Below are 60948 nucleotides of genomic sequence, written 5' to 3'. Positions count from 1 at the left end.
CAGGGACCCTGAACATTAGGAACACCTGCTCTTTCCATGACATAGACTGACCAGGTGAATCCAGGTGAAAGTTATGATCCCTTAATGATGTCACTTATTAAATCCACTTCAGTCAGTGTAGATGAAGGGGAGGAGACCGGTTAAAGAAGGAATTTTACGCTTTTAGACATGGATTGTGTATTTGTGCCATTCAGAGTGTGAATGGACAAGACAACAAATTTAAGTGCCTTTGAACGGGGTATGGTACTAGGTGCCAGGCGCACCGGTTTGTGTCAAGAACTGCACCGCTGCTGGGTTTTTCACACTCAGTTTCCCGTGTAACAAGAATGGTCCACCACCCGTAGGACATCCAACCAACTTGACACAACTGTGGGAAGCATTGGAGTTAACATGTAGAGTCGGGGCATGGACTATACATGTTGATGTTTGGTGTACTAAGGGTCTACAGTATGTGGATCACAATAGAGTTCTCTCAGCCATTCTCTCTGAAGTACTTTGAAGTCTTATTTCTTCTCCATTGACCATGGCAGGCAGAAGAAACCCCGTTTCTCCACCCGTTGAATACATCTTTGTCAGATATTCCTTCTTTAATGTCATACTCTGTATCAGTTTCATAGCCAGTCTTAATAGATGAGAATTTCACACCAATCAATGACAATGAATATTAAAACAAACTGTATATTGATTATAATGCATTTGTTTGGCAGAGGCTCGTCATCTCCCTGAGTACATGTAACGTGAATAATTTATGAAGCAATCTGTTCTATAGTGCATGAGCCTGTGTTGATTTTCTTCTCATGGACAGAACAGGATATGGATGGAAAAAAATGTCTAATCCCAAAAAAAGAACGAATCCACTTTATAAAGAATACAGTCACAAACACACATTTGGTGGTTGACTTCTGCAGTTTAATTTCTTTCTCTCAAAAGCCACTTTGGTTCCTTACAATGCATTGGCAAACAAACTCTGTCATTTTGTTAAGAGAAGTCACTAAGCATGCCATTCCATTTGCTTTGGGGTTGATTTTCCATCGTACTTCGGAGGATTTCCTCTGGATACACGAGTTAGGTCTGAATATTACCTTTTACCTATAGTCTAGCTTCATTTGCACTCAATATCCACATGCCAACAATCTACAAGGCAATTAAATGGTTTCCAATGAAGTACAATTTCTTTCCAAAACATCCCGTAAAACAAATGATTACAGGAGCTTGACAGGCACCGATCCAACAGGCAACAAAGTAATCTCCACTTCACATACTTTACAAAACTGGACAATGAAGAGTCTAATATCCCAAACTGTACAATAAGGGTCTTCTACTCATACAGGAGTTCAGACACACAGGAAGGGAGTGGGATTGACAGGAAGTTCCTCATCAAACTGCCTGCAGGAGGGCTTAAGATTCATGGATGTATGAGATCAATGCAACAAGGAAACAACTCAACAAATAAACAAAAACACAAGTTTAACAGTCAAAGGACACAAACAGTTACAAAAATAATAATTACAAAAATACATACAAAATAAACCAATATGTTACCTTTTTCAATTTTTTTCCCCCCAAAGCATTATCTTAATTAGGTACAAGGAAAATAATTGCTAAGAACCAAACTGGAAGCCTATGCTGCATCTAAGTTCAGTGAAGGAGGAGCCAACGACAATAACACATTTTCTACATTTCAAACATTTCAAAGCCCTTTCAAGGCACCACAACATACTGAATATTGAACGTATAAGACAGAGGGGTTGCATGTGTGTATTTGTGTATGTTTGACAGAGATAAAGTTGTTATAGAGCCCTGGTACGGGTATGTTGGGCCTTCGTGCCTGGTACACATATATTGGGCCTTCGTGCAGGGACAAAGCCATTTTTGCAGTAGCACTTGAATGAGCCAATGGTGTTGACACACCGGGCATTCTTGCATGGATTAACTCGGACCCCTGGTTCAGCACACTCATCAATATCTGAAAAGAGAGAGAGGGAGAGAGAAAGAGGAAGGTGGTTTGAAACAAAACAGAGAGCTTGCCATCTGCCTGCACATCTATTTACATATAAACAATGTTCCCTCCCAAAAAATTCGGAACAAGGCAAATGTTAGGTCTGCTGAGCGCAAACTTGAACTTGTGAAAATTCTGTGCAACGTTTGACGCGCGTTTACTGTGAACACTGAGGCTGTACCTGCTTTAAGTTACAGTTATAACAGCGGCCAAGTAGGCTACTGTGACTACTTGATCATAATGCAGGCCATTCAGAGAGGCCTACCATAAAAAACAACGGAGAAAATGCATCCCATAACATTTTAACTAGCTGTTTTAAATAGCTGTTCTATCTTTCAGCCTATAGTAGCAGCCAATTTGTGCTGTTCGATGTAGGCCTACATTCTTTGAGACTTTTGAAAAAAATATGCAGGGCTTGACATTAACCGGTTTTACACTAGGCCTTCAGACAAGGAGGTGACTGAAAATGTGTTGTTTAATGCAAGAAACCACTTCACAAAATAACGTTTATTATTATTCCCATACCATTAGAGAATCAGACAAATTATCCTACCCTCTGCCTATTGGCTACTTAACTTATTCATGCCAGTCTCAAAATACAACACTGCCCCTTTAAGAGAGAAAAAATGCTCTTTACCTGACTCGTTTTTCAAAGATGGCTAGAAATGCACACGTTTTGTGCTCTTGTACAAAGCAACCACTCCTCCATTGCTGATTATCTATAACAGGGCTAATAACTTACTAACTAGCAAAGAATATTAACAAATGTGTACACGTGGCTACATGGAGCTCTCGACTTTGATCTCAAAACAAGTGTATCTACTCGTGACCACTCATGCTGTAAACACAGTCCAGTTCAAAGTGAATGGCACAGATCCATATATGGCAATTGTCTATTTGCATATAGGGATACTGCAGTTCTGATTGGTCTGTAGAGTACGGGCTGAGTTGTGCCTGTCAATGCAATAGAATCCTACTCCGGTGCGTTCTGCCTACAAGAAAATCTCTTGCATACTAAGTCTTGCATAGTTTGTTTCGTTTCGGTATGTTGCATTGAAAGTGGCTAATATTGTCAATTCCCACAGTAGAGGGAATCGTTTATAGTGTTAACTAATGGGGAAAACTAGAAAGTTGAGTGAAGTTCAGTTTCGTGCTTCTCTGCTCGGACTGATAGTTCTTCTGCGCTGCAGTCCTGGGAGCTGGCGCCCGTGCACAAACACACGCAGCTTAGAGGGAACATTGCATATAAAATCAACAACCAGATGTTCTTTTCAATGCTAAATAAAATTTCAGGCATGTCTGTCAAAACACTTGAACGAAGGACAACAGCTACAAATTATATAGAGACACTTCTGTTCGGCAGAATTGATGAGCATCCAAATTGGCATCCACCTAAAGATTGAGACGACTGAACTGAAAATAAAATCCAAGCATTCGCCTTCACTCTAATCCAACACAAAGTTAAAGGGAAGCAGACAGACAGAACAGGTGGATTGTCAACATACCTGTGCAGCGGGTGCGGGAGTGGTCCAGTCTAAAACCTGTGTTACACTCACACATAGTGCCCAGGTAGGAACGCACACAGCGACCATTGGCACAACTACACTCATCTGAGTCCTCTTCTGAGCTGTCCCCTTCTGAGCCAAAACAGAAAGAGAGAGTGAGAATGAAAGATACAGAGAAAATATTATTCAAGTGGTCTAACAGTAGAGGGTGTGCTCTGAGGTAAATTTCGAAACAAATTCAGAGTGTAATCAAATATATTACAGGCCTTACCAATACCTGGGTTGTAGTTGGCGAAAGCTGCCAGGAAATCTCCCTCACCATCAGACTCCGTCTCCAAGTGCATCTCACACAGCCGGTTAAAGATCCCTGAATGAGAGGAAGAATGATGTTTTCTGCAGTCAAAATTCTGTTTTCCTGTGTTTTATATCATATTGTACAACAGCTGATGAAACTAACACTGTAAACGAATGAAAATCATGTATGTTATTTCCTGATAGTTGCTGGTTGAAAGTACAATCTACACAGGACCTTCTAATCAGCAGGTTTGCATGGGCGGTAGTTTTGGCTTTCCATGGTAACATCCCCATGCGGTAAATTGGTTAATAGACCAATAACAAAGAGAGTTCCAAACATCTCTGCCAATATCAACTAGTTTTCAATTTGCCTATCCCCACTCAGACCATTCCCAGACAGCCCTTTGCTAAAAAGCTATTTTTATGGAAATCTGTTACAGTAATGTACTTTATTGTTACCCAGAAATTATTTGATATTGATATTAAAACAGATGCACTTTAATTTATTAGTATTAGACTATTTATGCTGATATGGGCAAAGCCGAAACTGGAGTGACCAGCAGACCAAAAACCAGTGAAAGAAATGGTGCTGGTGCCCACCGGAGTTTCTCTGGGGACAGGTCCTACACTCAGGGCCCCAGCCACGGCCATAGTGACAGCAGCACTCAGAGTAGGTGACAACCAAACCGTTCCTGGGGTGGCTGCAGATCAGGTCCTCATCCACCTGCAGGAAACACACGTCCTTATGGGCCGCTGTGCGGTCTGAGGTAGGGAAGGAGGGAGGGGGGGGGGGGAGGGGAGAGAGAGTGTGAGAGAGAGAGAGAGAAAAAAAAAGAAAGAGAGGAATCTTAAGTACTATTTAATCAAACAAAGAAGCCAATCTTTTCTCCTGCATTACACAAGCAGACCAGATCCTGAAGCTTCTCATGACTTCTATGATTAAGCAAGTAATTGCTCAGTATGTTAACAGCCAGCAGGTAGATATGAATAAGTGATGAGGCCTAGCTTGTGTTGGTAGGGCTCAGAGCCATACCAGACCTCTGCTCGGCACATTCATTTACGGTCACACGTCACACACCAGGATGGAGCCATAAAGATCAGCTAGATACAATGAAGTAAAAGCCGTATTGTCAACTCAAACTTGTGGGAGTTTACAACAAAATGATTGAAAGAAAGTAACACAATCACAAGTGTAATGTCACAACAACGTCTCCAACATGTTACAACATCACATGTATCACAATAGTAAACGGTTTGGTTAAAAGGAGAAACATTGCTTTGGAGAAAGGAAGGTGCAGAAAATGCCACAAGCCATCTCATTTGCCTCCCTTTTATGTCTACTCCCTCACTGTTTCTCAGACACACAAGCAAGTGCACACAATGAAGGATGAAGTAATGAAGTTTTTTCCTGTGACTATGCAAGCTTAGTGGGACAACCACGGAAACGGAGAGGTGTACAACAGAGATCACACTGAATCTATAGAACTGAGATCACATTGACTAACTCAAGTCTCGTGATCTCCCTCACTAAACTGAGAGTGTGTTTCTATAGAAACAAGCAAGAGGGGGGAGTGGTGAGCCTGTGCATAGGGTCATTATTGGGGAGAGGGGGCTCAAAGGGGGAGGAGTTAAAAAAAAGAGTAGCAGGAGTGGCAGGTGTACAGGTAAGCCAAAACTCAGGTGAGCTAAGCACTGATTGGTCAGGCTCAGGTGAGCTGAGCGCCGATTGGTTATACCCACCGTCATAGACACACTGTTTGAGCGCTGCGCTGAAGGTGAGGGGCTGGGTACATATACAGTGAAAGGAGCCGGGCGTGTTCACACACCTCCCATTCTTACAGTACGAGGGGTCCTGGCACTCATTGATATCTGCAAGGGGCACCACAGACACCACAGACACGGTTACACAACCTACGGACGGACGGACACCAGCCTGGGGCCAGCTCACAGCTTAAAGTGACGTTGAACAGGCCTGCAGGCAGATCGCTACGTTACACTGCTTCCTGAGAGCATGCAGAGTGTTTGGGTGTCTATAGGTACAACAGTGAACACTGATCCTTCCAGTGAACACGGGCCAGGAAGTGGCTATAGGACCAGGGTTGTGTTGGAGTTTATCTCTGATGTATGTGACAGACATGAGGTTATGTAAATGTCAGAGCGGGTGAGGCTGAAGGGGCAGGTCTGGCTGATTAGTAGTGTTAGACTGGAACTAACATTAAAAAAACATTCTCTCATTCAACCTTCAGACACACCACTGAGAACCAACCCACTGTGAACTAGGCTACCCAGCCTCTCTCACACCACCCCCGTCTCCCAATCATCCATCCCGAGCTTCCTGAGCCCACCAACTGCCCTGCTAAGGACAGCAGTACGCTCTCCTCCACTCACCAGCCTGCTCCTCTGGGGTCACACAGCTGTTGCGGTCCGTGGCCAGGATCCAGGGGGGAGAGCAGATGCAGTAGTAGGACCCAGGGGTGTCCACACAGTGGCCATTCTTACAGTTCAATGAGTCCTGGCACTCATCCACACCTGCAACAACACAAACACACCGCTGACTTAACACCAGTCCTCTTCTATGGCCTGTCCTGCACCTCCCTGTGTGTGTGGATGCGGGTACAGTATGTGCAGTAGAGGGCTCTAGCCAGATCTCACCTGCCACAGTGGGGATGACACACTTCTTATTGGAGGCTTCATAGATCCAGGGGGACTTACAGGTGCAGTAGTAGGAGCCTCTGGTGTTCTTACACTGACCGTTGGTACACAGAGACTCGTCGTGGCACTCATTCACATCTGAGGAGGAGACACATTACCATAGAGGAGCTGTGACTAAATGGGATATCTGATGTGTATTCATATGTAATAATACAGAGGTGTGTTTTGGTGCAGGCCTGCGAGGTGTGGGTCTCTGTGGTTACCGATGCACTCCAGTAGGTTGCTGTCGTAGTAGAAGCCCTGTTGGCAGTAACATTCATAGCCAGGCTGTGTGTTCATACAGCGGCCCTCCTTACAGATCTCATTGGAGAACAGCACACACTCATCGATATCTGTGCACAGAGGGACAGGAACACAGATCTCAACACAAACAAACTCCCCCGGAGAGAACAAATATTGTCATATAAAGGAATGGTGTAAATGAGAAAACGGCAACAGTGTTGGGTTGAGGTTGTGTAGCTACTCACCTCTATGGACAGACAGGCCGTACTCAGTCACTCCCTCCTCATGGTAGAAACCTCGGCCCACTGGACACAGGGAGTGGAACTCAGCTGGTTGAGGGAAAAACAGGAAGTCGATTAAACAATGTACCTATCCCACTTGACTTAGTCACTTCATATGCCTGCTTTAAGTGATCAATGAATGACATTGAACAGCTGAAATAAGTGAACTGACCGCCCAGCCCACTTGATGGTTTGTTAAACTAGTGTGAATGTTGTTGGGCCAGGGGTTAAAGCCTAAGGAAAATCAGATGACTGAAACTTCACTGGATCTCAGATCGATTGTCTGGGGCCAAGTTAACCTCCCCTTTCATGAATGACTTTCCCAGCAGCTACAAATATTTGAGAATATATTTATTTGGGAATATATTTTGTAGAACAGACAAGATTCTGTCTGTATTAGACTATGTCATCTCAGCTCCTTTAACCCCTGTGTTGGGCATGAGATACGTACATGAGTGGTAGACGGGGCAGGGGTAGATCTCACAGTGGTCCCCCCAGCCCACGCCGATGGAGCAGCAGCACTCCTGCTTGGTGACGTTGGTGGCCAGGACACTGTCACAGAACACTGTGTCATCCAGGTTCAGGTAACACTCCTTCTTATCTTCCACGGCCACCTCAATCTCTGGAGGGGAAGGGGGCAGAGAGGAAACAGATTGGAGTGTTTGACTGTGTGTGTGTGTGTGTGTGTGTGTGTGTGTGTGTGTGTGTGTGTGTGTGTGTGTGTGTGTGTGTGTGTGTGTGTGTGTGTGTGTGTGTGTGTGTGTGTGTGTGTGTGTGTGTGTGTAGAATATAGCTATACAGAGAGAGGGTGAGAAGATATCAGTAATCTTACCCTCACAGCTGTGCTTGTCCTCAGACAGGATGAAGCCGTCTTTGCACACACACACATAGGAGCCCTGTCTGTTCTCACACACACCATGCGGCTGACACAGACCCCTGTCTGTCGCACACTCATCTATGTCTGGGTAGGAGAGAGAGAGAGGGAGAATGTGTTACAAACATCTGCTACAATCCTCATGAGTTCCATTAAGCTTGACTTATGACAGTTTCCACTGGTTACAAAGCTCAACTGCCAGAATGGTTAACACCAATGATTTACAGTACCAGTCAAAGGTTTGGACACACCTACTCATTCAAGGGTTTTTATTTTTTTATATATTTTTTTACTTTCTACATTGTAGAATAATAGTGAAGACATCACAACTATGAAATAACACATATGGAATCATGTAGTAACCAAAAAAGTGTTAAACAAATCAAAATATATTTTATATTTTATATATTTCAAAGTAGCCACCCTTTGCCTTGATGACAGCTTTACACACTCTTGGTATTCTCTCAACCAGCTTCATGAGGTAGTCACCTGGAATGCATTTCAATTAACAGGTGTGCTTTGTTAAAAGTTAATTTTTTGGAATTTCTTTCCTTCTTAATGCGTTTGAGCCAATCAGTTGTGTTGTGACACAGTAGGGGTGGTATAGAAAATATAGCCCTATTTGGTAAAAGACCAAGTCTCTACTATGGCAAGAACAGCTCAAATAAGCAAAGAGAAGTGACAGTCCATCATTAATTTAAGACATGAAGGTCAGTCAATGCGGAAAATTTCAGGAACTTTTAAAGTTTCTTCAAATGCAAAAACCATCAAGCGCTATGATGAAACTGGCTCAAAAGACCCAGAGTCACCTCTGCTGCAGAGGGTAAGTTCATTAGAGTTAACTGCACCTCAGATTGCAGCCCAAATAAATGCTTCACAAAGTTCAATAACAGACATCTCAACATCAACTGTTCAGAGGAGACAGCATGAATCAGGCCTTCATGGTTGAATTGCAACAAATAAACCACAACTAAAGGACACCAATAATAAGAAGAGACTTGCTTGGGCCAAGAAACACGAGCTACATTGGACTGGTGGAAATCTGTCCTTTGGTCTGATGAGTCCAAATTTTAGATTTTTGGTTCCAACCGCTTTGTGAGACACAGAGTAGGTGAATGGATGTGTGGTTCCCACCGTGAAGCATGGAGGAGGTGTGATGGTGTGGGGGTGCTTTGCTGGTGACACTGTCAGTGATTTATTTACAATTCAAGGCACACTTAACCAGCATGGCTACCACAGCATTCTGCAGTGATACACCATCTCATCTGGTTTGCGCTTAGTGGCACTATCATTTGTTTTCCAACAGGACATTCACCCAACACACCTCCAGACTGTGTATGGGCTACTTGACCAAGAAGGAGATTGATGGAGTGCTGCATCAGATGACCTGGCCTCCACAATCACCCGACCTCAATCCAATTGAGATGGTTTTGGATGAGTTAGAGCGCATATTGAAGGAAAAGCAGCCAAAAAGTGCTCAGCATATGTAGGAACTTCTTCAAGACTGTTTGGAAAAGCATTCCAGGTGAAACTGGTTGAGAGAATGCCAAGAGTGTGCAACTCTGTCATCAAGGCAAAAAAAAGGTGGCTACTTTGAAGAATCTAAAATCTAAAATATATTTAGATTTGATGAACACTTTTTTATTTACTGTGTTATTTCATAGTTTTGACGTCTTCACTATTATTCTACAATGTAGAAAATAATAAGTTTAAAAAAAAGAAAACCCTTGAATGAGTAGGTGTGTCCAAACTTTTGACTGCTACTTTATCTCCTTGAAACCAATGGAGAGGGTGGAGACGGACTGACCTTGGCACCTCCGACCCCCGACCAGCATGTAACCCTTCTGACATTCACAGCGGTAGGATCCCATGCTGTTGATACAGCGCCCCCTCTGGCAGTTAGAGGGACGCTCACATTCATTTATATCTGAGGGAGGAAAAGACCACAATCAAACAACGGCCATGTGTTTGATCACCAGCTCTATACAGTGGACCATAGGCGCCATACCCAATAGGCAAAGCTTCCCTTAAAGTAAACTGAATTAAATTTGCCAAAAATATATGATTACTCCTGTCTGTACAGAAATAAATAAAACCATTCAAAATACTACACCAGAGGCTATGATTTAGCCAAAGAGGATTTGTTTCTTTAAAATGTTTTAAATCACAAGGGCATAGCCTATAGTCGAGGAGCCCACAATTTGGGATTGTTATACGATTGAGTTATATTAATAACCTAACCTTACTTATGACTACCCAATCTATGTACTTATCACACTAGGAATATCTTCATTTCGTCTGCAAATGTGATGATAGATGCATGCAATGCATTATCATAAAGGAAAAGGTTCATGGTAAACAAATAGCTTCTGCAAATCGGAAACTCACGCGCTGCCTATGCAGTGAGCATATTACTTATACTTCACTGGTAGTGTAATAATGTTGTTAACATTTCCATGGAGCTGTAGTGAGTAGTAACAAGTAGCTCCTGCCTTCACAATGGCTGCCCTCCTGAGTACGCTGGTATCCTGGGTAGCACTGGCACTGGAAGGAGCCTTCTGTGTTGACACAGCGCCCGTTGGCACACAGTCTGTCATCCTCACACTCGTCAATGTCTGGAGGGGAGAGAGGTGGAGACACACGCAGCCTGTCAATAGAACCCACATACCCATTCAGATAATAAGATCACATTATTGGTCAATTGCACACAAGGTCCAACTGAAATTTGACTTCTGCTTTTAACCCAACCCATCTGAAAGACACACATGCATTCACATACAGTACGGTTTTGGAGAGGTGCAGGGGAGCCCGAGGAGCTATTGGAGTTAAGTGCCTTGCTCAATGGCACAACGGCAGGAAATTGCATCTAGGATTTGATACCAGAAACCTTCTAGTTGCGAGCTCACTTCCCGACAGATTTTTCCCGTCATTCCCGGATATCGAACTGGCAACCGTCTGGTTGCTGGCTCGCCTCTCTCACCGCTATGCTACCTAGTTCTCTTTTTTCAATATTGTGCAGAAATACTGGTAACCACTACAGCACTGCAAGTCTGCAAGCATAAAATAGTGTCTGTGCAGCATTAAGAGATATTCTATTTAACATTAATCAGTGAACTGACCTCTGCAGCCTTTGCTGTCTGCTGCTGGGAGGAAGCCCTCGTTACAGAGGCAGCGGTAGGTTCCTGGGAGGTTCTCACAGCGCCCATTGGGACACACACCTCGCTTCTGGCACTCATTGACATCTAGTGGAGAGGTGGAGGGGTTGCAGGGGGTAGGGGTGGAAACAATCAGTCATACAGAGGAATACCAGCTCTGGACTGGCCCAGTGCCTGTTGGCATCCTGCCTGCTGGCCCTGTGTGTCTGGGACAGACTCCCTATGGCTGATTTATTGACTATGACTGATCAAATCCATTCTCTACATCACACACAGCTCTGAATAGTGAATGCCTTCAATGTCATGGTTCAGACAAAACTAACTGGGGAAGGTCAACATATTGAATGTACAGATTCAATATTCTAACTGCTGATTTGACTTGCTTTCCCTGTTGCCATCAGACTATCCTCTTCAGTAATGCCAACTATGGTGGCATGGCCACTAGGTGGCAACACATCAGCAAACATAAAGGCTCAAGTTAGAAAAGGTATAACAACAGTGAGATAGACAGTTATAGGTAATGAAAAGAGTTGATTGGTGTGCGTTCTCTTTAGTATGCATACATGAAGTTATTGGGTCTCACCGTAGCAGACCCCACCCTGGGCCTGGTGACCAGGTAAGCAGGGAACACACTCGTAGGAGCCTGGTGTGTTCTCACACTGGTCATTGGGACAGCTGTTGGGGTCCAGACACTCATTTATATCTGAGGCATTAGAAGACATGAGACAAACACAGACACCCATAAACATTACTAAATCAATGCGGACACACATACATATACGTACACACACTGCGCACACACAAAGAAATATGAGGGCAGCAGATGCCGCTCTTACCTTCACAGGCTGGCTGGCGTTGTGACTTGCTCCTGAAGCCTTTGTGACACTCACACTTGTAGGACCCTGGCAGGTTAACACACTGACCCCCCTGCCCACAGATGTCCATCTTGGAGCACTCATTCACATCTAAAGATAAGATCAAAACACACTCATGAAAAATCCCAAGTGACAACATGATGACTAAAAGATAACATTTGAACAATTGAACCCACACCACACCACTCACCTATACACCTGAGCTTCCCATGGTACACCAGGAGCTTGTAGCCATGGAGACAGCGGCAGCGGTAGGAGCCTTCTGTGTTGATGCAGATTCCTCTGCTGTGGCCACATGGCTCAGTGTCACATTCATCATCATCTGGCAGAGAGGGATAACTTAGAAGTTTAGGGAATTGAGAGATTACAACTCCATTAGAGAATTAACACGCAAGTTCAATTGTGACTCGTTTCTTAAAACTAGGCATATGTCACACATCACTACTTCACAAGAGAGGCATTTGAACGTAAACATTTATTTTTAATCAAAATGTGTTTATTGGCAGAAATGCCTTCTGGAACATGTGAACTTTCATATGTCTTAATAACAAACTCGTATGCCATCTGTAAATATGAATAAAATTGTTAAATTACAAGCCTAGTTGGTTTAGCCACGGAAAAAGGCTGGAACCTTCCCGCTAGCCATGATTGACTGAGATAATGGATGGGCTGGACATGCCGAGAGATGAGCTTGGATTGGTCTACCATGTACCACGCTTCTGTCTATAACAAAGGGCTGCTCAGTATGTGTAGGTAATCCTTTCTAACCCTATTCTTTTTAAAGATATAATGAATTACTGCAAAACTGTTGCTCTCCTCTTTCTGGAGGACAGAGTTTTGAAATCAGTGGAATGCCGGGTGGAAGCAGAGTATGATAGCTAAGGAGATGGAGAAAATTCTGGCGTTTGATTGCAAATATGTGGAGGGAGTCGAAAAGAGAACACACAAAAGGCTGTTGTATAAAACACTTGTCTCCAGACTACATATTCAAATTATGGGCAACCATGGCATCCGTAACAGAGAGGGAGAAGCGTTCATCCATGTATATGGGTAAAAGAGTCTAGCTAGCTACATTTTCAGATAATATACATTTCACATTTTGTCAGAAAGTCATTTTCATTGCAAGTTAATGAGTACTGTTAGCTAGCTAGCTAACGTTAGCTGTCTGGCTCGCTAGCTAATGTTACGTGTATGATCTGTGTAGTAATATTATTCGTATCTCAGATCCATTTGCATTGCTAGTTATAGCCTAATGTTAGCTAGGTAACATTGAATCTAGTTGGTTAGCTACCTTCAGATTCATGCAGGGTAGTAACGTTATGAGTTGGGATTATGGTTCATTGTTTAGCTAGCTAGCTAGCTACATGTCTAAACAAAAGACTCCACTATGCAAGGTACCATTTCACTGTACAGTTTACATCTTCTGTATCTTGTGCATGTGACAAATAAACTTGAATTGTATTTGATATAGTGTGTGTTAATCAGAGATGGTAATGTGAAGAACTAAATGACCTGCACCAAAGTCAAATTAGGATATAACGTTAGGCCAACGAGACAGTGTCCAAGTTCAAAAATTATCTGGTAGAATGCCCTGCTTTTATTTTGTCACACTCACAACCGTAAACTATTTTCTGTAATTAGCTTGCCATTACCTTGTAAATAATGAACTTGTTGTGAGTTTATCTTCCTGTAATAATGAATACAAATTAGCTAAAGTTAAGACGTTGTCAGCTATATGATGCGGTCATTATTTGAACTGAATAGCCAGCTAACTTAACATTAGCTAGCTAGCTAACAAGCTAGAAACAAACCTAAACATTGGTAAGAAAGTTGCTTTTAGTTGCCTGGTTTGCTAGATTGACATATAGTTAAACGGATGGGTTTATTTGATTTAAAATACACCAGCTATGCAATTTTGGACCACCAGACTGCTGATGTCATGCATGTGAATCCTTAAAGAGATGGGTGGTGCTAAGGCTTAAGAGGGTGTGAACGATGCTGAAAGGGTGTAGACAAAGAAAAGCTCTACAGTACATGTACCAAAACATTCAAAAGTGGGGTCACAATTTTATTAACTTTCAAGGTAGAATTACAGTACCAGTCAAAAGTTTGGACACACCTACTCATCCAAGGTGTTTTATTTATTTTTACTATTTGTACATTGTAGAATAATAGTGAAGACATCACAACTATGAAATAACACACATGGAATATGGTAGTAATAAAAAAAAGTGTTAAAAAAATCAAAATATATTTTATATTTGAGATTCTTCAAAGTAATCTCCACCCTTTGCCTTGATGATGGCTTTGCACACTCTTGGCATTCTCTCAACCAGCTTCATGTGGTAGTCACCTGGAATGCACTTAAATTAACAGGTGTGCCTTGTTAAAAGTTAATTTGTGGAATTTCTTTCCTTCTTAATGAGTTTGAACCAATCAGTTGTGTTCTGACAAGGTAGCGGTGGTATAGAGAATATAGGCCTATTTGGTAAAAGACCAAGTCCATATTATGGCAAGAACAGCTCAAATAGGCAAAGAGAAATGATAGTCCATCATTACTTTAAGACATGAATGTCAGTCAATTTAAAGAACTTTGAAAGTTTCTTCCAGTGCAGTCGCAAAAACCATCAAGCGCTATGATGACACTGGCTCTCATGAGGACCTCCACAGGAAAGGAAGACCCAGAGTTACCTCTCCTGCAGAGGATAAGTTCATTAGAGTTACCAGCCTCAGAAATCGCAGCCCAAATAAATTCTTCACAGAGTTCAAGTAACAGACACATCTCAACATCAACTGTTCAGAGGAGACTGCGTGAATCAGGCCTTCATTGTCAAATTGCTGCTAAAAAAGGACACCAATAATAAGAAGAGACTTGCTTGGGCCAAGAAACATGAGCAATGGACATTAGACCGGTGGAAATCTGTCCTTTGGTCTGATGAGTCCAAATTTGCGGTTCCAACCGTCGTGTCTTTGTGAGACGCAGAGTAGGTGAAAGGATGATCTCCACATGTGTAGTTCCCACCATGAAGCATGGAGGAGGAGGTGTGATGGTGTGGGGGTGCTTTGCTGGTAACACTGTCTGTGATTTATTTAGAATTCAAGGCACACTTAACCAGCATGGATACCACAGCATTCTGCAGCGATACGCCATCCCATCTGGTTTGCGCTTAGTGGGACTATCATTTGTTTTTCAACAGGACAATGACCCAACACACCTCCAGGCTGTGTAAGGGCTATTTGACCAAGAAGGAGAGTGACGGAGTGCTGCATCAGATGACCTGGCCTCCACAAAAAGAAGCTGGTTGAGAGAATGCCAAGAGTGTGCAAAGCTGCCATCAAGGCAAAGGGTGGTTACTTTGAAGAATCTCAAATATAAAATATATTTTGATTTAACACTTTTTTGTTTACTACATTATATGTTATTATGTGTTATTTTATTGTTCTGATGTCTTCACTATTATTCTACAATGTAGAACATTTTTAAAAATTAAGAAAAACCCTGGAGTGTGTAGGTGTGTCCAAACTTTTGACTGGTACTGTACTTTCCCATTGTTCCTCAACTGTAGTGTATGAGTCTGTCTCTACCTTTATCCAAACGTAAAAAACACCATTTTGCTACATAAGACTGAATCGAGCCCGTCGGTCACAATTGAACTATTTGGATACAGAGTGCCTACATGGCTCCGGTCAAAATCTTTACCCAGTAAATCCCTCCCATCCCTTTGGCCATTCCCCTGTCCTGTCCCTTGACTTACCCACACAGGCATTCCTCTGAGGGTGGAGCCGGTAACCAGCGTAGCACTCACATTTGAAGCCAGTGTGCATGTTGACACACTCCCCATGGCCACAAAGGTTCCTGTTCAGCCTGCACTCGTCTGTCTCTGCTGTGGGGAGGGGGGCACACAGTAATCTACCTAAGACAGTTGATCTCTGTACTGTACATCCCATCGTGGAGACAACAACATTGCAGCTGTAGGCTGAGAGTTAATAGGCTGATAGTAGTTTTGATTGGACTGTGTAGTGGAACTCACGTGAGACCTGCGTCTGTGCCACCTCCAGAGGGTCACTGCCTGGGTTCAACCTGATGATGGGCGGAGGGGTGGGCTTGGTGATGATCACTTTGGGACCAACCAGAGAAACAGACAGACCCAAATCAAGGCCCCATGTCTCCCTGAATATTAACAGGTTTCCCTAACAAAAGGGGTTCTCTTGACCTTAATAGGACTTCCTGAATGAATAAAGAATAAAGGAATGAGAGGCGTACCAGGTACACGGGGTCCGTGGGTGCTGATGGGAGACAGCTGCATGGGTGTGGTCGTCTCTGGAGGCTCCTCCTACAGGACAGGGCAAAGAGACACAGTGGTGTAAAGTACTTGAGTAAAAATACTTTAAAGTACTACTTAAATCGTTTTTTGGGGGTATCTGTACTTTACTTCACTATTTATATTTTTGACTACTTTTACTTTTACTTGACTACATTCCTTATGAAAATATTGTACTTTTAACTCCATACATTTTCCTTGACACCCAAAAGTACTCGTTACATTTTGAATGCTTAGCAGGACAGGAAAACAGTGAAATTCACACAGTTGTCAAACGAACATCCCTGGTCATCCCTACTGCCTCTGATCTTGAGGACTCACTAAACAGAGAATATCCCTGGTCCTCCCTACTGCCTCTGATCTGGAGGACTCACTAAACAGAGAACATCCCTGGTCATCCCTACTGCCTCACATCTGGTGGACTCACTAAACAGAGAACATCCCTGGTCATCCCTACTGCCTCTGATCTGGAGGGCTCACTAAACAGAGAACATACCTGCTCCTCCCTACTGCCTCTGATCTGGAGGACTCACTAAACAGAGAACATCCCTGGTCCTCCCTACTGCCTCTGATCTGGAGGACTCACTAAACAGAGAACATCCCTGGTCATCCCTACTGCCTCTGATCTGGAGGACTCACTAAACACACATGCTTCATTTGTAAAATTATGTCTGAATGTTGGAGCGCTGGTGGCTTTCCATAAATTTCAAAAACAAGAAAATGGGTCCATCTGGTTTGCTTAATATAAGGAATTTTTAATTATTAAACTTTTACTTTTGATACTTAGGTATATTTTAAATCAAATACTTTTAGACTTTTACTCAAGTAGAATTTTACTGTATAACTTTTACTTGAGTCATTTTCTATTAAGGTATCTTTATTTTTACTGAAAAATGACAGTTTGTTACTTTTTCCACCACTGTAGAGACACAGGCCTGTCTAAGAGGAGCTGCAAACACACAGTCTCTCACACAATGAATGGTGCCTAAAGAAAAACAGTTTCTTACCTGGTGCTTGACTTCTGAAAAAGAGAACACACAGAGAAAAACAGGTCAAAATGCTGAATAATTAATTATCCATTTTCATTTACAGATTATGAATTTAGTCACTTTACCCCTATATGTACATATTACCTCAATTCCCTCGACTAACCTGTACCGCAGCACATTGAGTTGGTACCGGTACCCGCTGTATATACTGCATAGCCTTGTTTTTGTTATTGTGTCACTTTTTTTACTTTAGTTTATTTAGTAAATATTTTCTTAAAATTGCACTGTTGGTTAAGGGCTTGTAAGTAAGCATTTCACGGTAAGGTCTACACCTGTTGTATTCGGCACACGTGACAAATAACATTTGATTCGATTTTTAAGCACTCTAAAGTCCCAGTAATTTGGAGGCATCCCCAATAGCCCGACTGCACTCTCAGAAAATCTTAGCAATAGTATTGTTCGAAGTGACTAAGTGAATCCAGAATGAAGTACATCTGTTGGCAGGCGGACAAAGGTAATCATGTCCACCCTTCATCTACTTCCTGGGGGAAGCCACAGTGACTCACTGTCTTTCTTCTGGTTCTTGTCAGGCTTGAGGGGGACCTGCTCCAGGCTGGAGTGGATCTGAGGTGGGAACGCCACCGTCTCCCGGACACTATGGAGGAAGTAGCCCTTCCCTGCTGGACAAATCTTACTGAAGGAGGCTAACGGACCAGGGAGAGAGGAATGGAGGTAGAAAAACAAGAGGGGATGAGATGATACAGCATCTGGCCTGTAATCATACAGCATCTGACCTGTCAAATACTAGAAACCGAGCCCCACTCTCCTACTCTAGCATCCCACTGACCCGTGCCGTCTTGGGGACACCTCTCACAGTTGGAGCCCCAGGCCTTGCCCACGGTGCAGCAGCACATCTCCTGGGACAGGGACGTGGGTAGGGCGTGCTCACAGCGACCCGCCTCTGTTGCTATGAGGAAACACTGACCCTGCTCCACCGGAGACGGAGACTCTGACAGCCAGGACCAATTAGAAGAGAGCAAAACACAACAGAGGCTGGAGTTAGGACATTAGGCTTACAGAAGAGGTCACTAAGGGTAGGGCTGTTTCTGGAAGGGAAAATCATATGACATTTCGGTTATTTCAGATGTGGCATTTTAAATAACGGACATAAGGGATCTGTGAAAATACTGGACTAACTATTGGGACAGAAAAGGATAGCTTTGGTGACAGCTTTGTGGATGTGAAACATATTCAACTCATCTACCTATCAGGCGCTGAGGTCACCTCTTGACCTCTCCATTGCCAACAAATGAAAACCCCACAATAATTAATCTTCACACACATGTGAGGAGAGGATGTATAGTGTATATTGCTGCTGCTACTCTAAGTAATATGGCTGTGCTGAGTAAATGCAGAGTTGTGTGGAGAGCAGGTCTGCCTAGAGGAGGTTCTGAGTCTCACCCACACATCTGGTCCTGTCCAGGGTGAAGCCAGGCTTACAGGCACACAGGAAACTACCCTGGGTGTTCAGGCATTCTCCGTTCTGACACACACCATGCATGGTGCACTCGTTGATGTCTTACGGGTGAGAGACAAAGAAAGAGTGGGGGACAGAGAGTGGGGGGAAAGAGAGAACGTGAGGAGTGGCTTTTTTCTCCTCACATCAGTGAAGCAAATGGGCAAAGATTTACACTCCGGGCATACCAGGCATACCAAATGCGTACCAAACAAAATGTGGTGAAACTTGTGTAAATTATCTATTATTTGATACATCCTCCTGATGTGCGTTGAATCAGTCAGGGGAGAGGCAGTATGTTCATGCTACCTTGACAGTGGGTGCTGTTGAGTCTCTTATAGCCCTGAGGGCAGGTGGAACCATAGTCTTCTATGATGGTCTGCAGCTTCACCCCTGGATCTGAGGGTAAGGCAGAGAAAGGGAGGGATGAAAAGGGGAGGGAATGGAAGAATGAGTGAGGAAGGGGAGACTACACACAGCTCATCAACGGAAATAAAATAACATCTCGTAAAATGTCTGAGAATCTGAGAAGAAAGACAGGCCTAAACTAAACCATTGAGTAATGGATCAGGCCTACGTTTCTAATAGCAGTAGGGTCTGTGATCATTTCTTCCAGTTAGTCATACACTAGTGAAAGGGGATACCTAGTCAGTTGCACAACTGAATACATTCAACCAAAAATGTGTGTTCCGCATTAACTCAACCCCTCTGAATCAGAGAGGTGCGGGGGGGGGGGGGGGGCTGCCTTAATCGACATCCAAGTCGTCAGCACCCGGGGAGCAGTTGTTGTTGGGGGTTATCTGCCTTGCTCAAGGGCAGAACAGCAGAATTTCTCCCACTTTACCATCTCAAGGATTCAAACCAGCGACCCTTCGGCTACTGGCCCAACGCTCTTAACTGCTAGGCTACCTGCTGCCCTGGACTAAGTAGCTCATTTAGCTGTTCCTTGTTCAGTCTGAACACACTGTCAGCATAGGCAGCGTGACAGTAAATCTGTGTGATTCCATGCGACAGAGATATGTGTATAGATGAGACACGTTGGATCAGAGCCTGGGTTTGAGAGATTACAGGTATCCAAGCATGAGTATGAACCAAAGAGTACTAAGAGAGGGGAAATAAAATAAAAGAGGGGTGAGCGACCAAGTGAAACTCATCTTCATCTGGGGGAAAGAGAGATTCAACAGAAGGAATCAAATGATGATAGAAAAAATAGTGGTGTATGAGTAATTTTTCCTCCAGGTCAGAAAAATTGAAAGAAAGTTTTTGTGGGAAACTGTGGGAGCAGAATACCTTTCAAAAATACCGTTCCAGAATACTTTTCAAAAATAGATGGAAAAAAAGTACAACTTTTAAAAAAGTTCATGATTCCCAAGAAAAGCCCAGAATCATATTTTCCACTTGTTGCTTTTGTCTGTTCATTCGCAGAAGACATGTCTCATGAAAACAATACAACGTTCCTTCAACGTTACTAGAAAAGATGCGAGAAGCACGCCAGACAGGGATCCTGCTGTCCCAAGTTTAAAGATTAACCAGAACTATCCTTTTCTTACAAAGGTTTCTTTGTCTTACTCACAACTGAGGAATGGAGTAATAGAAAAATGGAAAAAGGTAAGTTGGCCAAGATTTTCATGGGGCGCAGCTTGAAATTCAATTTTCAGCAATTCGATGACAGTATTCCACTGGCCTGGCACATGGGAAGACACGTAACTGCAGAGTTCTTTTCTCTCTCTCTCGCTCTCTCTCACTCACTTGCACACATACACACAGACACACAGACACACAAAAACACACTCACACATATACACACACATGCGTACACACTTATACAAACATAGACATACACAAATTGCTTGCGTTAATGCAGGCTCATTATTTCATAAGCTGGGAATGAATTATTGGCGTGGATGCCTGGTGTTTTTGGCTCCATAAACAAATGACTTAATGTGTTTAACAGCAGAGATCGAGATCAGATGGACATCTGCCAAGGAGTTAGATAATAAACAATGGAAGCTCATTTGTCACACCTGACAGATAATAATCACTATACAGGACAGATAATAATCACTATACATGACAGATAATATTCACTATACATGACAGATAATAATCACTACACACGACAGATAATAATCACTATACATGACAGATAATATTCACTACACACGACAGATAATAATCACTATACACGACAGATAATAATCAGTATACATGACAGATAATAATCACTATACACGACAGATAATAATCACTACACACGACAGATAATAATCACTATACATGACAGATAATAATCACTATACACGACAGATAATAATCACTATACACGACAGATAATAATCACTATACACGACAGATAATAATCACTATACACGACAGATAATAATCACTATACACGACAGATAATAATCACTATACACGACAGATAAAATCACTATACACGACAGATAATAATCACTATACATGACAGACAATAATCACTATACACGACAGATAATAATCACTATACACGACAGATAATAATCACTACACACGACAGATAATAATCACTATACATGACAGATAATAATCACTACACATGACAGATAATCACTATACACGACAGATAATAATCACTATACACGACAGATAATAATCACTATATATGACAGATAATAATCAGTATACACGACAGATAATAATCAGTATACACGACAGATAATAATCACTACACACGACAGATAATAATCACTATACACGACAGACAATAATCACTATACACAACAGATAATAATCACTATACACGACAGATAATAATCACTATACACGACAGATAATAATCACTATACACAACAGATAATAATCACTATACACGACAGATAATAATCACTATACAGGACAGATAATAATCAGTATACATGACAGATAATAATCACTATACACGACAGATAATAATCACTATACATGACAGATAATAATCACTATACATGACAGATAATAATCACTATACACAACAGATAATAATCAGTATACATGACAGATAATAATCACTATACACGACAGATAATAATCACTATACACGACAGATAATAATCACTATACACGACAGATAATAATCACTATACATGACAGATATGCAGTTAGAGATGTAGGATAGAAGATCACAAATGAAAGAATGGCAGATCACCAGCAGTCTAGAAAGGACACACACACACTTACACTTAAGCAAGTCAAGAAGTCCATTCTGAGGCATTTGTTACTCACATGGTAGCTTGGGACATTTATAACATTTGTTTTGTCCCCAGGAGTTACCGACACTTCCACAGCAGTCCTCCTGATTGGTCAGTACAGGGAGAGGGGTACTGCTACACTGAAGCACATGGCGTGAGAGAGAGAAGGAAAGAGGGAAATGCACAGTATGGCGTTTGAAAAACCATAATACACTTATTGTATGTAAAGTGACAATCACTATGTTGATGGGTGGTGTAACTCACAGCTTGTTTGGGCGTGGTCTCCTGGAAGCACCGCCCCCTGGGTTTGTGAGTCTGAGGGGTCAAGCGTGTCACGGTTTTATGAGGGGGCTTTGAATCCGATTGGTCAAGAGGATGGATGACAACGGATGTGTCATGTGCATGGTGGACACGGACATTGAACTGCACTGAAAAGAGAGAACGATAGAGCGAGAGGGAGGGAGAGAGAGAGAGAAAGAGAAAGAGTGCCGCGAGCGAGTGAGAGAGAGAGAGAGTAGCAGAGAGAAGGGAGACGCCAAGAAAGACAGGGAGAGACAACCACATGGGAGATTACATGAATATGATTCCAGTTCTTTACAATGTCACCCAAAACAAACTGCTATCAGGGCACAGGTATTGATATATAACAGCAATTTGACTGTGGTTTCAGTGCCCACAGTTTGCCATGATGGTTACCTTCTGATGAGTGGTGGCCTGCCCCCTGTGCCAGGGGAAGGGTGAACACAGAGTGGGTTTGTGTCAGCTGTGGTCGCCCCATGGCTGTCTGCTCACCCTGGCTCTGGCCGTCTGGCAGCACTGACAGCGTGTAGACGGGTTGCTTGTTGCCCCGCGCCGCCTGGGCCTCAGGCATCTGCCGGAGCGGGAACTGGCACAGGCGACCAGTAAAACCTGGCGGGCACAGGCAGTGGGTCCGCGAGCTGCACACCCCTCCATTCATGCAGGTCAGTGGACACACAACTAAAGAGACAGGGAGAGAGAAAGAGGTGTAAAACACATCACCAAGACATGAGGAGAGGAAAAACATGTACACATGGTGAACATCATCAACATAATGTAATGTTGCGCTTTTTTTCATTTGGAACATTATTTTAAACAGAGAACAGTTGGGACTTTTATAATAGCAGGACCATAGTTCCTGTAGAAAATAAACATGTCATCCCCCACAAATGATGGAGCGCCCCCTTGGGCCAATCAGTGCAATTTTGTAAATCCCAGATCTCTATGGCAAGACGCATCATTCACCCAAGTTTCGTAAAAATCGGACCAGTGAGGGCGGCGCACAATTGTCCCAGCGTCGTCCGTGTTCGGGGAGGGTTTGGCCGGGGCGGGCTTTACTTGGCTCATCGCGCTCTAGCGACTCCTTGTGGTGGGCCGGGTTCCTGCAGGCTGACTTCGGTAGTCAGTTGGGCAGTGTTTCCTCCGACACATCGGTGTGGCTGGCTTCCGGGTTAAGCGGCCGGGTGTTAAGAAGCGCGGTTTGGCGTGTCATGTTTCGGAGGACGCATGACTCTACCTTTGCCTATCCCGAACCCGTTGGGGAATCTCGGCGATGACACGAGATCGTATTTGTATATCACGAAATTGGGGAGAAAAAGAGGAGAAAAAATAATAAATAGGACCAGTAGTGTCTGAGATATTGCGTATAATTAATGTATGTACAGTTGATTACTATAGCACCTCCCTTGGGCCAATCAGTGTAATTTTCCAAATGAAGGATTTTTATGGCAAGACGCATTAAGACGCACCATTCACACATCATTTTTGTCAAAGTCAGACCAGTGGTGTCTGAGATATTGCATGGATTAGCTAGACTCACATCCCTGAGCATGTGTGCCAAATCTCAGCACTCTGTGTCAAACAAATCAAGAGATATAAACATGTGCCCATTATAATGCCAATGTGTGGTCGATATGAATGTTCTTGCATATGTTGAGTCTTGACAGTGCTTGCAACATGTGTACCAAATTTTGATATATATGCATTTATGTGCCAGACCACACCCACGTCAATGTTTATTGGTTAATAGCGGCCATATTGTTTTAGGTACAACTCTGGAAAATATTGCATTGAGAGAGCTTTGTCCATAGATGCCATGTATCAGGTTCCGTGCAGATTGGTCATTCGATGCCAGAAGAGTAGCATTTCAAGTGTTTTTCACAATATTCAAAATGGCGGAAGATCCACCATGACAGACCTTATGGGTCCCTGAGGCAAATGTGGTCATTGTGAGGAGAGGGAGCTACAGTATGTACCGCATTTCATGCCTTTAGGTCAAACGGGGTGAGGAGCGTGACCTTTCAAAGTTTGCATTTTCAATCTCTTACTATAGCGCCACCATCTAGCCAATTAGTGTATTTTTGTAAGTGCCGGACCTCTATGGCAAGACACATCATTCACTCAAGTTTTGTCAAAATCAGGCCAGTGTTGTCTGAGATATCGCATGTGACTACCGTATGAATGTCCTAACGGACGGAGACAGATCCACAGAGCAGGCCAGAGCAGAATACTGATACAAATGATGGCTTTTTACTGGGATTTGGAAAATATTTGAAACCACAAGAGCTCTGCTTAAAGAAAGAGCTTCATGCCATATATACCGCTCTGTAGATTTCTCTTTGTGTTTACTTTTATAGTCGCCACTTTTCTCCCTAAAAAGGAGAATCAGGTTAAACAGTGGGAGCCAAGATCTGGGAGCGAGGAGTACATACCAGACTGAGACGTTCAGCATAAAGAATGGGATCATAACTTAATTCAAGACATGCTGCAATACATGCTGTAATAACACACATAGTTCAATAGACATACAACAAAGTGCGCGATAAAACGCTGAAACGTATTCATCAATGACTAATATGTTGTGCACTTTCTCTGTCCCATAATGGGGCCATGAAATGAAGCAGAAGTTCAGTGGTTTGGATGTCTTGCCCTGCAGTCTAGCATAGCAGTATCACGGCGGTGTGAGTCCCACAGCAGGAAGAGAGAGAGAACGAGATAGAGAGAGAGCGAGAGAGAGAGAGAGAGAGAGAGACGACTCAGCACGTCTGACTGACGCGGAGACCCACCCAGTGGTTGAGAAGAGGCCTCTTCGTGTTACCCGCCCCGCGGAGCAGAGCTCCGCACACTGAAGCAATTAGGCCTGGACTGCCTCGGAGTCTAGGCCGCTGTGTAATAACGGGACTAGATCACCTCAAACACAGCGTGGACATCTTTAAACCAATGAGAGTCAAGGAAAAGAGCAACTGGAGAAATCACAGCCATAATGAAATGACACGAGGCTGTGCAGCTTATGTTTAAATGTGTAGTGGGATAGGCTGGGCTGTTCTGACGCAGCCTGCACTGCCTGCACCATAATTAAACTTGACAGTGGTCTTTAACCATACACCCAAAACAGGCAGCTACATGCAGCAGCAGGTTAATGGGGAGGCTCACAGATAGCAGGGGGAAACCTGTAGAGCAAATCTAACTGGAGAAGGACTTCCCTTCCCCGTGCACAGCTCTCCAGACATCTACTGGGTCTGATGACTTCTTGTCTCAGTGGAGAAAGCTGGAAAGACGGAGAGAGAAAGCGGAGAAAGCTGTTGGGAATGGAGAATTGGGAAGAGAACACAGAGAAAGAGACGGAGAAAGAAAGACAGGGGCGTAGCCTCCTCCCAAACCCAATTATACAACTTCAACCCACAGAGACCGGAGAGACAACATAGGAAAAGTCTGGTAAGGCTTGGGGAGAGGGCCCGTCTGGCAGAGAAGAAGTCTCAGAGAGAGCAGAGCAGTTCCATCTGACGGGGAACTGGAGCTCACTGCATTCACACACGCACACACTCCATGGCCAACAACAGGACGGGGTTCTATGGAGAAGGAAATAACACGGCCCTTAGGTAAAGTTAGTCAAAATGATACCTTTGTCTCCATGAACATGTTGCACACATGCCTTGAAGCAGACTGTACATAAGCTGTGGTTAAAATAAAATCTGGTGAATGGGCCTTTCTTTTGATGTTTCGAATTAACCCCAGCATGGGGCTTGACAACAGAGACTACAGCACATAGCTGTCTGCCATTTCTAGCACACCTCTTGCTGTGTGCTTGTATTTACAATGTTCATCTCTTCCCCACAGATTAGCTAGTTGGGTGGAGTACTGGTGCTTAGCATGACAGGCTAAACACATATCTAATGAGGTAAAGAGGGTGGACCTCCAAGTCCCCTAATCAGACTACACCACACTGACTGGACCAGGCGGACAGTTCTCAGACCGCTCCTCTCACAGTCAATAGGAGGGAATTTAAACTCGACTCTCCTCCACATCTGCTTCCTCTATCTAAACCCAGGAAAGGGCCGTTTGAGAGACCTGGGTGTAATGCACATGGACTAATGTTTTCTGCAGACTGTGCTTGAGTGAGTGAGCTGATCGTGAGACTGTTATGATCCAGTCATGATAATATGTGTTCCACTGCATCCTTGAATTATGAAACCCAACTGGGCACAAAAAGTCTGCAGATGGGAAATTCTCCCACTCTGTCGAGTGGGTAGCAGGCCGTCAGAATGGCCTAGAATAGATCATCTGAAACACTAAAGCCACCCAGCTATAGGATCACTCCAACAAATGCTTGGTGCTATTTAGGCTATATTATACAGTGCTATACATTATAAAGCACTTCTAAGAAACCCATGATTCCAATATGGATATCAATTCTCAGTCACCAGCATTAATACTGAAGTCCAAAATGTAATTATGCTCACATCTCCCTTTCACATTATACAATTTTATTGGCATGTCTTAGGAAATAGATTTCATACTCAAAATTGGGTCACATGTGTTCCAAACCGTAGTCAAAGGGGAAATCTTTTTCCTATCCAGCATGTGCTGGAACCGAAAGAGAGAAAAGAGAGGGGGAGAGAAGGAGGAAGAAAGGAACAAATGTTGGCTTTAAAGCTCTTCTCGACATAGTGTTTTATGTGAGGAGTGAGAGCTCGTTGCTCGTTGCTCATAATGCCATGATTTAGACCAGCGGTATTCAAAATCGGGGTAATTGCGGTGGGGTCTCCAAAATAGTTTTTTATATACTGCGTATTCGGGAAAGTATTCAGAGATGTTTCTACAACTTGGGTCCACCTGTGGTAAATTAAATTGATTGGACATGATTTGGAAAGGCACACAACAGCTTATATAAGGTCCCACAGTTGAAATTGCATGTCAGAGCAAAAACCAGGAATTGTCCGTAGAGCTCCGAGACAGGATTGTGTTGAGGCACAGATCTGGGGAAGGGTACCAAAACATTTCTGCAGCATTGAAGATCCTCAAGAACATAGTGGCCTCCATCATTAAATGGAAGAAGTTTGGAACCACCAAGACTCTTCCTAGAGCTGGCCACCTGACCAAACTGAGCAATCGGAGAAGGGCCTTGGTCAGGGAGGTGACCAAGAACCCAATGGTCACTCTGACAGAGATCCAGAGTTCCTCTGTGGAGATGGGAGAACCTTCCAGAAGGACAACCATCTCTGCAGCACTCCACCAATCAGGCCTTTATGGTAGAGGGGCCAGACGGAAGCCACTCCTCAGTAAAAGGCACATGACAGCCCGCTTGGCACCTAAAAGACTCTCAGACGATGAGAAACAGCGACACTCCCCATCCAATCTGACAGCTTGAGAGGATCTGCAGAGAAGAATGGGAGAAACTCCCCAAATACAGGTGTGCCAAGCTTATAGCGTCATACCCAAGAAAACTTGAGGCTGTAATCGCTGGCAAAGGTGCTTTAACAAAGTTCTGAGTAATACTTATGTAAATGTGATATTTCAGTTTATTATATTTTATACATTTTCAAACATTTCTAAAAAACAGTTTTTGCTTTGTCATTATGGGGTATTGTGTGTAGATTGATGAGGGGGAAAAACTATTTAATCAATAAGGCTGTAACGTAATAAAATTTGGAAAAAGTCAAGGGGTCTGCATACTTTCCGAATGCACTAAATATATATATACACACACACACACACACACACATTTTAAAAAAACAATTGTGGGGGGGAACAGAAAATTAAGAGTACAGATTATTGTATGGTAGAATATACAAAAAGATAATTTGAAAATACCATTTTATTGAGTACATTTTATTGGTTGAAATTGTATTGGTTTCTTTTAATTTTAAGGTTATTTGTTGACGTAAAAATCTAAATTTACCAATTTTACGGTTTTGTCATTAGATTTGGGGTAGGGTGAGGTCCCAAGAAATTATTAGGGGAAAAAATGGTGTCCCCAGAAATTCTGGCAGAAAAAATGGGTTCTCCACTGAAAAAGTTGATTTTGACTGAAACCGACAGTGTGTAGGAGATAGACAGGCCAATGGAGGCACTACAAAAACAGAGAGAGAGAAAGAAAGATGGATAAGGAGAGAAAGAGAGAGTGGGGGGGTGAGAGAGCACGAGAGAGAAGATGAGAGGGAGGAGCGGAGAGAGGGGGAGAGTGTAAGAAAGAGCGAGAGAAAGAAAAAGAAGTAGAATAGAGAAAGTGCAATGGAAAAAGCATCAGAGGGATCCAAATTAATCTGTTATTTCTTTCTTCAGATGCAGAGGGACGTTTTTTTCAGAAATACATACCTGTCATTCTTCAACTGTTGCGTGGGCAAGCTGAGACAACTGTACACACATGTGCTTTACACACACTGACATTACCACAGAGCTATACATACCATGCTGTACATATACAGAAAGTCTGACACACCAACACACACACTTAGGAATGTTTAATTATGTTATTATTTCAGACCAACTACTGGCTGCTAGGTTTTATTACAACCACCCACGTTTGAGAGCGACAGGGTGGAAGAGTTTAATCCAAGGATAATATTTCAACAATAGGCCTTACTAACTCAAGACTTGAGCAATGATCTGACCCATGTCCAATACCAAACCTAGACTCACGTTTCTACACTCCAGGTTCAACAAGGACCATTCTATTTCCTTTTCAGTAATCCAAAGCCCCAGGAGCAACAATAGGTTCAACTAAATCCCCGTTCAAATCAAACCTAGCTGAAGAGATGACAACTCAGAGCTCTATACTATCACTGCATCACAGTTCATACAGCACATCTAAAACCAGCAAGACTCATTCTTCCCCCGGACCTCAACAGTAACTTTAGTTGGGGCAATCTCCTGCCCGTCTGTGCACTGTGTGCAGAGGGAGGTGGGGAAGGGTGTGTGTGTTTCAGGGGCGCCCTCTGCGTGCCCCTGGGGTTTTGCTCTGACTGTGGCCACCCACCCACTTCTGTCTGTCTAGAGATTATGCAGCAGCAGCCTGGTTACCTCCCCCCTACAGCCTCCCATCCAACCACAGCCTCTCCCTCCCAACTCAAATATTCCCAGCTCAAAATGATCAAATTATAGTTTAACGCTCCAGTTCAACAGCAAGTCTACGTACAGTGAGCTGTTCATCTGATATCTTACATTTCTTAGAAGGTAATTCTGAATATGTCAGTGGGTCAGTGATGGCTGGCCAGCTTCTCATGGCTTAACAAATATTTAAAGTGATCATGAGATTATGATTATATGCCTTAAAAGGTATGGCGTTATAGAGGAGGGAGTATTTGCCAAACCATCAGAGAATGATATTAAGTACATTTCTTCTTCGGTATTACTATTACAGTATTACGCTAGTATTACAGTATTATACTGTTGTTACAGTAAGCCTGTAAACTACACAACCCACATCAAATCAATCCATTTTCATCTCTTCATTCCCACAAAAAAATACCATCAAAAGGACAATGACAAAAACAACATTACACCACAATAACAATCACCACCGCTACCACTACTACCACTATTAAAAGGGCATGATCACAATAATGGGAGGCACAGCGTCTTATGACGCTCTTGCCTTCACGGTCAGTAGAAAAAGCAAGAAACCACATCCCCAAGTATGCCTGCTTTAAACTGGCGCTCTGAGACCGCATACCACATACACAGAGTGGACTATGGACTGGGCCAGACTTCTGTAGCCTAGTCCAGAGTAAATGACATAATCACTGGCTTTTTAAAAACACAGGCCTGAGAAAGTCTCCTCTGCTTCCTCCTGCCGACTAGCAGGCCGCCTGGGAGTAAGGGCCTCCGCTTACTGAATGATACTCATACTGTACCCCTGCATCCCCTCAACCCCCTGCATCCACCCCAGATCGCTTGGCAAGGAGGGACGCAGCCCTCCAAACAGTGCCTGTTCCAACGCTCAACACACATAGAACATTTGCAGTCACTAAATTATTGCTGTCTTTAACAGTCGACTGGCACAAAATGACCTAGCAGAAATCTTGCCTGAATAAGACCACCCTCGCTGGTCTTTGATCATCTTTCATTTTAGTCCACTTCATTAAGTAGTCCACTTCATTTTGTAAAGCAAAATGATCTAGAACACTTATTTTGATTTAAAAAGAAACAATATTTAGGCGGATCACTTCTAACATTACATATCATTAGCATTAATCTGGTGTGAGACTACGATACTGCACTGTCTGTCTGTCTGATTATGTATAATTGCCCAAACCCATCACTCCAATCCCTGCTCAATGGGGCATATTATGACATGTCATGGAGGTATGTAAGGTTGTTTCTAAGGCCAAGAGGTAGGCATGAACCCAGTGTAACCTGGCAACCCCCTGCACCAGAGCTATTTAACGTCTGTGGAGAGAGAGAGGGAGACAGAATGTTGGCACCAGCTTTGGGTAAGTGATGTCATGTAATCACTGGTCTAATCTGTCCTGTAGTATATCAGCAGGCCAGGTAGAGAGAAGAATGCTGACAGTACACCCAGCAGAGCTGACGTGAGCTCTCTGCCCAGGCCCGGTGACGATGCGATGGCACACCCCTCAGGGGAGGTATGGGTCTGTAGTGGGCTCAGGGTGTCTCAGCGCCTTCTCCCCGTCCTGGCAGCAGCACTGTTATTCTGTATTTACCTTGGCTAATGGCTGTGCGGCTCCAGAGATCTGGTCGGGGGGTGCAGTTACACAGTCTCGCAGTGCTCACATTCCACTAGCCAGCTTTAAATAACTGCTCCCTTTCTCCCCCACCCTAAGCAAATGGGAGGAAAGCGTGTTAAACATGGCAAGCCAGGCTAGCTCCTCCTATATTAGCCTCAAATGTGAGACGTCCTCCTTCCTGACACACACACACTGTGTTCCCTCATCACTTTCAAAAATGACCTCTAATTGGTGTTTTGTTTTTGGAGCTTCAGCTGCCAAAAACAATTTGCCTCGCACTGTTTTTTCTTCTTCTCAACCTGCACCGAAGTGTTGACTTGAATAGAGCCAGTGACAGGACAGGAATAGCCCTGAGAGGAATCTGATTCCATTAAAAATCTGAGTTAAGATCCCCCAAATAAACTGGACTGTAGATCTACATTGCCTGTGACCTTAAATAACCTGAGATATTTGCCCTCCATACGAGAGCAGCCTAAACCATGCACACAGAAACATTACAACACAGCCTTGAGGGAAGGCTGATGACATGGGACCAAACACACACACACACACACACACACACACACACACACACACACACACACACACACACACACACACACACACACACACACACACACACACACACACACACACACACACACACACACACACACACACACAAAGTGTGAATCCCCCTCTCTATGGCCTTGGGAGAGACTGACAGAGAGTGTGTGTGAGTAAAGCTCTGCTTAGACTCACCTCTGGGCAAAGCCAAGCCTGCGGCACACTGTGGAGTGGTGCAGGTTTCTGGGTTGCCCATGTTTACTACAGCACCCATAACTTGGCATCAGAGGAGGAAGTGAGTGAGTGTGGGGAAGGACTCTTAGAGGGGAAACTAAAGTGTCTCTAAACAGGGACAGCAAGCCCTGGGCAGCTCCAGTTCGGCTTGTTTTGCTGACTTCTCTTTTACCTTTCATTCTCATCTGACCAATACCCAGGGAAACCCCAAATAAATCACTGCAATAACGATTGGGTTTGAATGACCCATTAAACTCATATTTTGTGCATGATCACATTGGTCATTTCACATTCTCACATGACCTCCGTCCTGAGTCACGGATGGATAGACATGAGCCAGATGTACTGCAGTAGGATGGAGGGAGAAGTCCATCAGGAACTGAATACAGGGGGAGTGACATGGGACATTCTAGAGAGACAGAGGTCAGCTCAGCCTCAACAGTAAGGATGGGAATGTTGCTGAGGTTAGAGAGTCCACCACTTCCCTGCATATCAAAGTTGGAGGAAACCTGAGTCCCAGATACACATAGAGATACAGAGTGATTGGGCTGAATGAGACAGCAGGTTTAGTTTAGGATACAGACAGATACAGAGTGAGAGTGACTGAGAAGCAGAAGCAGGTCCAGAAGAGGTGGAGAGCAGCTGCTGCCAGTCTGCTGAGGTTGATGGGTGGAATGCCTGTGCGGAGGAGGAGGAGGAGAAGAAAGGCTGCGTCCTCCGTCCCTCACCCAAACAGAGCTGTGTGCAGTAAAACTGGGGGAACAGGCTCAGAACTACCGTGGGTAAATACTGCAGGGACGGTGGAGGTGGGAGGAATGTCTATCAAGATTCCCATTCCCAGTCTCTTAAGTCATACATCCAGAGTGCTGCTTCAGTCTGACCTGCACAACCCAGCTCAATCTCTATGACCGTGTGGAGACATAAAAAAATTAAAAATTATAATAAAAATTTAAAATAAATAAAAAAATGTATTTAACCTTTATTTAACTAGGCAAGTCCGTTAACAACAGTCTTATTTACAACGACGGCCTACACCAGCCAAACCCAGACGACACTGGGCCAATTGTGCGCCGCCCTATGGGACTCCCAATCACAGCCAGTTGTGATACAGCCTGGATTTGAACCAGTAGTGACACCAGTAGTGACATTTGTAGTGACACCCCAAGCATTGCGATGCAGTGCCTTAGACCACTGCGCTACTCGGGAGCCCAACCCAGCACAATGCCTGCCTGATCCAAAGACCAACTGCCGACTGACTCTTTTCATCTGTAGAACCTGCCGGAAACGAAACGTATAACAGCATCTCAACATACAGCACATGCCATCTCTGATATGAATATAGGATTTATCTTTCATATGTAATTTGAGTATGACAAGAGATAATGCTGAGAAATACAAGCTTAAGTTTATTTAGCTAGGTTTATTTGGCAACTCTGCCCTTCTAGTTTATTTTCACATCACTACAGCATGTAAATCCAGAGACCATCGTCCAGTGCAGACAGGAGTCTGTGTGACCTAGCTGTCTCTCAGCTGATTTATCCCTGGAACAGTAAGTGTAGCAGTAACAGCAAACGTAGCAGTAACAGTAGCTTATCCCTCTCTAGCCCTGCTGGATTCCCCACACTGTCTGTCAGAGGGCTGGGGGGGGGCTTTGGGGGGGGGGGGGGCTAGCCAGTCCTGCTTTACCAGGGATAGTAGATACATAGAATTCTACTTCTATGGATAAATCCTCCCCTTAAGGAGGAACGTCCAGTCGCACCTCAGATCACCTGGTGACGAGAGGAGAAGTGACCAAACCACTGGACTTCCTGAACATGACATCTTAGGGGGCCTTTGTCATACACTTCAGACAGTAGCATAATACAAGTATTAAGAGAATGAGCACAGAATGAGCATGGAAAAGTTGATTTATGTAATAAACCACTGCTGCGGTTTGACTGGTTTGTGTCAATACTCATATAGCAGAGATGACAAAAAATGTAATCCTGCTTCAAAATATCTGTTTACGTTACCATGTCAGAATCTGTTCAAGTAGATACTATTCCAAATCTTTAACTGAACAAAAAAAATCCAGGATGGAAATGTACCTACTGTAATATATAGCAATAGCTATGTAATAGCTGTGAGGCCAACGTGGCAAACCAGCTGAGGCCCAGTAGATTTCCCTGAAACTCACCGAGCCTTATTTATTCATTTTCTTAAAATATCCTACAACAGCTTTAACAACATTGCTCTTGTGAAGACTTTAAGAAAGGCAATCTTGAATCATAAGGCAGTACCGTACTGCATTTGGAAGTGAACTGCTTCACAGCAAGGTTCTGGCATGTCTGCTTAGTCTAGGCCTCAGCCTTGCTGTGGGGCTGACGTCACAGCCACTCATATATGGAAAAGTGTTAATATTGCTGTCGTTGACCGCGGCCATTTTAACATGCTAGAGAGAAAATTCCACATGTCCATAGAGTACACTGTCCACACACACTTCTGGTTTGCCAAAAGCTGACACTGGCTCAAGTTGCACTCTGTAGCCCCTGCCAGACAAACCCAAACAACTGCACTAAAGCCTGGTTAAATGCAGCTTACAGTACCCGTACAATACCAGACACAGGGCCGTTTGTACGCTAGTTTGATTCTCCAGACCAAATGTTCAGATTACACAAAATTAACAATCCTTTGCTGCACTGTAATTACAACTGGAGTATGTAAGGAGAACCATTTTGATGGTTTTGTGATCAAAGGGTGGGCAAGTTCATTCACAGTACAGAGGAAGAGAGTTTCTTATGACAAAAACGCATTAGGTCATTTATAAATATGCTGTAGTTCTGTAGTATGCTGTAGTTCTGTAATGAATGGCTGGTGGGAGAAAAAGCCTAGGAACTTCACATTTCACGAGAAGTTCCAAAACAAAATCTGTACGTCAACCTTATGACAGTAAACTGGAATTACAGTCATTAGGTGTTCAAGAAAAATCTAAACATTGGGGGGGGGAAATGTGTGTAAATGTATAGGACATGTGTGGGCCTAAGTGAATGTGAATGTTGCTCAAACTCCCTTGACCACAGAGCCCCACAGCCGACACTTTAAGGACGGCCTCTGCATGCATTTCCATAAATGTAGCTCTCACAGTGACTGAATCAGTTCCCTCGTTTATTACTGCAATTTATTAATGGGGTCCTGTTCGCATTCTAAAGCAAATCTTAGTCTGCCTTAATAAGGGGTTTGAGGGGAAATCAAATCACACTAAAATAACCCTGGGCTCCACACAGATCAACATAGAAATGGACATCCCATCATCACAACTAAGGAAAAAACGGAGCAAATAACTACAGCGCTCTCTCAAAACAGAGGCAATGATCTACTATGATGGATCACAGGCTAGCAGCAGTTGTCAGCCTCCTTTTTAATTTTTTATTTCACCTTTATTTAACCAGGTAGGCCAGTTGAGAACAAGTTCTCATTTACAATTGTGACCCGTCCAAGATAAAGCAAAGCAGTTCAACACATATAACAACACAGAGTTACACATGGAGTAAAACAAGCATACAGTCAATAATACAGTAGAAAAATAAGTCTATATACAATGTGAGCAAATGAGGTGAGATAAGGGAGGTAAAGGCAATAAATAGGCCATGGTGGCGAAGTAAATACAATATAGCAATTAAAACACTGGAATGGTAGATTTGACAGTAGATGAGTGTGCAAAGTAGAAATACTGGGGTGCAAAGGAGCTAAATAAATAAATAAATACAGTAGGGGAAGAGGTAGTTGTTTGGGCTATTTATCGATGGGCTATGTACAGGTGCAGTGATCTGTGAGCTGCTGTGACAGCTGGTGCTTAAAGCTAGTGAGGGAGATAAGTGTTTCCAGTTTCAGAGATTTTTGTAGTTCATTCCAGTCATTGGCAGCATAGAACTGGAAGGAGAGGCGGCCAAAGGAGGAATTGGCTTTTGGGGTGACAAGTGAGATATACCTGCTGGAACGTGTGCTACGGGTGGGTGCAGCTATGGTGACCAGTGAGCAGAGATATGGCGGGACTTTACCTAGCAGGGTCTTGTAGATGACCTGGAGCCAGTGGGTTTGGCGACGAGTATGAAGCGAGGGCCAGCCAACGAGAGCGTACAGGTCGCAGTGGTGGGTAGTATATGGAGCTTTGGTGACAAAACGGATGGCACTGTGATAGACTGCATCCAATTTGTTGAGTAGGGTGTTGGAGGCTATTTTGTACATGACATCGTCAAAGTCGAGGATCGGTAAGATGGTCAGTTTTACGAGGGTATGTTTGGCAGCATGAGTGAAGGAGGCTTTGTTGCGAAATAGGAAGCCAATTCTAGATTTAACTTTGGATTGGAGATGTTTTATGTGAGTCTGGAAGGAGAGTTTACAGTCTAACCAGAAACCTAGGTACTTGTAGTTGTCCACATATTCTAAGTCAGAACCGTCCAGAGTAGTGATGCTGGACGGGCGGGCAGGTGCAGGCAGCGATCGGTTGAAGAGCATGCATTTAGTTTTACTTGTATTTAAGAGCAGTTGGAGGCCACGGAAGGAGAGTTGTATGGTATTGAAGCTCGTCTGGAGGGTTGTTAACACAGTGTCCAAAGAAGGGCCAGAAGTATACAGAATGGTGTCGTCTGCGTAGAGGTGGATCAGAGACTCACCAGCAGCAAGAGCGACATCATTGATATATACAGAGAAGAGAGTCGGCCCAAGAATTGAACCCTGTGGCACCCCCATAGAGACTGCAAGAGGCCCGAACAACAGGCCCTCAGATTTGACACACTGAACTCTGTCGGAGAAGTAGTTGGTGAACCAGTCGAGGCAATCATTTGAGAAACCAAGGCTGTTGAGTCTGCCGATGAGGATGTGGTGATTGACAGAGTCGAAAGCCTTGGCCAGGTCAATGAATATGGCTGCACAGTACTGTTTCTTATCGATGGCGGTTAAGATATCGTATAGGACCTTGAGCGTGGCTGAGGTGCACCCATGACCAGCTCTGAAACGAGATTGCATAGCGGAGAAGGTACGGTGGGATTCGAAATGGTCGGTGATCTGTTTGTTAACTTGGCTTTCGAAGACCTTAAAAAGGCAGGGTAGGATAGATATAGGTCTGTAGCAGTTTGGGTCAAGAGTGTCCCCCCCTTTGAAGAGGGGGATGACCGCAGGTGCTTTCCAATCTTTGGGAATCTCAGACAACACGAAAGAGAGGTTGAACAGGCTAGTAATAGGGGTTGCAACAATTTTGGCAGATAATTTTAGAAAGAAAGGGTCCAGATTGTCTAGTCCGGCTGATTTGTGGGGGTCCAGATTTTGCAGCTCTTTCAGAACATCAGCTGACTGGATTTGGGAGAAGGAGAAATGGGGAAGGCTTGGGTGAGTTGCTGTGGGGTAATCATTAAATACACTGAGTGTACAAAACAAAGAGGAACACCTTCCTGTTCCTTCAGAACAGCCTCAATTATTCATGGTATGGACTCTTCAAGGTGTCGAAAGCGTTCCACAGGGATGTTCGCACCTTGTTGACTCCAATGCTTCCCACAGTTGTGTCAAGTTGGCTGGATGTCCTTTGGGTGGTGGACCATTCTTGATACACACGGGAAATTGTCGACCGTGAAAAACCCAGCAGCATTGCTGTTCTTGACACACTCAAACCGGTGCGCATGGCACCTACTACCATACCCCGTTCAAAGGCACAATCAAACAAGGAAATGGTTCCAATTGTTTTTCAATCATTCATTTTTCCCATAGGGGATTTTAGAAACATTTAAAATAAGGGCTGTGTTTTGTGTAGGCTTACCCTGGCATGACGTTTTGACAACCGTGTAAATCTCTCTAGGACAAGGTGACTCTTATCAATATATTCGCCTGTATTTACCCCCAACAAATGAAATGCTAATTAGCTGCTAATGTGGCTATCATAAAGAACTACAAATGCCATGATGATATGGACGTGACTGCCATATCAAGGCAAAGGTAAGAATCTCTGAATTATCTATCTAATTTTAGCTAAATGTATTATTTAATCAAATGGCTTTCTTTAAATGAACCTGTTAGCAAAGGTGCCAGGTAGAGCTGACGTGCAGGAGCTTGCAGGGATTTGTAGTCTTGCATGATGTCTACTTTGATGCTAATTAGCATTTTTGAATCTAAGAGTAAATAGAGCCAAAGATATTGATAAAAGTCACCTTGTCCGAGAGATTTACATGGTTATCAAAACGTCACGCCAGGGTAAGCTTACACGAAACACAACCCTTATTTTTTGTGTTTTTAAAATTCCCTTTGGGAAAAATGAATGATGGAAAAACGATTGGAACCATTTCCCTGTTGGACCACTAGGTTTTATGGGTATTATGAAACCTCCACTGTGGGGCTCTATTGTCTCAAGGCTTAAAACATTATTTAACCTGTCTCCTCCCTTCATCTACACTGATTGAAGTGTATTTAACAGCTGACATCAATAAGGGCTCATAGCTTTAACCTGGTCGGGCTATGTCACGGAAAGAGCAGGTGTTCCTAATTTTTTGTACACTCAGTGTATTTATTGTGTCTGACAACTGCTGCTAGCCTGTAGATATCACAGTAGATAATTCAAATGTAAACTGGCAAGGGTGCTTTTAAAACACAATCCTGGTAAAATTGTTATCATTGTGAGAGTGTGTTGACTGAATGGTTGCTGGTCGCAGCTTTATACTGGGCAGTGGGAGAGGGAACAGTAAACTCTAGCAGATAAAACTCAACTTTCATTTTATGTGATGCTGGAGCTCCAGTCCGCCCACACTAGTCGTAAATCGTGGAGTTGAGTTTAGTTGGCTAAGTAAACTCCAATGTAGGCTCCAGAATGTAAACGTATAGGCCCAGGAGCCATGGTTTACAATATTTCATCCGACACTGTTCAGAAAGACTAAACTCATGCCAGCCAGACAATGTGGGCAAGAGATTAGAGAAGGGGGAAAATCTGAAATATGCCAATGAGCCATGTCTGAGCAATGCAATGGTCATTTTGATTCTGATGATTAAGGCCTATGGGTCTATGTGTATTTTCTTCCCTACAAGGACTGATATTGTTCATGGATTAGAATTAAAAAAGAAAACAGCATAATTAGGCCAGGGTAAGCAACATAATCTTTATTTCTGTAAAGAAAAGAAAAGCATTATTGTTTATCATCGCATCACCACTCACCCACTCTGAATCCAGGCCCTGTGAGAGTATCCGCTGACTGTCCGTTCTCGCCTATCAGTGTGGTGTTGTTGCCCTGCTCACAAGTGTCCTGGCACTGGCCTTTTAAACAAATCCTCTTGCAGATGAGAGGGGCGATGACCACTTTGAAGCGCTCCCGGGTGGATGTGCGCTCTGCGCACCAGGCCAGCCTCTGGACACCCAGCCAGATTACGAGCAGATGGGAAATGATCAGAGAAGGCATCCTGGCATCCTTCACCGCCGTGCGCAAAGAGAAGGGGGCATTCACGGTGTCAAAATGTAATGCTGTTAAAGACTGTTCAGAACAAAACACCAAGGGACTCTGTATTCCTTTCACTCGAACCCAGAAAACAACCGACTAACTTCCGGAGGTATTCCAAAATGTTGATTATAAAGGTGCCTCATACAACGAAAAAAGTGCTGAGAAAACTTCAGTGGTGTACTGCTTCCCTCCTGCACTTGAAAACAGCCAATTTCAGTCTCCCCGCATATAAAAATGATTCATTCCGAACAGTAAAATGTATGGCATTTTTATTTTAACTAAAATACAGGACCCAAAAGTTACCGAGAGAACTTTCTCATTTCCCTACCCGCTTTCTCGCTCTCCTTTCTCCCTGCTGTTGCTTGGATGGTTACTGTGTGCGTATCTTGGTTTGGGAAAGAAGGGAGGAGAGAGGGAGAGGGAGCCAAGCCAATCCTCTCCAGAAAGAGCTGGCAGCAGGCCAGGCAGCGCAGGAGCTAAGCTGAAAGTGGTTTCGTTGTTGGTTATTTCTCCTAACACCCCCTAACCAAGGAACGATAATGGCACAGCTGTGCGTGTCGCTCTGGAAAACACCTCGAAATCAAGTGTGAATGCCAACTGTACGAAACAGCTCTCCGTTCAGGGGAAAGTAGAGCATCATATGGCTTACAGTTACAGTTGTGGGAGGAAAAGAGGTGCCTGTTGACAAAACTCAATTTACAAAAAAAACATCAGCTCTCATAATTTAAGCCTATCTCAAATCTAGACTATTAAATAAATGACAAATATTGGTATAGATGTGACACCATACAACGACTGGGTGAGAAAGTAACAGCGCCAAATCCAGCTATCCAATCAAAGTATATCGATTGTTACTGTATTTAGTAGTGAAATATAAAGACAGCATGACATAACAGAGCATTACCACATTTCCCCATTCACTTACAGACCACACACCCACACCATTAGCTAACCTTCACAATCAGTCAAAGGTGTACAGTTGGGGTCAGGAATGTCATCCGGTGGGTTCATGTGATGGGCCAGAAAGAGAAAGTGAGAGTTGGGGAGAGGGTTGAGTCACTTCCTCTACAAAAAGTATGAATATTTGCTCTCAGTTGCTAAAGGAAATGACTGCATGGGCCTGGAGAGTTCACAGGCTGCACTTACATTTCTCTGCCTGTGCTTCTCTCCTCACAGCGACATCCACTGCCAAGACAGACACTTGCACAAAACACACTCACATGCATACTCACAATCGAATAAAACAACCACTCACAGAAGCGTACAAAACTAGAAGCCAGTCGAGCTGTAGCACACCTACTCAAGCACATTCACTCACACCACAAACACACAAACTAGACAAAGAGCTGTTGTCCACTGCCTCCCTCCCCAACTAAACTAATACCCAACTCACAGCCCAGTCCTGCTTTTTACATTAGAACGGGAGAGAGGTACTTACAGACTAGACTGATGAGAAATGGAGAGTCAGGAATACAATAACACAATCAGGGTACTGCCACCTGCACGCAGAGCGGACAGAAGACTATCAAAGGTCTGATTTCTGACTGCCACTCATGACAAGACTGAGGGAGTCACAGCTATAGAAAGGAGGGGTATAGTCATTGCCTAATGTCTTTAGTCCCATGGAGGACAAAGGAATTCCAGGTATTATAAATTGCCCCCTTTGTAAACTCATTGGTTATTTATTACTTACAGACCAAGTAGTAAGGCTACTGTAACTGTCATTACAACAACCCAGTGAATGCCAGAACACCACCAGACTGGGTCAGTGGTACCAGTGGGACAGACTGTTAAGACCACAGGGCTGTGGCATGGTGGAGGCTGTGGGCTTACAGACATCACCGAGGTCAGCACTGGCATTTCAGTGGGACTGGGTAAACAAGGAGGGACTGCTGTGCCTAAGTCTGAGGAGGGATGGAAGTGTTTGACTGTGGTTGGCAGTGATTTTCTATTTATCTAACCTTTAGATGCTACTGGTTTTCCATGGGCCTGATTATGTTAAATATGGTGCTTCTCCAGTCATATCCTGTGACCCAGCCTACTAGCATGTCATCAACGTTTATGACGAGGGCCCTGTGGAAAAAGCAGGGAGTGTGTGGCTGTTTTTTGTGTGCATGAGACGTCAATATAATCAATCCATAGGGGGGGGGCTGTGTGTGTGTCATTGTAAGTAGTCTGTGGGTGAGGGTGTGTCAGCCCGGTCATATCCGTCAGGGAGGGTCACCACTTTGGTTGCATGTGTGGAAAACGAGAGCGGATCAGAACAACACCAGTCTGACCACACCAGAGAGACCACAGGGCGCTGTGTTCAACTCTGCCTCTGTTAACCAGGAACATCTTACATTTAATGTGCCCGAGCGCCACTGTTGACTTGAAATTGTTCCACCACTAATCCCCATAAACATTGTGGAAAACAGAGTATGTTGCAAGCTCAAGCCCTCACAGCAAGATCAATAAACATTCTCTTATTGATTACATACAAGAACTAAAAGGTGACAATATCAACAAAGGTCCTTTAATAGGTAACATTAAGACAAAGTAACTTTATGCATCAGATGGGTCCAAATACATTTTAAACACAGGAGGACAAGTAATAACAAAATCATGTTCTTTAACATTTCATACCAAATTCTTAGCAGGAAGAAAAATATAACAATTTGTTCAATATTGACGTGCAAAAGTAACCACAGAATGCGGTACATGACCCTGTTACCTTGGGTCCAGAGAACCCACTACGCATGCTGGATGTAACTCCAGCATTGCATTTTAAAGAATATTTCCAATATTGTCAACGGTAATGTACATTTTTCCATAATTGCAGATGGACCAAGTCTAGTTCACAAGGATCATACACTGGGAAAGAGATTGACAGCTTTAAAAGGCTGAAACTAGAAGTGTGCTCTGATCAGACAGACACCCCTTCAGATAAAGAGGGTTCCCCTTTTATCTGAATGGGCCAATCAACACCAGAAAGAATTGGGAACAATTGCAAGTGATTACATATTTACATTACATAGTGGCATTAATAGTTAAAGGAACATTCAGCAATATGACATGACTATAAGCAGCAACTTCTGACAAAGAGAGTAGGACACAGCTATCACGCTGCATGAAAGAAGAGGGATTTCCCAACTGGTACATGTATGCAGTTGTTTATCAGTATGTGTGGGGTAGGTGTTAGTAAGGCCTTCTACTCTCTCTGAAGTTGGATTTGTTTATGGTAACGTCACAATGATGAATCTCAGATTAACGTCACCATGGCGGTGGCACTAATAGTAGTTAATTAACTGTTCATTTGGACATGTTTTTGTATTTATTTAACCTTTATTGAACAAATTCTTATTTACAATGACGGCCTACTGGGGAACAGCGGGCAGAAGGACAGATTTTTACCTTGTCAGCTCGGGGATTCGATCCAGCAACCTTTCGGTTACTGGCCCAACGCTCTTACCACCAGGCTATCTGCCGGTTGCATCCATTCCGTCTCAAAATACATACGACGAGCACCTTAAAGGATTTGTATTTCCAGCAGCCACATGGCTGTTATACACTAGAGCTGTGTTCGAATACCCAAACTAACATACTGTACACATACTTAAAGAGTGTATACTACAATTTCATTTTAGTATACTGTAAACGAACGGTATCCTTTCAGTTGAACATACTAGCGCTTCTCCTGTCTACCGGAGATTGCTGCTTGCTAGCATAACAAATTACTAACTTGACATCTTAAGACTTCATTAAGAATGTCCATTGAGAACGCACAACGACTACCACTTAGCTATGCTAAGAATGACGTGAATAATCAAGTCAATAAACGTTGGGTAGTTAGTTAGATAACATATTGTTAATATACTGGCAAGTTCGCTATATTATTAGCCAACTAACATTAGGTAGGTAGCCAACATGGCAGAACATACAAGCAACTGCTGTAATGCTATGCGGTTGGTAAGGCTCGAGCAGCTAACAATTGTCAGCCAATATAACATGTAACGTAACTTATTTGAAAAGTCATTACATTGGTCAACATTTTCTTAACATTTGTCATAATTAGTTAAAGCAATGAATTTGTATCCTCTCTCGTTGGACTTGGCTGCATATTTTCTGCCATTTTCTTCAAATCTGGGGCGGCAGGTAGCCTGGTGGTTAGAGCGTTGGACTAGTAACCGAAAGGTTGCAAGATCGAATCCCCGAGCTGACAAGGTAAAAATCTGTCGTTCTGCCCCTGAACAAAGCAGTTAACCCACTATTCCTAGGCTGTCATTGAAAATAAGAATATGTTCTTAACTGAATTGCATAGTTAAATAAAGGTTAAAAAACAAATGGTTAAGCCACACCCATTTTCTGAAGAATTGCATTATGGGCCCTATAAGCATGGAATCAGTGTCCACTGCTTCTATACTTCATATTTTGGCAAATGTAGTACGACATTCGGGAACTTTAGGCATACTAATTATATCCATACTATGAACAATAAGCATAATACATACTCAATTTACATCACAAATAGTATGTTAAGTATGAGTATTCGAACACAGTTTAGGTAGGTTGTTGGGAGTTGTATTGTAGGGTCATTAGCAACGAGAGAAAGGGGGACATGATACATAGGTACATTTCATATTGTATAAACTACTTTCACATTTCTAAGATTATATAAAGCACTAAAGGGTAGATGTGTCAGAGGGTCAGACAGGCACATGAAGTGTCTCTGAAAAGAATAGGCTACCCTGTTCACTGGACAACACTAAGGAAGTAGATACACAGCCTGTTTCTCAGGAAAGGAATGGAGGCTTTCTCACACAGTACAGTAATGGAATAGGAAGACTCTTTCAACGTCATGCTCTAATGCTGTAGGCAGAAGGATGAGCCCATCCTACACACAGTCCACATCATCCCCTTCGGCTCCCCACTCATCAAACCTCATCTGAGGGGAGGGGGCAGCAGGGTGGAGGCTGTTGATGTTGTCCAGGGCGTCTGGGTCCGGATCCTCTCCCACGCCTGCCTCCATGTTGCCAGACTCTTCACGGTGAGTGCGGACATGCTTGCGCAACGCCGCCGGCTCCTTGAAGGTGCGGTTGCAGAAGGGGCAGCTGCAGGGTTTCTCTCCGGTGTGGATGCGCTGGTGGTGCTTCAGGTGCTGCAGTCGGCTCAGACGCTTGCCACAGATGGCACACACGTAGGGCTTGTCACCAGTGTGGGTGCGCTGGTGCTTGCGCAGGCCATCTAGGTGGCGGAAGATTTTAGGGCAATCAGAGCAGGAGTAGGGCTTCTCGCCAGTGTGAATGCGAAGGTGGGTTTTCAGGGCCCCCGACTCCCGGAAGCGGCGGCCACACACCCCACATGGGTAGGGCTTCTCTCCCGTGTGGATGCGGATGTGCTTCTTCAGGCTGGAGATGAGGCGGAAGGTCTTCCCACACTCCAGACAATGGTGGGGGCGATCTGCGTCTGGATCTCCTGGAGAAGTGGATGGTCCTGCTGTCCCTCCTGCCCTACCCGGGGACATGCTGTCACTTCCTACTGCTCCAGGGGACCTCAACACCACTTTCTGTCCTGCCAGTCCCCCCTGAGCCGGACCAAAGGTAGCAGCACGTGGCCGCATGGGTTTAGGTTGGCGGAGAGAGTAGCTGCTGGAGCGTGATGACCCCTCCTGCTCCACAACATGGATGTATCCCAGATCATCCACATTCGGGGCAGTCTGCTCACCACCACCAGCACCCCCGGCGCTCCTCAGCCCTGCCCCTCTACTGCAGGTCTGCCCTGGACCTGAACTTGTACCAGGCCCTTGCTCTTCTTTGATCTCAAACCTTGGTCCTACTGCTTGGGTCCCCTGCTGCTGCCGCCTCTCATCTGTTTAGTACAAAATAACAGAAAGGGATGTCAGAAGCACATAGAAATTGCATGTTTCCATTCATTCCAAATGAGCTACAACAAATTGGTAATGATATTCTCCCTCTTTATATCAATATATAAACATTTGATTGCCTTATGACAAATAGGAATAATTTACCTGGCCGGCTGGGGTCAGAGCAGATGTTAGGTGTGTTGGCAGCATAGGAGTCCATAGAATGGTTGGTCACAGAGCCATCTGATTGGATTGAGAGCTGACACATTTTATAGTCATCCCTGGAGTCATAACCATGCAGAGACTCAGTGAGAGAGCCACCCATCTCTAGGTCGACCCCTGAAACACACCGGCCGTCCGCACCGTTCACATTACGATTGCTCTGGCGGTCCCTGTCCATAGCTGTGTTCATAGAGCCAATAGATGTGAGAGATGGGGCGAAAACCGACTGACCCATGCTCTGTGCACCAGGGAAAGGAATTTGCAACTGGTCAATTAACTTTTGAGCGCTGCTAAGGCATTCCTGTAACGTCCTCAATTCCACTTTGAGTCGTTCGTTCTCCTGCTCCTTGTTAACCAGCTCTTGTTGGGTCTCGTTGAGTACAAGTACTACCTCGCCCAAGAGGGTATCAACAGCAGCGGTTAACGTGGTTTGAATGGTCGGGGCTAGACGTGTCTTCAGTGAGGATACAGTCATGTTGCCCTGGCATGCTTGGTGCCCATACTCAGCCTTCCCTACTTTACGATCATAACAAGGAGTCGTCCCAGATCTGTTTGGGGCGTTGATTATACTTTGTTTACGATTAGGACCACCGGTTGTGCTATTGATACTCAACGGAGAATCCACGCCGCTATTACAATTTCCTCGCCTAGATGCCATAGCTAGGTAGTTACTACGGTGACAAGCTAGCGCCGCCTGAGAATAACGCAACTTCAATAGCTAGCAAATTCTTTGAACTTAGTTAATCTAACGTGAGAGAGAAGTAGCTAGCCTTAAGCAATCCTACGTACCTGTTACTATCATAGTGATGACAATGCGTCAACTTAGTTATTGACAAGTTAGCTAGCTAGCTCACTGACGTTAGTTAAGCCCGAAAAAATTAACTAGCTGGCTAGCTACGTTAGCAGGCAAGCTAACGTCAATTGACTCCGTAATGCTAGCTAGAAAGCAAAATATACCGACATTGATGAATAAAAATGTTTTGGCAAATTCAGCAACATAAGTTTGTTATTACTATAACGTTATATTAAAAGCGTGTCTGGAGTAAACTTGCACGGTTATATAAAAGGTAGTTATCCTCGTCGCAATGCCTAGAGCGGCTCGACGTCCATCTTCTAGGTAGCGTAGGGGCGTTTCACCGTCGCACATGAATGACGTACCGCTGTTCTGGGGTGTAGTCATGATGTCGATTCTGTTGCAAAACGTTTCGTCTGTTGCAAAACGTTTTGAACAGAAACCGTTGACTCCAAACGGAAAACGCAAACGAGAGTTTCTATTAGACAAATATAAGGTAGGTCCCATAGAAATAAGAATACTATAAATACGAATATTCTTATTTCTATAGTAGGTCACTCCCCGTTTCGTCCCGTTTGGTTATTAAACGGTAAATGGTTTCCGTAATGAATACACCCCTGGTAATGTCTCGCTGATATGAAAGTCAGTTCCAAATGTTTCGAACATTATATCGCACCCAAGGCGTATTTTCGTTTAGACGGAGCATTTGAGGCAGCGGTCGGAGCTTCGTGAATAGACGTTATAATATGTATTTTTTATTTCTATGAAGCCTTTATTTCAGCAGGGAGTCATGCTGAGACCACGGTCTCTTTCGCAGATAAGACCTGCATGAACACATCAATAAACAACAATTACACAATTTTTTACCTTTAATTTAACTAGGCAGTTAAGTCAGTTAACTTCTTAGGGATCAAATCCCTTGAAGAACAAATTATTATTTTACAATGACGGCCTACCCCGGCCAAACCCTAACCCAGACATTGCTGGGCCAATTGTGCACCATCCTATGGGACTCGCCAATCACAGCCGGTTGTGATACAGCCTGGAATCGAACCAGGGTCTGTACTGACGCCTTAGACTGCTGCGCCACTCAGGAGCCCATACTATACAAAGGCTATCTATACTGAGCAAAAATATAAATGCAACATGTAAAGTGTTGAACCCATGTTTCATGAGCTGAAATATAAGATCACAAAAAGCTTATCCCTGTTAGTGAGCATTTTTCCTTTGCCAAGATAATCCATCCACCTGACAGATGTGGCATATCAAGAAGCTGATTAAACAGCATGATCATTACACAGGTGCATCTTGTGATGGGGACAATAAAAGACCACTCTAAAATGTATAGTTTTGTCAGACAACACAATACCACAGATGTCTCAAGTTTTGAGGGAGCATGTAATTGGCATGCTGACTGCAGGAAAGTCCACCAGAGCTGTTGCCAGAGTATTTAATGTTAATTTCTCTACCATAAGTCACCTCCAACTATAATATGTGAGCAGAGCTGGAGTAGAGCGTGCCCAATTTGACTGGAGCACAGAGCAAGATTCCCAAAGATTGGAGCGTTGGCCTTCTCGCCCGCTCCAATTATTAGCTCCAGTAGTGCTCCCTTCACTAGCTCAGGGCATGCCCAGCCCAGCATCCATTTGTAGTCTTCTTGTGTGCTGCTATAGCCCCTTGCTTTTAGCTACTGTCATGGAGTTCACAAAATATTTTCATAAAGAAACTTGATAAAACACACAGGTGCTAAATCAAGGTGACTTACATGTTTTATTTAATTTCTATTTCATTCTAAGTAAGTCACAGCCTATATGCACAATTTCAAATCAAATTAAATGTATCTTTATTCAAATACTTTTCATTGAAATCCATATGGTTTGGTTTCAATATTTCAAAACCATATTATAGGTCCTGGTATTCACAAAAATAGATGGATGTTGGTTAAATTGTGATTTTAATGAATGGAGCAAATTTGGAGCAGCATTTTTTTTCCCTGTGAGCCCAAGCAGTTTTAGCGGAGCTGTTGGAAAGGACTTGGAGCTGGATTTCCTACCATGCAACTCTGGTCACATGCTGTGCCTCCAACATCATTTTAGAGAATTTGGCAGTACTTCCATGTGGCCTCACAACCACAGACCACGTGTAATGGGGGCTGAGGAGTATTTATGTCTGTAATAACAACCTTTTGTGTTGAAAAACTCATTCTGATTGGCTGGGCCTGGCTCCCCAGTGGGGGGGCCTATGCCCTCTCAGACCCACCCATGGGTGCGCCCCTGCCTAGTCATGTGAAATAAATAGATTATGGCCTAATGAATTTCTCTCTATTGACTTTATATGAACTGTAACTCAGTAAAATCTTAGAAATTGTTGCATGTTGCGTTTGTATTTTTGTTCAGTGTATAATATACACATCAATTGCACAAAACACGAAAAGCAAAACACAATCATATGAAACAAACAAATTCTTCAGTAAAAAAGGCCCTTCAACATCCACCTGAATTGCCCTTCAGGCACCAACTCCACCAGAATTAAAGCAGCAATCAGCATTAGAAACAATAACAAAGTCACTCCCCGCCCCTGTTTCTGTAAAACGCTGAGGAATGTGGCTGGAGAAATGCAACCACTCTCAAATTCATAGACAGATCTATGGATGCAAGGACTGACCATCCATGATATCAAAATGATAGTTTAAACCATGCTTTGAGGCAATATATTGTTTGTTTACATTTACTTTGTTGACAAGCATTGGAGAATTTAAAAAATATATATTTTGGGTTCTGATATGGTACTACAGTTGAACTAAGCTCATTGGGGCATTTCTAAGTTATATTCTTAAAGGATCAATGGGTAGGCCTATATATAATTAATTTATAACTCCAAAAATGGATGTAGCAAATGCAGATTGCCCCTTTAAGGAGTTTTGGAGATTATTCCACATGAGGCGCAAAACAACTAAAAGCAGATTTACCTAACTCAGTGGAGACACTGGTTGAATCAACGTTGTTTCCAAGTCCTTTCAATGAAATGACATTGAACCAACGTGGAATAGATGTTGAATTGACGTCTGTGCCCAGTGGGTACACATTGTGTTCTGTCTTTTAAATCCTTTTCAAACCAGCTACACATAGCCTGGTCCAAACCAATTAGTCAAAGCCTCTGAATAATTACTGAGTGATCCACAATATCGAAGGCTTTAGACAGGTCAATAAAAATGGCCAGACAGTGTTTCTTCTTATCCAAACTGACAGCTGTGCCATATAAATTGCAAAATAGTTGGGAAGAGATTTTCGATGCACCCATTCCATGGCACATGGTTTATGAATTGATACGCAAAACAACGCCAGATTCAAAACTTCACATTTTTCTATTTAAATTACTATACAAAATTATTGCAACCAATAGAATGTTATATGTATGGGGGATACAATCTTCCCAGCTCTGCAGATTCTGCTGTGAGGAAGCAGAATCATTAGATCATTTATTTTGGTATTGTCCATATGTAGCTCGTTTTTGGTCACAGGTTCAGGAATGGCTGAAGAATTGCAACATTTGCCTAGAACTAACGCTGCAGATAGCAATACTGGCCGATTTGAAAAGCCATACTCAAGCAATCAATAATATAATAATTATTTTAGCAAAAATGTTTATTTTTAATTTACAATCTGTAGAAGCTATGAGAATAGAAAGGTTCAATACTTTTGTGAAGCATCAGTGCACAGTTGAAAAATATATGGCAAATAGAAATCCAAAATGGATGATATTGAGAGATAGATGGGAGGGGTTGAATGGAGCTGAAGGGTGGGACTAATAACAACAAGATAACCAGTGTAAAACATACGGGGTCTGTAAAATGTATTTAGGTTCAGATATTTTGTGAAATAGCACAGTTACAAATAGAAATCAAACTGGATGGACATCAGAAATAGAGGAAGGACTAAAAACAAACAAAATATAACTATTGTAAAATAGATTGTGTCTGTAAAATGTGTATAAGATATATAAACTGAAGGTAGAAGCCTAAGTGTTTATTGGTTTACACCAATTGGGGGAAGGGTGGTAAGGTTTCTGGGGAATAATACAGGTATATTCAAAAAGGAGTGTGTCTATATAGGTATGTGTATGTATATATGTGTATATGTATGCATGTGTGTATGTATATGGATATATATATATATATATTTACCCCCCAAAAACATGGGGGATTGGAAATGATGCAGACAATTACATTGATGGAAGCAACATTCTTTCTGCATCATTAAGCTGATCCACCCCTTAATAATATATATATTTTTAATCTAGAGCTGATTCAGAGTCAGGCATGCAGCTGATGGAGGAAGGGTCAGAGTAATACATATCATGAAGAAAAGCTTGTAGGGAATAAAACAAATAAATGATACAAGGATCAGTGTTAATCTGTTTGGTATCTCTAATACATTCAATAGGACAGTGATTACTTAGATCATTAGCAAAGACACCACTAGACAAGTACTTGTGGGGGCTATTTGTCGGAATTATTTCAGTCAGTGAGGAGTTTGCTGGATTTTTAACATTAATCAGTGTAGGGATTTGTAATCAGTTCTGTATTTGTATTTATTATGGATCCCCATTACTCTTCCTGGGGTCCAGCAAAATTAAAGCAGTTTATACAATTTTAAAACATTACAATACATTCACAGATTTCACAACACACTGTGTGCCCTCAGGCCCCTACTCCACCACTACCACATATCTACAGTACTAAATCCATGTGTATGTATAGTGTGTGTGTGTGTGTGTGTGTGTGTGTGTGTGTGTGTGTGTGTGTGTGTGTGTGTGTGTGTGTGTGTGTGTGTGTGTGTGTGTATGCATGTGTCTGTGCCAATGTTTGTGTTGCTTCACAGACCCCGCTGTTCCATAAGGTGTTTTTTAATCTTTTTTTTAATCTAATTTTACTGCTTGCGTGAGTTACTTGATGTGGAATAGAGTTCCATGTAGTCATGGCTCTATGTAGTACTGTGTGCCTCCCATAGTCTGTTCTGGACTTGGGGACTGTGAAGAGACCTCTTGTGGCATGTCTTGTGGGGTATGCATGGGTGTCCGAGCTGTGTGCCAGTAGTTGAGACAGACAGCTCAGTGCATTCAGCATGTCAATACCTCTCATAAATAAAAGTAGTGACGAAGTCAATCTCTCCTCCACTTTCAGCCAGGAGAGACTGACATGCATATTATTAATATTAGCTCTCTGTGTACATCCAAGGTCCAGCCTTGCTGCCCGATTCTGAGCCAATTGCAATTTTCCTAAGTACTTTTTCGTGGCACCTGACCACACGACTGAACAGTAGTCAAGGTGCGACAAAACTAGGGCCTGTAGGACCTGCCTTGTTGATAGTGTTGTTAAGAAGGCAGAGAATCGCTTTATTATAGACAAACTTCTCCCCATCTCAGCTACTACTGCATCAATATGTTTTGACCATGACAGTTTTACAAACCAGGGTTACTCCAAGCAGTTTAGTCATCTCAACTTGCTCAATTTCCACATTATTTATTACAAGATTTAGTTGAGGTTTAGGGTTTAGTGAGTGTTTTGTTCCAAATACAATGCTTTTAGTTTTAGAAATATTTAGGGCTAACTTATTCCTTGCCACCCACTCTGAAACTTACAGCAGCTCTTTGTTAAGTGTTGCAGTCATTTCAGTCGCTGTAGTAGCAGACGTGTATAGTGTTGAGTCATCTGCATACATAGAAACTCTGGCTTTACTCAAAGTCAGTGGCATGTCGCTAGTAAAAATGTAAAAAAGCAAGGGACAGCTACCCTGGGGAATTCCTGATTCTAACTGGATTATATTTTGAGAGGCTTCCATTAAAGAACAACCTCAAGTAACTCTTTATCCACATTATAGCAGGGGTTGTAAAGCCATAACACATACGTTTTTCCAGCAGCAGACTATGATCAATAATGTCAAAAGCTGCAATGAAGTCTAACAAGACAGCCCCCACAATCATTTTATCATCAATTTCTCTCAGCCAATCATCAGTCATTTGTGTAAGTGCTGTGCTTGTTGAGTGTCCTTCCCTATAAGCATGTTGAAATTCTGTTGTCAATTTGTTTACTGTAAAATAGCATTGTATCTGGTCAAACACCATTTTTCCCAGAAGTTTACTAAGGGTTGTTAACAGGCTGATTGGTTGGCTATTTGAGCCAGTAAAGGGGGCTTTACTATTCTTGGGTAGCGGGATGACTTTAGCTTCCCTCAAGGCCTGAGGGCACACGCTCTCTAGTAGGCTTAAATTGAAGATGTGGCAAATAGGAGTGGCAACAGGCTTAGTTGAGCCTGGTTAAAGTCAAGACAAATATTATTCAAATGGTCTGAGGCCGGGGTAAGCCAATCTAAGTTAAAATCCCCTAAAATGACTAATTCAGATGACAGAAAAGGTTTTTACATACTTACAAATAGTACAAACAGCATCCGGCAGTGGAACGGATAATGTATTATGGCCACATCTATAACCAAAAGCTCACATTTTGGGGGATAGTGATAGTTAAAGAACATGATGCCACAAGAGTTGATTTCACATATGTAGCCACCCCTCCCCCCTTTTTCAGTCACACCTGAGATGTTGTAATCAGCAACGTCAATGTCCTTATTCGGGATCGAGCCATTTCCCCAAGTCATGCGCCCACATATCAAGAACCCACTGGGCACACACTGGTTGCATCAACATTGTTTCCATGTAATTTCAATGAAATTACACTGAACCAACGTGGACATTGAATTAACATCTGTGCCTAGTGGGAAGGTCCTATTATTTCAGATCCACACATCAAAGTGGTAGGGCGGCTAGGGCCTAAAGGCCTAAAAGCAGGTAGGAGGCAGGAGCTGGGCTAGGAACATAAATGAGATCTCAGAAATCTCTTTATGTTCCTAGGGGCCGAGTAGGGACGGAAATAGAACTGTGCTGACCTAGTAAATGCTTTTTTTCTCTGGCGTTTCTCAACAGAAACATAGTTAGGAATAAGGCAGGTAGGCCAGGCTTAGTCGTGTGTGGCCTGATGTCAAAGATAGTCAGTTTAATACAGAGTTTGTAAGCCGAATAAAAAAACACATTAAAATACACTTTGTAATCAATTTTAATGTTAAAATACAATTAAAAGGTTAATTTATGAACAAAAGAGAAAGACTCATGTTGTTAACACAAAAACACACACTGGTTAAACCAATCCAGTTATTTTTTTAATCAACAGTGTTGTGGACTCACAGTAGGCCTATGCTATGGGTGAAACCTAATGGGGACCAAAATAAGCAAACCCATTTTAAGGTGACAGCATGGTTTAATGAGAAAATGAGGTTAAAACGAAATAGATTAAACTGCATTCAAAATAGAGGAGCATCGTCTATGTTTCACAGGACAAAATAGACAAGTCTCAATAGGCCTACGTGTAAGAAAATATTCACATCAGAGCAGATCCTTAGAACATCAGTACATTAAAACACTAACATGTTCCAATCAGCCTTAGTAGTCCACCTGCTTGGGTTTTCCTTTACTCCTGCTCTGTTTGGTGGGGGTTTGAGGTGTGGAGTCAGACAGAGAGTGTATGTCTGACAGGGAGTCTGAGGTCAATTCAGAGTCTGACTGCTCCCTTTTACCTCTTAGATTGGCTTCTCCTTGACTTCTTGTGCAGTGGGCCTTTGGTGGTAGAGTGTGGCCAGGTGGTTAGTGACTTTTCTTTGGAGGCGGAAGTGCCTGCCACACTGAGGGCAGGCAAAGAAAGGGCTTCTCACCCGTATGAATAGTCTTGTGCGAAGACAGTACTGTGGGTGTCTTGAAGGTAGCCTCACAGTCTGCACTGATAAGGTCTGTTTCCTGTGTGAATGTTTGTGATATTCCCGAAAGGTTATTTGCCTAAAACCCTTGCCACACTAGACAGATGGTCTCCCTTAATACTGTGACTTACAGACATGTGTATGTCTGAGACCTGCGGTGCCATAAGCTTGGCCGCACTCCTCACAAGGGAAATGCCTTTCCTCAGAATGTATCTTCACGTGAACATGTAAGTCACGTTTAATATTGAAACACTTTCCACACTCAGGACATTTTAAGCCACTGATGTGCTTTTGTCTATGAAACCGTAACATTCCATGACTGATATTGGTCCTGTTAATGTGAAGCAATGGATTTACCACATAGTTGGCAGTTATTCATCCTTTCTGTTTCAGTAGATGGTTGATGTTTAATGTAGATGTTTGATGTTTTATGTAGATGTTTTATAGCTGTACCTGTCATTGGTAATGAGGGTTCTGTTGTATTTCAATGAGATCCCAGGTCATTTTTGATGGCCACCATTTCATGTTACACATAGTGAATTGCTGTAGTTTTTCACACTTTGTTCTTCAGCAGGTTCCACTGGATACACATTTCCCTCTCAACATTAGGCACCACCTTCTCCTGTTCTGCAAAATAATAACATGCCCAAATAGGAACCTCGACTTTTAGATTATTTATTATTGACACCCTCAATAGCATTTTCTAAGGACTCATTTTTGACTGGGATGGTGTTTAAACTTGAGTCATGCCTGATTCAATCTGAAAATCATACACTATGTGACCAAAAGTATGTGGACACCTGCTCGTTGAACATCTCATTCCAAAATCATGGGCATTAATATAGAGTGGGTCCCCCCTTTACTGCTATAACAGCCTCCACTCTTCTGGGAAGGCTTTCTACTAGATGTTGGAACATTGCTGCGGGGACTTGCTTCAATTCAGCCACAAGAGCATTAGTAAGGTTGGGCATTAGGCCTGGCTTGCAGTCGGCATTCCAATTCATCCCAAAGGTGCTCGATGGGGTTGAAGTCAGGGCTCTGTGCAGGCCAGTCTAAGTTCTTCCACACCGATCTCGACAAACTATTTCTGTATGGATCTCGCTTTGTGCACAGGGGCAGTGTCATGCTGAAACAGGAAAGGGCCTTCCCAAACTGTTGCCACAAAGTTGGAAGCACAGAATCATCTAGAATGTCATTGTATGCTGTAGCATTAAGATTTCCCTTCACTGGAACTAAAAGGGCCTAGCCCGAACCATGAAAAACAGCCCCAGACCATTATTCCTCCTCCACCAAACTTTACAGTTGGCACTATGCATTCGAGCAGGTAGCGTTCTCCTGGCATCCAAAAACATCCAGTCAGCGGCAGTCCTGTGGCCGACAACAGCTCATTGATAAGAGAGGTTGAAGGAGAACTGCAAGAATCGTCAAGCTAACAGGTGGGCCACAAACAGGCAAATAACGGTACAGTATAACAGTGTTATGCAGAACCGCATCTCGAAATGCACAACTTGTCTGATCGGCTATTGCAACAGACGACCACACCGGCATCCTACCAGCTAAAAACAAGAAGAAGTGCCTCCAGTGGGCACGTGATCACCAACACTGGAAAATTAAGGAATGGAAAAACATTGCCTGGTTCAAATCCTGGTTTCTGTTGCATTATGCTGATGGCAGAGTATTGCATGGTTTGTAATGCTCGTTACTTTCAACAAATGTACTATCAGCCATACTTTTGTTTGTGTTGATTTGAATAATTAATGCTATAGGTTCGAAAATGAACCATGCGTCAATATTGCAATGTTGCTCAACCACAATATGTTGCATTACAATATTCATTGGACTAAAATGGATCACATTATTGCTATATTAAACATAATCTTCTCATCTCACTTTAATGGGATTGTAGTAGGAGATGTTTTTTTACCATTTCCAATGACATGCTTAGCCCTACCAGTCAGATGCGCTCCAGCTGTCCTTGTCATGCGCGCTCTTCTTGAGAAAATAAAGGTCTTAATTTTCTTCACAAACGGCAAACCAACGGCAAAGTCATCAACGCTTATCACATTTCCATGGCTTTTGATTGATTAAGGCATAATTCAAATGTCATACAGTGCTTTCAGAAACTATTCACACACCTTTTCCCACATTTTGTTCTGTTACAGCCCAAATTTAGATAATTGTATGTGTGGGGTACAGAGAGGGGGTAGTCATGTTAACATGATTATTGCACACAGTGAGTCCATGCAACTTATTTTGTGACTTGTTTAAGCACATTTTTACTCCTGAACTTATTTAGGCTTGCCCTTACAAAGAGGTTGAATACTTATTGACTGAAGACATTTCAGCTTTTCATTTCATTTCAGCTTTCCAATGGTTCGCAAAGAAGGGAACCTATTGGTAGATGGGTAAAAAAAAGTAGAGATTGAATATCTCTTTGATCATGGCGAAGTTATTAATTACACTTTGGATGGTGTATCAATACACCCAGTCACTACAAAGATACAGGCGCCCTCCCTAACTCAGTTGCCGGAGAGGAAAGAAACCGCTCAGGGATTTTACCATGTGGCCAATGGTGATTTTAAAATAGTTATAGAGTTTAATGGCTGTGATAGGAAATAACTGACGATGGATCAACAACATTGTACCTAATCCACAATACAGTGCCTTCGGAAAGTATTCAGACCCCTTGACTTTTTTCACATTTTGTTAGGTTATAGCCTTATTCTAAAATGTATTAAATATATTTTTTTCTAATCAATCTACATAAAATATCCCATAATGACGAAGCGAAAACAGGTTTTTACCCATTTTTGCTAATGTCTTAATAATAGATAACTGAAATATTACATTTACATAAGTATTCAGACCATTTACTCAGTACTTTGTTGAAGCAGCTTTGGCAGCGATTACAGCCTCGAGTCTTCCTGGGCATGACACTACAAGCTTGGCACACCTGTATTTGGGGAGTTTCTCCCATTCTTCTCTGCAGATCCTCTCAAGCACTGTCAGGTTGGACGGGGAGCGTCGCTGCACAGCTATTTTTAGATCTCTCCAGAGATGTTCGATCGGGTTCAAGTCTGGGCTTGACGTTGGAGGTGGCTTATGGTAGAGAAACAGGGCATAAAATTAACACCCTCCAAATGTGGGTAGATTTAGGCACTGGTGGGTAAGAATGTCTATTTCACCAGCCATGTTGGCAGGTGGTCAATATGCAGGGCTCTACAGTGCATTACATTTACAAATAAAAACAGTCAAGTCAAGTATGAGCATGTGCGAGTTGCGATTTATTGTAGAAAAATGCCGCAGTAGCTGTTTTCAAAATATGTCTGCTGTTTTGTTTCAAAGCTTCTAATCGCACAAAGAAATATGAATCCTATATCCCACATCACGCAGCTACACTGCCTGGCAGGAGAGCTGTGCGCTCTGAGTGAAGTGCTGATAGATTCATTTTTGGAGGTGCTGCGCACAGGCATAAGAGTTGTTGATCTTATTTACTCAAAAGTGTACAAAGTGAGGCGTTGTGCTAGTATTTCTTGGCTATTTACATGGTTTTGTTCACAAGCTCAGCGGTTTTTCAACATTAGTTTGAGTCTGCTGCTTCTGCTGATAGTGAAGAGATCCCAAATCTCACACATACACATGACAGACTTGAGTGGCCTCATTACCACAGTAACCTCCCATCCTTAAATGGGCAGCTGAACATTGTCTCATCTGATATTTTGGTTAAAAGATTAGTCACAAAATATTCAATGAAATTGAGCAATATACCATATTAGTTTTTTTATGTAATTATGGCAAACAAAATATATTGTCTGGCCAAAAAATCAGAGTGGCTGGTAGATTTTTTCATCAACCTGCCACAGTGGCTCGTGGACCAAAAAGAAAATTCTAGTCCTTGTAAAGAAAGTAACATTCCATTCTCTGGCAACAGCTCTGGTGGACATTCCTGCAGTCAGCATGCCAACTGGGGCATTGTGTTGTGTGACAAAACTGCACATTTTAGAGTGGCCATTTATTTTCCCCAGCATATCGTGGACTACAGGAAAAGCGGAGCCGAGCCCGCCACCATTCACATTGACGGCGCTGTCATGGAGCGGGTCGAGAGCTTGAAGTTCCTTGGCTTTCCACGTCACCAGCAAACTATCATGGCGCAAACACACCAAGACAATCGTGAAGAGAGACTGAAAAGAGAGACTGAAAAGAGAGACTGAAAGATTTGGCATGGGTCCTCAGATCCTCAAAAAGTTATACAGCTGCACCATCGAGAGCATCCTGAGTGGTTGCATCACCGCTTGGTATGGCAACTGCTCGGTATCCAACCACAAGGCGCTACAGAGGGTAGTGTGCAGGGGCGCAACTTTCACTAGGGACAGGACCATGCCCCCCATTCTGAAATTGCATATTTGTCCCCCCCCCGTGTTATTATTGCACTGTGATGTACAACACGGCACCGATGTGCTTTAGGACCATGTGGATGCTTCAGAGCTGGTAGGCTGTTTTCGGTTTCAGCCGGCAGAATTTAGGACCACATGGACACCATAGAGCGTGCGGCCAAGCTGGACCAGCACGGGAGAGATGAACCAGCATGGGAGAGATGAACCGAGGCAGCTGCTGTCTGTGTTGCGCTTTTTTCTCGGAGTTGTAAAAGTAAGCAGAGCAGAAACTGGCTAGTCTTTTGTTGACTGATCTAGCTGGCAAGGTAACTGCTGACAGAAAAAAGTATTTATTCCCAGTGCTGAGCTAGTACTGTAACTGACATGCAACGTTAGCTAATGTTTCATCCCCTCTTGACTGAATTGAATGAACTAGCTACTAGTTAGCTAGCTAGTAGCTACCACAGCCAGTTCAGCTCTAGCTATCTGTCAGGTAGCAGTTTCTAACAGCTGTTAAGTGTATGGGAATGCCTTTGTTTTGTCCCGTTTCAACATGAGTAAATTTGATGATGTACCATTAGCTAGAGCTAGCCAAAAGTTTGCTAACGTTAGCTAGATCCCCACCTTTAGCTATTATATTTGCCTCAACCACAATAGACCTGAACCAAACCCTGAAACCAAGACTGATATTCTTACATTTTTTAAGCACAATGTGAGTTTTTATTAGTCAGTATAGCGATGTAATGTTATTGATCTGTCAGTTTCCCTAGCTAATTGGGAGCCTAGTGGTTAGAGCGTTGGGCCAGTAACTGAAAGGTTGCTGGATTGAATCCCCAGCTGACAAGGTAAAAATCTGTTGTACTGAGCAAGGCAGTTAACCCACTGTTCCCTGGGTGCCGGAGATGTGGATGTTGATTAAGGCAGCCCCTCGCACCTCTCTGATTCAGAGGGGTTGGGTTATATACAAAAGACACATTTCAGTTGAATGCATTCAGTTGTACAACTGATTAGGTATCCTACTTTTCACACTGAACCGGTATAAACAGCTCTACAGCCTTCACTGTCATGGTGCAATGTCAGTGCTCATCATGTCTTAGCAGGATCAGATTGTGACAGCTGTTCCTGCAGAGAAGACCAGTCTACGGAGCTCAGGTGTGTTTTTCAGTATATTATAACAATCAGTGAGTTCCATATTGAGTTATTGGGTAGGTTACAGTCTGGGATCTGGGAATAATGGTCATTTCAATGAATGAACCATTGATTCTATTCATGGATAATATAATGTATAAATGTACACCAAGGTAATTCTTTGTCATGCCTCATCTGAGCAGAATCAGATGGTGACAGGGGTCTCTTCAGGGTCAGGCAGCCAGGGAAGACCAGTCTGTGACAGGGGTCTCATCAGGGTCAAGCAGCCAGGGAAGACCAGTCTGTGACAGGGGTCTCTTCAGGGTCAGGCAGCCAGGGAAGACCAGTCTGTGACAGGGGTCTCTTCAGGGTCAGGCAGCCAGGGAAGACCAGTCTGTGACTGGGGTCTCTTCAGGGTCAGGCAGCCAGGGAAGACCAGTCTGTGACAGGGGTCTCTTCAGGGTCAGGCAGCCAGGGAAGACCAGTCTGTGACAGGGGTCTCAGCAGGGTCAGGCAGCAAGGGAAGACCAGTCTGTGACAGGGGTCTCTTCAGGGTCAGGCAGCCAGGGAAGACCAGTCTGTGACAGGGGTCTCTTCAGGGTCAGGCAGCCAGGGAAGACCAGTCTGTGACAGGGGTCTCATCAGGGTCAGGCAGCCAGGGAAGACCAGTCTGTGACAGGGGCCTCTTCAGGGTCAGGCAGCCAGGGAAGACCAGTCAGTGACGGCGTAGAGGTGAACATTTGCTGATACAACACTTTATTCTCTATGTGCAGCAAACACTGGATCTGCAAGAAGCTTTAAAGATTGAAACAATTTTTACGCCAGTCTGACAAACCTCTAAAGTTGATTTCCAAACTGTATCAAGGGTTGACAGAGGATTTTACCAATGACACAAAACATGTACAACAAAAACGTAAGGAAGACCTGGGAGACGCTATTGATGATGATGAATGGATGGATAAAGATATGTTAAATGTCCAGTCACGTTCATATCATCTCAGACATAAATTACTGCAGTTTAAGACCATCCATAGAACGTACTATATGCCAGTGAAACTGAATATCAGGCACTCAGAAATGGTGTTCCTAAATGGGACATATTTGCATATGTTATGGTCTTGTGAAGGCTGGCTGAATTCTGTCAGAGTATGTTATTTTATCTCAGCATCTCTACAGATTTTCCCTTCTCCCTGTTTTTGTTTGCTTGGAAATGTTGTTACTGGAGACTTATCAGAAGAAACTGTGTAACCAAGCATTTATAGCGACTAAGAAATGGAGTGGCATTAATTGGAAGGTTGGTTATCCTCCCACAATGGATGGAAGAAATGTCAAGTTATGCATCACTCAATTTATTACAAGATTAAGGGTATAATGTGCAACTTTCAAAAGGTAAGGTGCCTTATACGACAAAAGCAGTCTGTATTGAAAACATGCCCACGTCAGGGGAGATATTTAGGCAATCCCTATCCGCTGGGCTGCTCAGTCCTGGCCCCGGGGGTCTGCCGTACTGTTGGTTGTCACTCCGGCCTTGACCTAAAACCCATGAAACCAATAACATATGTTTCACGAAGACCCTAAAGCTGAGTGGGGTGTGTTGGGTTGGGGTGCTGCAGGGCCGTGGAC

At 43.2% G+C, this 60948-nt stretch overlaps 2 protein-coding genes across 10 annotated transcripts; both read right to left on the bottom strand.

Annotated features, from left to right (window-relative positions):
* Nucleotides 1-887: 887 nt before the first annotated feature.
* LOC106603116 (latent-transforming growth factor beta-binding protein 3) lies at nucleotides 888-39669 on the bottom strand. 9 transcript variants are annotated; one of them, XM_014196363.2, is made up of 29 exons: nucleotides 38886-39668; nucleotides 22647-22928; nucleotides 22215-22378; nucleotides 21985-22090; nucleotides 19054-19143; nucleotides 18690-18806; nucleotides 18076-18237; nucleotides 17795-17932; nucleotides 17247-17260; nucleotides 16182-16251; nucleotides 15949-16035; nucleotides 15673-15798; nucleotides 12108-12239; nucleotides 11879-12007; nucleotides 11626-11745; nucleotides 11007-11129; nucleotides 10380-10502; nucleotides 9695-9814; nucleotides 7846-7974; nucleotides 7465-7635; nucleotides 6978-7061; nucleotides 6714-6842; nucleotides 6451-6588; nucleotides 6187-6327; nucleotides 5539-5667; nucleotides 4399-4560; nucleotides 3776-3871; nucleotides 3505-3636; nucleotides 888-1966 (listed from the first exon to the last, which is right to left on the bottom strand). In XM_014196363.2, the coding sequence occupies exons 1-29, from the start codon at nucleotides 39124-39126 to the stop codon at nucleotides 1791-1793; spliced, it is 3831 nt and encodes a 1276-aa protein (XP_014051838.1). In that variant the 5' UTR covers nucleotides 39127-39668; the 3' UTR covers nucleotides 888-1790. The 9 variants fall into 9 exon arrangements, with proteins under 9 accessions (XP_014051838.1, XP_014051835.1, XP_014051837.1 ...); XM_014196360.2 differs by having other exon boundaries at nucleotides 15673-15801; nucleotides 38886-39667; XM_014196362.2 differs by having other exon boundaries at nucleotides 3505-3633; nucleotides 15673-15801; nucleotides 38886-39667.
* A 1989-nt stretch (nucleotides 39670-41658) lies between these two features.
* LOC106603115 (zinc finger protein 316) lies at nucleotides 41659-46362 on the bottom strand. Its single transcript, XM_014196359.2, has 2 exons — nucleotides 45173-46362; nucleotides 41659-45012 (listed from the first exon to the last, which is right to left on the bottom strand). The coding sequence occupies exons 1-2, from the start codon at nucleotides 45885-45887 to the stop codon at nucleotides 44039-44041; spliced, it is 1689 nt and encodes a 562-aa protein (XP_014051834.1). The 5' UTR covers nucleotides 45888-46362; the 3' UTR covers nucleotides 41659-44038.
* Between the last annotated feature and the right edge of the window lie 14586 nt (nucleotides 46363-60948).

Source organism: Salmo salar, chromosome ssa04 (assembly GCF_905237065.1).
Source record: "Salmo salar chromosome ssa04, Ssal_v3.1, whole genome shotgun sequence".
Classification (NCBI taxonomy): domain Eukaryota; kingdom Metazoa; phylum Chordata; class Actinopteri; order Salmoniformes; family Salmonidae; genus Salmo; species Salmo salar.
The sequence above is the reverse complement of the archived record's forward strand: the minus strand, read 5'-3'. Positions and strand labels throughout refer to the sequence as shown.

Excerpts from the sequence above, each read along its gene's own strand:
- LOC106603116 (XM_014196360.2), bottom strand. The coding sequence starts at position 39,126 with ATGCCTTCTCTGATCATTTCCCATCTGCTCGTAATCTGGCTGGGTGTC. Across the intron at positions 22,091-22,214 it reads AGACCACGCCCAAACAAGCT|TGTAGCAGTACCCCTCTCCC; the intron begins GTGAGTTACACC and ends CATGTGCTTCAG. Across the intron at positions 7,975-9,694 it reads CGGGGGTCGGAGGTGCCAAG|ACATAGATGAGTGTGCGACA; the intron begins GTCAGTCCGTCT and ends TCTCCTACCCAG.
- LOC106603115 (XM_014196359.2), bottom strand. The coding sequence starts at position 45,887 with ATGGCATCTAGGCGAGGAAATTGTAATAGCGGCGTGGATTCTCCGTTG. Across the intron at positions 45,013-45,172 it reads CTCTGACCCCAGCCGGCCAG|ATGAGAGGCGGCAGCAGCAG; the intron begins GTAAATTATTCC and ends TGTACTAAACAG.